The sequence below is a fragment of the Neltuma alba genome, unplaced genomic scaffold (assembly GCF_004799145.2).
Source record: "Neltuma alba isolate B1F8T4 unplaced genomic scaffold, ASM479914v2 tig00002811_pilon, whole genome shotgun sequence".
In the NCBI taxonomy this organism is placed as follows: domain Eukaryota; kingdom Viridiplantae; phylum Streptophyta; class Magnoliopsida; order Fabales; family Fabaceae; genus Neltuma; species Neltuma alba.
In genome coordinates, this window is record NW_021633026.1 from 612,416 (window position 1) to 676,916 (window position 64,501).

General features: G+C 34.0%; 6 protein-coding genes across 8 annotated transcripts; 4 read left to right on the top strand and 2 right to left on the bottom strand.

Annotated features, from left to right (window-relative positions):
• The first annotated feature begins 1,490 nt into the window (after positions 1-1,490).
• On the top strand, positions 1,491-4,204 carry LOC114738969 (pentatricopeptide repeat-containing protein At1g11290, chloroplastic-like). Its single transcript, XM_028927037.1, is given in 2 exon segments — positions 1,491-3,316; positions 3,319-4,204. Coding segments are annotated over 2 exon segments (2,466 nt in total). The 5' UTR covers positions 1,491-1,620; the 3' UTR covers positions 4,089-4,204.
• Positions 4,205-7,535: 3,331 nt separating this feature from the next.
• Positions 7,536-18,960, top strand: LOC114738845 (transcription elongation factor SPT6-like). Its single transcript, XM_028926911.1, is given in 22 exon segments — positions 7,536-7,694; positions 7,794-7,880; positions 8,318-8,426; positions 8,506-8,608; positions 9,320-9,451; positions 9,543-9,641; positions 9,643-9,712; positions 9,715-9,740; positions 9,834-9,933; positions 9,936-9,952; positions 10,167-10,203; positions 10,206-10,247; positions 10,250-10,577; positions 10,635-10,734; positions 10,820-11,099; positions 11,102-11,151; positions 11,154-11,597; positions 12,741-12,882; positions 12,993-14,152; positions 14,303-14,509; positions 15,237-15,639; positions 16,999-18,960. Coding segments are annotated over 22 exon segments (5,691 nt in total). The 5' UTR covers positions 7,536-7,654; the 3' UTR covers positions 18,714-18,960.
• A 1,694-nt stretch (positions 18,961-20,654) lies between these two features.
• On the bottom strand, positions 20,655-25,314 carry LOC114738567 (uncharacterized). The gene is made up of 9 exons (XM_028926631.1): positions 25,180-25,314; positions 24,920-25,031; positions 23,873-23,911; positions 23,187-23,238; positions 22,588-22,683; positions 22,174-22,227; positions 22,020-22,085; positions 21,404-21,482; positions 20,655-20,951 (listed from the first exon to the last, which is right to left on the bottom strand). The coding sequence occupies exons 1-9, from the start codon at positions 25,243-25,245 to the stop codon at positions 20,874-20,876; spliced, it is 642 nt and encodes a 213-aa protein (XP_028782464.1). The 5' UTR covers positions 25,246-25,314; the 3' UTR covers positions 20,655-20,873.
• Positions 25,315-27,954: 2,640 nt separating this feature from the next.
• On the top strand, positions 27,955-32,898 carry LOC114738853 (probable serine/threonine-protein kinase PBL7). The gene is made up of 10 exons (XM_028926921.1): positions 27,955-28,087; positions 28,385-28,527; positions 29,016-29,110; positions 29,431-29,627; positions 30,051-30,521; positions 31,048-31,196; positions 31,380-31,595; positions 32,096-32,273; positions 32,385-32,398; positions 32,623-32,898. Exons 1-10 carry the CDS (start codon positions 27,955-27,957, stop codon positions 32,896-32,898), a joined length of 1,872 nt encoding a protein of 623 aa, XP_028782754.1.
• Positions 32,899-33,815: 917 nt separating this feature from the next.
• LOC114738861 (proline-rich receptor-like protein kinase PERK8) lies at positions 33,816-37,566 on the top strand. The gene is made up of 6 exons (XM_028926928.1): positions 33,816-33,837; positions 34,416-34,838; positions 35,375-35,523; positions 35,901-36,128; positions 36,374-36,523; positions 37,435-37,566. The coding sequence occupies exons 1-6, from the start codon at positions 33,816-33,818 to the stop codon at positions 37,564-37,566; spliced, it is 1,104 nt and encodes a 367-aa protein (XP_028782761.1).
• Positions 37,567-39,437: 1,871 nt separating this feature from the next.
• Positions 39,438-44,543, bottom strand: LOC114738394 (transcription factor MYB33-like). Of its 3 annotated transcripts, XM_028926450.1 has the most exons (6): positions 44,431-44,543; positions 44,263-44,327; positions 43,967-44,102; positions 42,794-43,185; positions 40,457-41,447; positions 39,438-40,064 (listed from the first exon to the last, which is right to left on the bottom strand). In XM_028926450.1, exons 4-6 carry the CDS (start codon positions 43,148-43,150, stop codon positions 39,754-39,756), a joined length of 1,659 nt encoding a protein of 552 aa, XP_028782283.1. In that variant the 5' UTR covers positions 43,151-43,185; positions 43,967-44,102; positions 44,263-44,327; positions 44,431-44,543; the 3' UTR covers positions 39,438-39,753. The 3 variants fall into 3 exon arrangements, with proteins under 3 accessions (XP_028782283.1, XP_028782273.1, XP_028782290.1); XM_028926440.1 differs by lacking the exon at positions 44,263-44,327; XM_028926457.1 differs by having other exon boundaries at positions 42,794-43,175; positions 44,263-44,543.
• Positions 44,544-64,501: the final 19,958 nt, after the last annotated feature.

A 64,501-nucleotide genomic window follows, 5' to 3' on the forward strand; every position in this document is an offset into this window, starting at 1 on the left:
GACATTGACATCCATGATATCTCCAAAGAAATTTGATAAATGAAAATGATGATGTCTCAAATCTTAAACGATGGTCTAAAATATAATTTAAATGATCATTTTAATCTCTTATATTTTAAATAAAAATTAGGGTTAATATAATTTTTGGTTCCTTACGTTTGTCTTTGTTTTGGTTTTGGTCCATCAAATTTTAAACCATAGGTTCTAGTCCTTGTAAAAGTAAAATGATCTAAGTTTTTATCATGGTACAAAAAATCGGACCAGACAGGCCGATTCAGACCGAAAATTGGTGAACCGGTTATTGATCCGATCTAGTTCAGTTTCTGAACTAGATCCCAAGTAACTTGGGAAAAACAGATACGAACAGGTAAAAAACTGATGAAACCGAGCAAACCGCTGGGTCAGGTGAGTTGACTGGTTTTTTTTTTTTTTGGGAGGTATGCATGAACAAAGGAGAAGAAGAAAAAGAAGAATGGGAAATAAAAGAAACAAAAGGGAGAAATAGAAGAAAGAGAAATAAAAACTGTGAAAACCCGTTTTAAAGCATCGTATATTGCATGTTGCAGCGAGATACATGGACGAGAGGGGATGATCGAAAGGGATGCAGAGAAAAGAGTGAACGGTGGCAAGGGAGAGGACCAGCGAGAGAACCAGGGACAAGTGAAAGGAAGGATGCTTATCGGCTACAACTAGTTAGATTCAAAATGGCTACAATATTTACTTCTCTCATTATCACCGTTCAATTTCAATCTCTCACCAGCTCCCGCAGTTACCGATGCCCCGATTTGGAAGAGAGTGCTAGAACAATTATTCAAGCTGACTTTTTTTTTGGATAACTACACCTGGTCCTGTAGAAGGTCAGAAAGTGCATTGACCTGAGAGTTTGTATACTCTTTTTTGTGAAAAAAAATTATCAGTGGGATGTAAGGAATTATAAAACGCAAATCTTTACTAATTATTATCCAAAAACAATCAATATAAGTATCTTTTTTCGTATATTATTTTTTGAAATATTTTTCAAACCCTTTATACATCATTTAAAATTATTATATATTATATTTATCTTTATATATTTATTATTATTATCATCTAAAATAATCAATGTATATTTGTTGGCAAAAAAATGGCTAATGTATATTTAAAATGTATTATTTTAATTATGACTAGTTTGATCCCGGGTTAATCTCGAATTGAACTACTAACCCTTAAACCACTTGCTCAACTGGTTCAATTACCGGTCTGATTTTTTGAACCTTGATTTTTATTAGATTATAGGAATTAATATTATAAATAAACAGAAAGTTGCGAGACCAAAATTTATAATTTAAAAATTAACCCTAAAAATTATAAGTGAAATTTTATAAATTACAATTCAATATCCATATACTTGTTGTAACCTTTTTGTTATATTCGTACTTCAAATTTATAATCCAGTGCCCAATTTTCTTCCGACCGAGCGATTGACGGGAAAGGACCGCCATAACTCCTCCCGTTTGTCATCTTTACAAAAAATCTCTATCTCTGGGAAGTGGGAAGGGGGACTGGGAGCTGCATAGGAATTCGAAGAAGGCACTTGTGAACTGGAGAATGAATCTTGAGTGAGAGACATAACAGCAAAGAATGAGCTCGCAGCTATTGACTCTTCTTCCTCCACCACCACCCATCTCCAAAAAAATTTCATCTCCTTCATCTCAATCCTCGGTACCGTCTTCCACATCCCATAATAATAATCTTTACGAAAGAATTTACATCCCTTCTCATGTCTACAGACACCCTTCTTCTATCCTCTTAGAACTCTGCACTTCCATTAAAGAACTCCACCAAATGTTGCCTCTCGTTATCAAGAATGGCTTCTACCATGAACACCTCTTCCAGACCAAGCTTGTTAGTTTGTTTTGTAACTATGGTAGCATCGGTGAGGCTGCTCGTGTTTTTGAGCCAATTGAACACAAAATCGATGTGCTTTACCACACTATGCTCAAAGGGTATGCCAAAAACTCAACTCTAGGCGATGCTTTGTCTTTTTATCATAGAATGAAATTGGATGATGTTAGACCTGTTGTTTATGATTTTACCTATTTGTTGCAATTGTGTGGTGAAAAATTGGACCTCAAGAGGGGTAAAGAGATTCATGGGCAGTTAATAACTAGTGGGTATGAATCGAATTTGTTTGCCATGACTGCGGTTGTGAATTTGTATGCAAAATGTAGACAGATTAATGAAGCATACAAGATGTTTGAGAGAATGCCGCAGAAGGACTTGGTTTCTTGGAATACAGTAATTTCTGGGTTTGCACAGAATGGCCTGGCCAAGACAGCTATAAAGTTGGTCTCAGAAATGCAAGAGAGCGGTCTGAAGCCTGATTCTATCACATTGGTTAGTGTTTTGCCGGCTGTTGCAGATATCAAGTCTTTGAGAATTGGAAAGTCTATTCATGGCTATGCCTTGAGATCTGGGTTTGGATCTTTCGTCAACGTCTCAACCGCCCTTGTAGATATGTATTTCAAATGCGGGTCAGTGAGAGAGGCAAGGTTGGTTTTTGAGGGGATGAATAGTAAGACTGTTGTTTCATGGAATTCCATGATTGATGGCTATGGACAAAATGGCAAATCTGAAGAAGCGTTTGCAACTTTTCTGAAGATGTTGGATGAGGGGGTGGAACCTACAAATGTTACCATAATGGGAGCATTACATGCCTGTGCTGATTTAAATGATCTTGAACGTGGGAAATTTGTTCATAAATTATTAAATGAATTAAAATTCAATTCTAATGTGTCAGTTATGAATTCTTTAATATCTATGTATTCCAAGTGTAAGAGAGTTGATATTGCAGCCACGTTGTTTGATGGCATGCAGGAGAAAACACAAGTGACTTGGAATGCCATGTTATTAGGTTATGCACAAAATGGTTTTGTAAATGAAGCTCTAAATCTGTTCTGTAAGATGCAATCTGATGATATAAAACCAGATTCTTTTACATTTGTGAGTGTGATTACTGCTCTTGCAGATTTATCAGTTACCCGCCAAGCAAAGTGGATCCATGGCCTTGTTACAAGAACTTGTTTAGACGGGAATGTCTTTGTTGCCACTGCTCTTGTAGACACGTATGCAAAATGTGGAGCCATACAAACAGCGAGAAAACTTTTTGATGCAATGGAAGAGCGACATGTGATAACATGGAATGCGATGATTGATGGGTATGGAACACATGGCCTTGGAAGGGAAGCTTTGGACCTATTCACTGAAATGTTGAAGGGCTCTGTTAGACCAAATGACACTACATTTCTGTCTGTTATCTCAGCTTGCAGCCATTCAGGTTTGTGGAAGAGGGCCTTGACTACTTTGAAATCATGAAGGGAGAATATGGCCTAGAGCCTTCAATGGATCACTACGGTGCCATGGTTGATCTCCTTGGTCGAGCTGGACGGCTCGATGATGCTTGGGACTTCATTCACAAAATGCCTACCGAGCCAGAGATTAATGTTCTAGGTGCTATGCTTGGTGCTTGCAGGATCCATAAAAATGTAGAACTAGGGGAGAAGGTTGGTGACAAAATTTTCGAGCTAAACCCAGATGACGGTGGCTACCATGTGTTGCTTGCGAACATGTATGCCTCTGCTTCCATGTGGGACAAAGTGGCCAAGGTAAGGACAGCCATGGAGAAGCAAGGGATTCAGAAAACTCCAGGCTGCAGTTTGGTGGAACTGAGAAATGAAGTTCACACATTCTACTCTGGAAGCACCAATCACCCACAATCCAAAAGAATCTATGCTTATCTTGAGAACCTAGGAGATGAGATAAAAGCTGCTGGTTATGTGCCAGACACAAACTCTATTCATGATGTAGAAGAAGATGTGAAGGAGCAATTGCTGAATAGTCATAGCGAAAGGCTTGCCATTGCATTTGGACTTCTAAACACAAGGCCTGGCACAACAATACACATAAGGAAGAATCTGAGAGTCTGTGGTGATTGCCATAATGCAAGCAAGTACATTTCACTTGTGACAGGGAGGGAAATCGTTGTGCGTGATATGCGCAGGTTCCATCATTTTAAGGACGGGAATTGTTCTTGTGGAGATTATTGGTGAAGCAATGATTGATTGCCTTGTTGTTGTGATCAGTTCATGAGAGATTTTAGGGTAGACTTGGATGTACAACAAGGTATTTTTGTAGATACTAATTGTAAGAAACCATAACTTGAACTAGTAAAATATTAATAGTGAATAATGAATCTCAAGGTGACCTTCAAGGCATTCAACCTCCCTACAAACTCTTAATCTTGAAACCTCCATGCTTGTAATTGGTGTATGAGCACATTTCTTTTTCTTTGTTTATTTTTTTCTTTGAAAAAAAAGAAGAAGAAAGAGAGTTTAAGTAAGTTGGCTTCGATGGCTTATTAAGATAAGGGCATATCTCGAGGTATAAAAAGTACTTATACGAGGATTTATGGATTGCTCACTAATGAAATTTTCATATTTATAATGAGATTCAAACCTACATCCTTGTGAAATATGAGGCAGATTCTCGTCAACTAGACTAAAGTTGTATATAAAGCACATTTGGATTGCAGGCATAGGGCTTGATTAATAAGTGGGGATCAAACTCTAAACTTAATTAATGGGTGTATTTGGCTCAATGAAAAAAAGACGAGAGAAGGGATTTTAATGAAAAGAATGGAAGGTGGAGGGATGGGAGAGATTTTAATATTATTTTGTTTGGATTGATTAAAAAAGGAGGGAAGAGATGGATTTTAATGTTACCTTATTTAGTTTAGGAAGGGAGGGAAGGAAAAATATTTTTATAAGAATAACTTTATCCTTGTTCTGTTTAAGTTGTTTTTTTATTCCAACTTTCATAATTTTTAATAAAATATAATTATTCCAAATTTCCATTGATAAGTTTTAATTGAAAAAATCTTTTTTAAAAAAATTTGACAGTTAAAACAAGCGCAAATAAATATATAACTATATAAAAATTGGGTGAGATGAGATAAGGAAGAAAGACAAAGAGGTAGGATGAAAATATTAAAAATAGTTATAAACAATTTAATCAAAACAAGATAAAAATACATTTTACCTTCAAATCCTCCTAATTTTGAAGTGGAGGATTATAAGAGGAGGGGAGTGGAGGTTCCTACAAATTTTGGATTGCCAAATGAGGGAAGGGGAGCAAAATCTGTCTCCTTCCCTTCCCCCCAAACCCCTCATACCTTCTTCATAAGAAGCATATTTCATCCCAATTATTTATATTTATTTAATTTGGACCCTCTAAATATTATTTTTTTTAATTAATTTTTCAGATGTCTTCACCTCAACTAATGTTATATTTGGCTATAAAAATTACTCAAAGTTAATTTTTTGTTTTCAAATTAGCTTTTATGTTAGCTTGCCTTTTCAAATAGACTTTCAAGTTTCAATAGATATCATAACACATTCAAAGAATAGTTTGTTTTGTTAAAAGCACTTTTGGAAAGTTAATTTGGCTCAACACAACTTGTATCCATGTGCACACTAGTTTTCTATCGCGTGATCTACAAAATGAATAGCACCTGAAAAATGAGTCATTGGTTGATTTGATAATAAACCCGATACAAGCAAATATTTTAGTCAAAACATTATTCATAAGCTAAATATACAAAATGGACTTTTAGAGGATATATATGTACAGAAACCATGATTTAATTTAAGAAAAATGTATGAAAATTAACTTAAATTATTTCAGTGGATCAAGTCTGGCTCGGCACTAAAGATTACTAAATCATGCTGACGCTATTTTGCCCAGGACAACTTCAATGATCCGTCGTTTGCTAAAAAGTGAAAAACTCAAATAATTTGTTTTACAATATCAAGGTAGCTATCAACCAGAGTTAGGTTTTAAGAGATGCTCATATTTGATGTCTTCGATAGATTTTTTTCTGCCAGCAATATTTTCAATAAGATTGCCTCTGATACCAGTGCTTAAAAAAATAATATCAAGAAATGGTTTCAGATTTTCAAAAATAAGAAAAGGGTAATTTGGTTAGCAAATATTTTCTCTCTTCTCCCTTACGAAGACAATTGGGAAAATGACCGAAAGACGATTACTAAATTTTAAAATTCTCAAATGATCACTTAAATTAGCAAAATTTCAGTTTAGTCATAGGTTATCAAATTATGATTTGTAAATTTGTTAAAATAACTATATTTCCCTTTATCTGTTTTAAAAAATATATCAAACACCCTTATTGGTCGGCGAGTTGTCAAAGTTTCAATAACTGCAGGAGTTCAGGTGGGTTACTGTCACAGGAGCTCTGACAGCCAGCTGATAACTATTTTATTGGGGATTTTTATAATTTCAGTAATACAGCTAACAAGTTTTTTTAATGCTATTAACAAGTTTAGTATAACAGTAAACAATAGATTTTTTTTATAAAATTCAAAAAGTAATATTTTTACAATTTCAAGAACACGATTAACAAGTTATGTAAAGTTATTAATAAGCTCGATATAGCAGTTACCATGTTTTCTCAAAAATTCAAAAAGCAACATTTTTATGACTTCAATAACCAGGTTAACAAGTCATGTAATGATATTAACAACTATTATAATGTTATTAACAACTCTAACAAAAATTCATATAATGATTTAAACAACTCTCATAACCATAGTGATTGCTTAATAAATGAAAATTTTTTTTTGATGTACAACCTTCATAAGGAGCTAATATTAAAAATATCAACTTTCATAGGAAAATATTGTTAATAACACTATGAGAGTTGTTAATATCTTTATATGATATCTTAACTGTGTTATTGAAGTTGTAAAAATGTCACTTTTTGAATTTTCTAGAAAACTTACTGTTAACTGCTATATTGCACTTATTAATAAAGTTATCAAACTTATTAACTGCATTACTAAAATTGTAAAAATAACATTTTTTGAATTTTTTTTAAAAAAACCTGTTATTAACTATTATGTCGAATTTGTTAATAGTGTTAAATAACTTGTTAAACGTACTGCTGAAATTGTAAAATTAAAAAAAAATTGTCAACCATCAGATAGTCATCGTCAACTGCCAGAGCTCTGATGATGCCGACCCATATGAATTTCGGAGGCCACCGCCAGCACTAGACCTCCAATGATTGGCTGGCCAGTGAGGATGCTTGGTATTTTTTTTTTAAAAATAAAAGTTTTTACTTATTTAAATAATCATTTTCGTTAAGGGAAAAAAGTAGCAACTCCATTTATCCCTCCTCCTTCCTTCTGCATGTACTCAAATGACCCTTTCAACCCTGCCTTTCTCATCAAATGACTCTTCTATCCCTCACCTCGGCCTTTGCCTATCTAAACCCCCGAGGTCACGCCACGTGACCCAAAGATCCCCCGTGGTCCTCCCCCACGCGTGACGTGGCACAATCGAGCGGCGGAGCAGATGAAACAGTGCCCAATGGCATTTCCGTAAATTCACCACATCCCCAAGGGCATATCAAATCCGTTCGGATTGTTTTCCACTCTCCCTCCCTCTCTCTCTCTCTCTCTCACAATAATCTGCTCGCTTCTGATTTTCATTTTGGCGTGGTCGCTTTCGTTTGATCACAGACCACCATTTACACACTCACGCATTTTCAGTGTTCAGTACTCTTCAGGGCTAGTGGTTCCTCCTCGCTGAAACTGCCATGGGAAGAAGGAGAAAAGCGCTTTCCGTTGAAGAACAGGGTAAATTTTATAACATTAAACTGCCTGTGTTCATGTGTATTTTGAATCGTTGTGCATTTTTCAGGGTTTTAATCGTTCATTTGGGTTTACATTTTACAGAGAGGTCTATACAGAAAGGGAAAATGAAAGAAAAAGCTATCACAGTGGAAGATGACGACGGAGGTGACGAAGAAGAATCAGAAGATGGTAATGGATTAAAAATCGGCTCTTTCTCCAAATTTTTAATCCTAAACTCTAACTCGAGCTTCATTCCTCTTTCTCTTATTCTCTTTCCATCGTCCTCGGCTTTATTTGGCACTCCATAGTGTAAGCAGTGAGTCTTTTGATGTAATGTCAGTGGAAGTTCCCGTTTCTTTTTTACAGTGTTAAGAAAGTCGTCGTCATTATCTTTATTAATTTTAAAACGCCATTTTCAGTTCAAGTTTAATATTAAGAATTAGGAAATTCAGTAAAGCATTTTCCCCGAAATTCGAGAACTTAACATGCAATGATAATGACTTCTCTATTTCCTCGTTTGCGTCGGCTTAATGTGTATATCGGTGTAGTGATAAGCCCCGGAGATCGTACTGCACTTATTTTTTTATCATCTAATGACTTGCTTTTTCCCTCACCTGGTGACGCAGAGGATGGTTTGAATAACTTTGAGGATGATGGATTTATCGTTGGTCTCGATGAAGAAGAGGAGGAAGACAATCCGCAAGAAACGCAAGAGACGAAAACAAAGAAGAAGCGGTTCATTCCCGTTTTTTACCCTGCAATGCAATTCTATACAAGTTTCTCAACACTGACTGCTCTTTGCTAACTATTTCAGAAAATCATCGAAATGCATTGTTCTTGATGATGATGATCTTGAGAGATATGATCTTGAGCTACTTCGTGAAAACCAAATCTTGGGCATCAATCGGGATAAATTGGTAAGCATTTGCATTGCTTCTTTTTTATTTCTTGCTCTCTGTGTTGCAACAATTGCTTCTCTATGATTCATTGATTCATTGATTCGTCCTAGGACAACGGAATGTTTAGAGGTAAAAAAGGCTGGCATTGATAGTGAGAAGGACACTTCGGAATTCTTAAGTATATTTACCTTGCCTTCCCCCGTTTCAGCAGATGTCCAATGATGATCTATGATGCATTTCACCATTGTTTAACTTTCTTACTTGTGTTCATGGCGCTATTCTTTTGTTGACTAATCACAAAATGTTGGCTTTCCAGGATCACGATGATAAGTTGAAGATAGCAGATGGCTGATAATAAATGATGCTGCATAGTGATAGGTGATGAAGATGATCAGGTGCATCAATGCATGAGGATATTCTGCATTATTAGTGTGTGCTAGAGTCTTGTTCAGATGTAATGAATGTATAGTTGCATTTAGATTGTTTATAATTCATAAACTTGTATTCAATGTTATATTGAATATTATGATACCAGTCTTTTAATTTTTAGATTAATTTATCATCTCATGATGAGGTAGAATGGACTGATGTTTAGTATATAGAGATGAGAAAGTCATGTCAGTCAATGAGAGTGATAATATTGTGTTTACTAATAATTATAATATTAGTAGTTATTCTTCATGCATGACAAAGGAAGTTTGTAGTAGGAGTTTCGATTCCTAGTTACAGCTAAATGAGGTTCCGTCCAAGTCCATTGAGTCTGATGAGTGTTACAAGTTTGAGACACTGGCTCTGGCGGAAGTGAATTTAGCTGGAAAGCGTAACCCTTTAGATAATACGGACGTACCAGAGAGGATGCAGGTCCTGCTTTCAAATTTATTCGAGTTTCAATTTGTCAATTGTCACCACAATGTTGTGATTTTATTTAATCAGCCAATAGCTTTTCAAACAGATATTTGAGGACATGGTGGGATCGATTCCAGCTGACACAAGGAGTATCGAAGAAGAAAGTTCTTGGATTCTTAGTCAACTTGATTCGAATCCATTTCATTGAGAAACAGGAAGATGGTGAATCATGGGGGCTTCATACTAGAATAAAGAGGGAAGATATCATGAGGTTCTTGGATTGAATCATGCAAAGAAATATGACGTAAGTGGTAGTTTGGGTTTTTATTACATTTTTGGTTATATATGTAAACAGAGATCCTTAATTTTTATTTTCGTTCTTCACTTTATGTTTTAGATACCATTTATTGCGATGTACCGGAAGGAACAGTGCCTCAGTCTCCTGGAAGATCCAGAAGGGGCTGAAGCAGGAAGCATAGAGAATGATATTGAGAGAAAGTGTGCAAATGGCACAAGGTGATCATTATTAACCTAATGTGTTCATTATTGGATGTATGGCCTAAACATAGAGTTCACTTCAATGTCTCATTTATGGAAATTAGGTATTGTACATGAAGAATGGTAGATTGTGGAAATAACGCAGTAATTCATTGGAGAAATTAATGCCTATGAAATTGATGGGGAACTTCTTTTTTTGTTTGTTTTGTTTTTGTTTTTTTGGCTCGTGTAGGTACTCTGGATAATCAGGGAATTGGATAAAAAATGGTGCTTCTTCAGAAGCGGAAGAACATTCTCATGACATCCTATAACAACCGTTTCATGAAGGATGCCAAACGACTTTCTCTGATGAAAAATCCAGTTTCAACCAGCAGCTTTCAGGAACTATCACCACTATGCTCAAGTTGGTGGAATCAGATAGAGAGATTGATGATATTGAACTGAAGTTCAGTTTACATTTTTCTCCAGTTGAGGGATTCTTGGACGTCAGTTATAAAAGGCCTGTGAAGGAGTCTTATTATTCTAAATGCAGTATGGCAGGTCTATGGTCACTTGCAAGCAAATTTGGGAACACTGAGAAATTTCGGTTGCTAAGTACCCCTGAGAAAGTGGTAACCTTCTGCTTTTTATCTCGGGTATCTCTGTTTGTATGTGTGCGCGCTGTGGCAACTCACTGATTATTCCACAACAGGGAATGGAGAATCACGGATCCTGAGGAATCCCCAGAGGAATTAGCCTCGGCATACAAGTGTGCAACATTTGAAACTTCAGAATCTGTGCTAGAAGGCGCTAGGCACATGGTATGCTATCGGTTTTGTCATCTGCTTCTGCATTGCTCTGAAGTTAATATAGCTTACTTTGTTAATGGATAATTTCTTTCTCTAGGCTGCAATGGAGATTAGCAGTGAGATGTCTTTGAGGAAATATATTCGCAGCATAGTTATGGATCATGCTCTTCTTTCAACCAGCCCTACAGTGAAAGGAAATATGACAATAGATACACATCATGAAGTAGCAGGTGTCAAGTGGCTACAGGACAAACCACTCACTAAGTTTAAGGATGCCCAGTGGCTTATCATACAAAATGCTGAAAAAGAGAAGCTTCTTGAAGTTAAAATAAGGTTGCCTGAGCATGTCCTATCTGAATTAACAAATGCTTGCAATGATGTTATCTCAACCGCAGTGAACGAACGTCTGCTCAACTTTGGAACGAACAGCGCGAAAGTCAATTGTGCAGGACGCTATTTTAAATTTTCTTCTGCCATCTATGGAGAAGGAAGCACGAGAATTGTTGACTGCTAAGGCCAAAAACTGGTTAATAATGGATTATGGGAAGGAGTTATGGAACAGAGTCTCCGTGGTACCATATCTATGCAGGGGCAATGTCACTGCTCGAGAGAAGGGGGCTGCATCCAAAGTCATGGCTTGTTGTTGGGGAACTGGAAAGCCAGGTACCACATTTGTGATGTTGGACTCTAAAGGAGAATTGGTTGATGCGATCCATGCTAGTTCACTTACTCTGCGATCACAGAATATAAATGATCAGCAGCGGAGGAAAAATGATCAGCAACGACTTCTTAAGTTCCTAATGAATCATAAACCACAAGTAATTGTTATTGGAGCTAATGCATCATGTATACGCTTGAGAGATGACGTCAATGAGGTAAACTAATTAGTTAACTCCATTTTTGCTACAAAAAAAAAAAAATTAGTTGACTCCATTTGGTTTACTTGATGTCCTAGATTTTTTCATTTAATGTATATTCTAAAATATACTTTTATCTTAAAATCGGGTAGTTTTTCATTTGAAATGGTAAAAATTTTCTTGCTATGCTTCTACCCATGAGATCCCTTGGATTCTATAGGCCCCTTGGATTCTGTTTGGAAATTGTTTTTTCCTCGTGATCATTACAATGTTACATTCTTATAAACTTGGTAATTGAATGCTTCCCTAAGAAGCATAAACTTTGTGTATAATTTATGATGTGGCCAACCTATAAGCGTCAATCATGCATTGATAAATTATTTACATTAGAGACTTGATTTAGTGATTTTCATCTTGGACCTTCTCTTTCTAGTACTTTGAACATCAACTTTATAACTTGCCTCACTTTATTGGAGTGTCCGTTCCTTTGCCTGAGTAGAGGGCTCATTGTTTTCTGCTTCCAAAATACTAGCAATTCAAAGATCTGTAATTCCGCAACTTATGTTCAGGAAGCACTTTTAATTAATTTTGGCCTACTTGCCCTATAAAGTCATATTTGTTATAGGTACATACGAATCTGGTGCCTATGTTGTTACAATAAACCTATTGTTAGCAGTAACTAAAGTTTAAAGAAGCTGAATAGAGAAGAAAAAGATTCAATCCTTATTCCAATGGGGCATGCATACTGATATAGACATGAGATATGATGCTGATATGGACACATAATGCAGCAACGTTTGATGTATCTCCACTAATTTAAAATATAGCTAGTTCATATTGTGCCTAGAAAGCACTTGATGGTTGTTGAACCTGGTTCTATGTTCTTGAAATGTGTATGCTTCATGGGTTTCAATCTGTTGTTGATTCTTAACTGCCTCCAAAAGCTTTAATTTCTGTTTACAAAATTGTATGCGTTTCGCAAGTGCATTTTGTATCTTTTCTACTTATTTTCTGTAGAAAAATTTTACAAATATGTTAGCACCCTTTTCTCTTTCAATGACAACAGATGAAGTGTTCTTTGTGATTGCTATTCCTTATGTATGCATGTTCACGGTCAGTACACATCGTGATTCATGGAAATATTTTTTTTTTCCCAATCAGATTGTTTCAATGATGCGAGGGGAAAATCATGATGACGTCAGTTTGGAGATTAAAGGACTAACAACAGTTTTAGGGGATGAAAGCTTGCCTCGCCTTTATGAAGATTCAGAAATTTCTGAGGACCAGCTTCCCAGACAACATGGCAATTGATCTTTTCTTCTGCCTTCGTTTCTTTACTCTTTCCTCTTTAATATTTTTTTTAAATGAAATGTTCCTTTGATCATGGGTTTTGCTGTTCTTGAAATGATATAGGCATTGTGAAGAGGGCAGTGGCTCTTGGACGTTACTTTCTAAATCCATTGGCTATGGTTGCAACACTCTGTGGGGTCAAAAAGGAGATTTTATCATGGAAGTTGAACCCTTTGGAACAATTTCTGACAACTGATGAGAAGTTAATGATAATTGAATGGGTCATGGCTGATATCACCAACCAAGTAGGCGTGGATGTAAATTTGGTTATCAGCCACAATTGGCTTTCTGCTCCATTGCAATTTGTTTCTGGTCTTGGACCCAGATCAGCTGACGTTCTGTGTAGAGAATTATGTGGAGGTACAACTCCAGGAAATAGAAAGTATTTGAGTAAATGTGGTCTGAACTCGATGAGGATTTTCTGGAATGCAGTTGGCTTTTTAAAGGTGTCATGTGATGAACCAATCTTGGGTGATACTGTTGATAACATTCTGGATCGTACAAGAGTTCATCCAGAGTCTTATCATCTTGCTGAGGAATTCGCTAGAGCTGTATATAGACACTATAATCCAGAATCTGATGCTACACAACTGAATGCAATTGAAATTTTGCAGGATGAACCAAAACTGCTGCAAGATTTTGATGTGAATGATTATGCAGCTAGAATGGCAGTAGAAACAGGAGAGCATGTAAGAGAGACTCTCTATGATATAAAGGAAGAACTGCTTGATGGATTTAAAGATCCTCGGATACCTTATAAGGAACCTTCACTGGATGATGAGTTCTTAATGATGACTAGGGAAAGTGGGGATGTACCTTTTGAGGGAAAAAGAGTTCAGGCAACAGTTCGAAATGTGCAGTCAAAGCTAGCATTTTGCATACTTGACTCTGGATTGGCTGCAGTATTGCTTAAGGAAGATTTTTCTGATGAGACTGATGATATATATTTAACAGACAAATTGTGCGATGGTGATGTGCTTAATTGCAAGATCAAATTTGTTGACAAGACCAGATGCCGGGTGAATTTGACATGTAAAGCAAGTGAGTTGAAGAGTGATGGAGAACAAAGTTTCCATGACATGGATCCTTATTATTGTGAAGGAAAAAATTTACCGAGTCAGTTGGGTGAAGGCAAAAAGGAGGAGCTTGAAAATAAACATTTCAAGCCCAGGATGATTTGTCATCCCCAGTTTCAAAATATAACTGCTGATCAAGCAAAAGAGGTGCATTTTTTTGGTGTTTAATAGTTTACAGTTGAGTTTAGTTAGTTCTCTATGACTCTATGTTTTGCTTAATAGCTAAGGTCAGTTGTTTTCTATGTTAGAATGTTCTCAGGTTTTGATTGGCATCTTATTTATTTTTCTGTTTTGTAGTTCCTTGCAGACAAAGCCATTGGCCACTATATTTTTCACCCAAGCGGTAGTTGTCTATGGAAATTAACCTTGACTCTTAAAATTTTTGATGGACTTTGTGTACACAAAGACATTGTTGAGGGTGGAAAAACTTTAGATATGAAAAGCATGCTTGCACTTGGGAAGACATTAAAGATAGGAGAAGAAATATTTGAGGACATGGACAAGGTCAGCTTCCTTAATTCAGATGCTATGAAAGGCTTTATTTGTTCTGGGATTCCTTATATTATATATGCTGTTCTTTGTATCTTATGATAAATGAAGTTGCTGATCTCTTTCAAACTTGGTTCTCATGGATCACGCTTATTTCTGTTCTTTTTAGACGTGTTCTGGGAACCCAAAAAACAAGCTGCCAAGTGATGAATCACCCTTATAGAATTAAAATGAGACTAGCACATTAGACATACCATAAACAAACTTCAGTGACATGTTACTGAAGCATTCAATCTTATTAAAGATTCTAACACAACTTTACACATGCACGTGCTCCTACATCTCACTTTTCACTCTATTACAGTTCATCCTCTCTCTCACCAGACTATCATTGCAATATTGCATTGTTAAACTATTAGTTATCAGTTATTTATAGCTGTTTTGATATATATTATCTTGGTATGTACTTTGATATTAATTCATTGTTATTGATAACAAAACAGTGAAACAGGAGTCAAAACCAAATTGCAATCAGTAGTCCAATTTCAGAGTTTCTTATGGGTTATTTTAGTTTCCTAATTCTAGATTCAGTGGAGATCCGTTTGGTTTCCTAATTTTCTCAGTTTGGTGACAATGCCCTGGAAGGAAATCTATTTCTTTAGCGTGGTTCTTCACTAACACTTTTGAGTTTTTGCTTGACTTCTTTTACATCAGTTCATTATTTTCCCTTCCATGTTAATAGGTCATGGAACGCTTTGTCAATCCATTGGTGGTTAATCTGAAAGTGATATTGAATCACCAAAAATTTAAGGGCTCAAAAGCCGAGGTTGATAAGTTGTTAAAACTGGAGAAGGAAGAATATCCAAAAAGGATAGTGTATGGTTTTGCAATTTCATTTGAGCATCCTGGCACTTTCATCTTGTGTTACATTAGAAGTACAAATCTGCATCATGAGTTTATTGGTATTCATCCGAAAGGATTTAAATTTAGGAAGCAATTATTTGAGAACATTGAGCAGCTGTTGGGATACTTCCAGAATCATATCAATGATTTACCACCAAGAAAACCGATGGTAGATGGTTCATTGGCAAAGTCCTTGGATGGAGAACGCAGATTCAATGTATTTCAGAATAAGCACTCCATAGGTATATCCTGGATTGTCTTAATTTCTTTATTTAAGTTTTTTGATCTTACAGCTGTAGTTTTTGGGAACTAAATTTTTATTGACGAGTTGCTGTTCACTTTGCCAATATTAATTTTGCTCTTGACAAATGGATTCCACTCAGCAGTCAATGTTTCGCACCTAAATGAAATTCAGATGAAGCCATATCATACCATCCTGATTTGCTCACTGAAAATCCGGTGGAAAACAACTCAATTTGGTGGCTTTTGATTTTTTTCTTTTCCTGGCTTAACACCTCACCTTTTCTTGCCACCCTTAAACTTGTATTTCTTACGGTTCCCCATATGTAGCACATAAATGAGATGCTAATGAGACCAAATTGAGATCCGTTTTCCTCAGTCAAATGAGATGCTAATCAGAGCAGCTTGGTTTCGTGCCATTTAATGTTGATTTCAGCTTTGATTCATCATAATGAACATCACTTTATTTTCCGTTAATAGTAATTCTTAACACATTTGCTCCCATAGTTCTTTAGCTTGACACATGATTCGCATTTCTTGACTTGTTTATTTTAATGTCCAATAATCATATTTACTCTTGAAAATACGTAATCAGTTGGTCCCTTTTTAATTTCTTTGCAATCTACACAAGTTAGTCAATTTACAAAACTGTAATGTTTTTCTTTCAGTGGAGTCCCTGCAAATTTACAATTTAGTTCTTACGCCTCTTTGACTTTAATCCTTAGCTTTTCCTTTCATTTTAAAAGCTTTGGGTCATTTCTAGGTCACCATACGAGTCCTTATGCATATCAATCGTGTCGCATACAATTTTTTACATATGCGTCCACATAAAAAAAAAAAAAATTGGGAATGTAATAGTAGATGCGCACCACTCTATGTACAATCTCATTAGTTTTAATGCAACTCATAAGTCACCTGAGGTTTAGCAGTTCCTGTCACTCAAGAAGTATGAGGCAATTGTTTCAAAGAAATATTTTTGCTCTTCGATAATGTTAGATGGGCATGTAAGTAGTTTTCGTCTCTGTAAGTTGTCCGTTCATAATGTCATTGTGGCTTCTTTGCTATCTTGAGTGAATGTTTAGTCATATCATTTTACATATTTGTATTTTTCACGTTCAGAATTAAGATTGAATTCATTTATTAATATGTGATGCAAAAATGTTTCTTGTATGTAACATTGCTTGCCTACTGATAATATTATAGATTGAACTACAATTGCAGTTTCCTTGGATGGAACAAAATCCTTTGAAAAACTGAACTGAAATGAGAATTTATAGTAGAATTCCTACTCAATGGCTTCTTCAACCTTTCCTTGTATCTATGAATCTACATTTTAATCTCATTTAATTTATGCCTCTCAGATGACAATGGGGGAGAAGGTCGGGGTCAGGGCCGGAGCCGGGGCCGGGGCCGTGGCCGTGGACGTGGCTTTGGCTGCGGACGCGGACGTGAAAACTCATGGGGTGATGGAAAACATGAATCTGAAGAAAACAATAGTTCATGGGGCAGTGCTCAAAATGACCACACTACCGGTGGCAATGGTTGGTCTCAATCTAATTCTTCTGGATGGGCCCATAATATTGACAAGAGTTGGGGTGAACAAGGTCCTACAGGTAAAGGCAATGTTTCTGAGCCCACTAATGATGCAGAAGGCAACTGGGGAAGGGGACAAGGACAAGGACAGGGAAGGGGAACTTGGAGTGGCGGTGGTGGATGGGGCAGTGCTGGAACTGAAACTGACAACACCAATAATGACAGTGCTTGGGCTAACAAAGGCAAGGGTTGGAATGAAAGTGTTGCTGGTGAAGGCAGTGACAGACGACCCACTTGGCAGCAGAGTAATTACGAGAGTGAGATGAATCCTACTGGTAACAATCCCAGTGATAGTGTTTGGGGACAAGGTCGAGGAGGGGACAGAGGAAGGGGAAGGGGAAGAAGAGGCAGAGGGGACCAAGGTGGCTGTGGACGCGGACGTGGACGTGAAGGTAATAATGACAACTATAGTGGTGGCAGATGGAGTAATACTGGAAATGATAACAGTGGTGGTGGCGGTGCCTGGAATAATGATAATTCTTCAGGAAGGGGAAGGGGAAGAGGAAGGAGAGGTAGAGGGGGCCAAGGACGAGGACATGAAGGTGGTAATAATGACAGTTATAATGGTGGCGGATGGAGTTCAGATTGGGGAAGTAATAAAGGAAAGAGTTGGAGTGAGAGTATTCTTGGTGATGGCAGTGGTGGGGGAACTACTGAGTTTAATCATCGGAATAGCCAAGAACACAATGACAACAGCTCTGGTGGTGGTGGTGGTTGGGGTGGTTGGGGAGGTAGTAACAGAGGAAAGAGCTGGGGTAATGATGGTGTTGGAGAAGGAAATAACAATGAAAGTGGGCTGAATGCTACTGGTAACAATGAAGCTGTATCCTTTGGTGGTGGCTGGGGTAGTAACAAGGGAAGGAGTTGGGGTAATGATGGAGAAGGCAACAATGGTGGTGGTTGGGGTGGTAACAAAGGAAAGAGTTGGGGTAGTGATGGAGAAGGCAACAACAGTGGCGGCAGTTGGGGTGGTAACAAAGGAAAGAGTTGGGGTAGTGATGGAGAAGGCAACAACAGTGGTGGCGGTTGGGGTGGTAGCGAAGGAAAGAGTTGGGGTAGTGATGGAGAAGGCAACAACAGTGGTGGCGGCTGGGGTGGTAACAAAGGAAAGAGTTGGGGTAGTGATGGAGAAGGCAACAACAGTGGTGGCGGCAGCGGCTGGGGTGGTAACAAAGGAAAGAGTCGGGGTAGTGATGCAGAAGGCAATAACAATAGTGGTGGTTTGGGAGGAGGCCAGGGACAGGGAAGAGGGAGAGAATGGAGCAAAGGTGATGGCTGGGGAGGTGGAGGTAATGATGAAAACAAAAGCTTTGGTGGACAATGGGCCAACACTGGAACCGATCACCCTGGCAGTCGTGACGGCAGTGGTTGGGCTAATTCTGGTGGTGGTGGTTGGGCTGGTGGTAGTTCTTCTGGTCGTGGAGGTTCTGATGGTGGCAATTGGGGCAGCAAGGAAGGAAACCCGGATGGAGGCTGGGTTTGATGGTTAGGGAGGAGGCATGGCTTGAATGGTGAACATGGAGCTAGGCTACGATATTTGGGTCATGCAAATACCACTGCAAATAGACATCCAATTCCACAAGGTATTTGACTATTTCTTTTATGACTATCTAACTGGAAACAACTTAATTTGCTGTAGAAATGATATTATCGTACATTTTGATGTTAATGATTCATCACTCTGATTTTCATATCGTCCAATTATATTTATATCCGCCCTTTTCTTTTCAAGATGTTGTCAACTTCAGGTTCGTTCATTATTTATTTTATTTTATTTCCTTTTGGGGGAAACGTATTGTCCCCGTGAATGCATACTCTTTAAAGTTGCCACTTCCGTCCCCAAGCTTAGATTTTGAGGGATCCATGACATATAATTGTGAAGCATATGGCTTGCTTTCTGATTAAGAAATAATCATGGAGATTAAAATAAGTTGCGCATTCGTATTTACGTAATTACGTCTTTCGATTCTGTTGTTCCGCCCATACCGTACATCTTTGAGATAGGCTTTTGCCTAATGGGCCTTACCAATCCTGATGACCCAATGAATCGGTGTTTCGCACATATAGGCCCAATGAATGTGTGGGAGCATCATGTTTGCAACGCACGAAACACATTTGATGCCTTGACACTTGGAAGCATAATGGTCATACTCATATTTTATTGGTCATCATAGCATTCAATGTCTGCAAATATTTGATTCTTCTTATGAATGCAATTTTTTTCAAAAAAGAGTCAACTATAACTGTGGGCATAAAATTATAAAATTTAATGTTATAAATAATTTATACAGCAAATTCTGGATCTCGCCGCATATTGTCTTGAGATTTAAATGAAAACATGCATAAACTGAATAGCTGTGCATCATAAAAATGCATTAATGTTTTTGGACAAGTCCTGATATGCTACTTCTGATTTTTATTTTGATCCTAAATATAAGACTCTTATTTACTTTGTCTCTCATTTTTTTTTTTAAAAGATAATCCTTTAATAATTAGTTTTAGATATCAAACTTGATTAGTAAAGATATTTTAGGAAAAATAATACTTATTCATTGTAAATAACTAACTTAATTAAGTTTCTTAATCTCTCCAATTAGTCAACTGGATTTTATAATTAGATGCGGAAGTAGTATCATTTTACTTTTTAACGAATAGAATATTTTGTAATTTGGGATTAGTATAGTAAAAGGACAAATAAAACGGAAGACAGGGGGATATAAAAATTGGTTCTTTTTAAAATTAATTAATAATTATGAAGTAGGAAAAACTAGCTGTTAACCCTACTCTATTTTTAACTGCGTTGTTGACAACCAAATGTATTATAAATCTATAATTGAGTTGACTCTGATAAAGAGTTAGTAAAGAGTTAACTCATAATATGCAAAATCATGAGTTTGAATTCTATTTCCGATGTGAGGATTTTGTTGATAAGTGATTTGTAAGTACTTCTATAAACATTCTGAGTAGATATGTCTTGATTGTGATGAACTTCCGAAGCCTAATTCAGCTAAAAATTTGCTTATTAAAAAAAAACTACATTTTAAATCAAACACTGAATAAAGTTAACTAAGATTGTGTAACTTGTAACTTTTTTTTTACCTTAAATGTTAATTATTTGGTTTTAATCTTAATGCACCCAAATATCTATTTCCCTTTCTCGCAAGAGACTTCTCACATTTTCCCCCTTTTAAAGCTGCATGGAATCTTATCATCCTAGTTTTTTGGTTTTTGGACAAACTTAAAGTTAATAGGAGCCGATTTCTCACAATTTACGAGACAACATCCAAATTCAACATTAAAGTACTCTCCAGCCTTTATCCCTCGTCATGATATCCTCATGTAGCTTTCATAATATCATATGTTTTGCTAAAAATATTTTTTTTTTTCACTTCATATTTTTAATTAACTGAGAGACTTCTTAAGAAGTATTGCAAGGGATTAATTATAATTTTTTCCATACATTAGGGACCAAAAAAGCTCCTTGACAAAAATTAAGGAGCATAACAGTTTCAGAAATTTTAAGAAAGATGCCAAGGAAGAAGGACTGAGAGATGACTGTAACATACTTAAATACAAATGCGTAGGTGATATAAGTTAAGTGGCTCTAATCAGATATATGCTCTGGTGAGCCGCAGAGACAGCATCATGCCCAAAGCAATGTGATCACCAAAAAGACGACAATGGCCAGCCCAAAACAAAATGTCACGATTGCCATGAACGCCTGCAGATTGTAAAAGAATTTGGATAGTTTAGATTGGACTGAGGAATTTTATCGATTAAACTCTGTATGATTTGCCCTATTATTTTAATACCCAAACAAATAATTTCTTTTCAATTTCACCGTTGCAGAAGTGTGAAAATGATACTATAATATTGATGGATGGTGGGATGAGATCAAGAAGCTAACTATCGAAATGGAAGGACCAACCCATTAATATATTCCATAAGCAATGTAACTAATTGATGGATGCTCGGTGTGACGCCCCAAAAGTTGGTTATCAAGGTAGAATAACCATGTCAGTTAAATAACCATAAAGCATCGCCCAATCCCATACTACTCAATTGAATACTTCCCACATCCCATACTATCTTCGTCTGAAGATCAAATATACTATAGGATTGAAACAAAATCATAAAACAAAGGACAGGGGGAAAAATAGTTCAGGAGATTACCTTTCCCTGAGACTCAAAGTGGAACTTGTCAGTAAACCATGATAACCCTCTGTCTACAAAAGGCGCCAATGCTAAAGCTCTGTATCAGAAAACACTCAATTGTATGAAATGGCGATGATTATACTCATCTCTTAAGTTTATGCGTAGCACAATTTACAAAAGGGCATTTTGCAATTATTCTCAGAAACACAGTCAACAGCCATCATCAAGATGTGCATCGAATTGGGAAGGACTAGACTTGGGTAAAGTTTCTTAAATGTTGATTATCAAATTCCCTAATAAAATCCTATCATGGCACTTCAGTGTACAATATTCATTCCATAAGAAATATCATCCACATGCCAAAATTTCATAACCTAACCTAACAGCAAACACTTAAAATGTGCACGCATGTTTTTTTTCCAATTAGAAGAACTTCCATGCTGCTACTCAAACAATCTAGATGATTGCTTCCATTCCAGTAAAAAACTTGAAAGGAAATTGCCATCAACAATAGGAGTTGTAACCTATGAAAAACAGTGACCAAAGTTTTTTAAAAAGCTCTAGACTGACTTAAAACCACAAGAGAGATAATTACGAAATTAGTTGTGTTGAAGATTTCAAGAAGGCAGCTTACCCTCCAGCTCTTACAAGTTTCGTCACTTGGCTACCAGCCCAGACCATGGCCATCACTTTGAGAAATCTAGACATGGGTAAAAAGTTATAGTCCATAATACTGACACACTTAAGAGGAGAAATCATATGAAATACGGTAATATAAATGTTCTTACCGCTCCACAGCTGCAAGATAACCCATCCTTTTAGGTGCTGGAACCACGTAAAGCCTAACAAACAACAAATTCCAAGTTAATATTGGATATAGCATTTTATCCACTGGCATTCAAGGGGTACAAGAATAACCCAATGCATGTTGCCTTAAAAACAAGACATAAATAAGAAGTCAGAAGAACTGAGATTCTTAATACCAACTGATTCGATGCATCAAGGTACGATATACACCTTAGCCTAGGACACTGGGATATCACCACAGAACATGGGCCTGGGCCATAGCCCCATATAAGGCTATTACAATATTAACCCAACTATATATCACATGTACATTTACTGTGTCTTATCAATATAATACAGATTCTTTTACCAAAAAAAAAAAAAGAAAAAAGAAATTCTTACATATGTCCACATACCACACAAAAAGAAATGTCGCGAGGTAGTATGCTGTGTTCAGTAGTCCATAGGAAAGGATGCCAGAAACTCCGTATCTCTTCAGCTTTGTCAGGATCCTGATAGATCAAACAAATGAGAGCTGGCCAAAACTATTTAAGCAAAGAAAACACTTGTCAGAACAAGAAAGCTGCCTCCATCAGTAAGTTACACAGTTTCTTAATGTAAATGATAAGAAACAAGCATGGGAGAGGGAGGGGGGAGATCATAATTTACATACTTGATTTAGTAATGACAGATAAAGGTTTTGATTAGGGTATCATTAGAGCTTTCTTCCTGCATCCTCTATGACATAGAGGAAAAAATATACCTTCATTCCTCCCTTCCTTTGGCCTTCCCTGCAAATTTTTCCATCCCCAACACAAATGATGCATCTGCTTTTCTACTTATTATGCTTATTCCTTAATATTTTATTCATTATTCATCAACTTATTGCACTAAGTTGCTTGTCAAGAAATAATCACACCTTATCAACTTATTATGTAAGATACATAGAGCAGATAAGAAATTGTCTAGCCTCATTAAATTTCTAAAAGAGCAAAACAGGGGGGGTAATACATACTCATTGGCTGTCAGAGACTTCGCTTTCATATTATCTTCTCTTTCTGATGAACCTAAAAATACCCTGTGGTGGTTATGACTTAACACACTTGAAACTTCAAATCGAAACGAGGACCAGACACTACTGTAAATACACAGTCAAACATTTGAAGATAGCTCTATTCAACTCAGTATGTAGGTGAACAGCCTGCACTACAGATGAAAAACAAACTAGAAAGCAAATGAACGAACATATGCATGCGTTTCTACTACTCATTATTTAAGTTGACACCAAGGCGCTTTTTCATATGATAACACATCGCCTGCCCAATGTTCAAACTTCAAAACATTGCTAAATTTCACATTTTTCACAAAATAATAAAAACCAACAATTGGATTATGGATTTCCGTAGCTAGTGATCGATGGTGGCATGTGCAGTGTATGCATTAAGACATATGGCAACTTGTACAATTTAACTAGATGCTCAAGTCTGAATGACAGGATTGGAAATCAAACCCACAACTGTTTGACCAGTAAATAATGTCCTTAATTCAAAATATTACCCAAAAAAAAAAAAAAGAATCAATATATATATATATATATATATATATAAAATCTATGAAGTAGTCGCGCTATTTATTCATATTTAGTTCACATGAAAAGAGCCAAACGATTGCATGCTTCAACGAACATAAGTATTCATATACCTTCATGGTTGCCTGCATCTGATTGCTCATTTGCCTGACCTTACACCAACAAGAAATATGACAATAATCCAATTAATCATCAAAACAGGTAAAATCATAGACATAATTCATTCCACTGGTAAAACATTTAATGAGGAAGAAAGCTTTAAAAAAAAATAATAATAAAGAAACGTTATATTTGCTAATCTTTATCAGAGGATAGTGCAACCAATCTATCTATTACTTTAAGCGCATTTCTGAGAAAAATACAGATCTTTTTTCCCCCCGTATATTGTCATTATAGTTAACAAAATAATCATTTCAAAGAGACTCTTTAACTTTCATTTCAGGGCATCATACCATTGAAGAATCAAGATATGAAACTCTCTAATCAGTCCAGCACGCATAAACTTATATTTTTTTGACAAACTAAACGCAGATAAGAACTAATTTTTTTAACAAAAATATAAGTAGTTGGTATTACAGATGTAGTCATGAACATCAATCCTAAGACTTGTTGTTTCAGAACATCATTTTCAAATCCCCTGCTGCCCCTTCATCATTGTAGGTACATTTCCCTGTTTTTCTATTATCACTCTCCATTACCAAATAATACTACATTTGACTATTATCCCAAATTCAAACAAACATCTTCCAAGGTTTTTTTTAGTACAAATTGCGATTTGAATCAGCAATCGCAGTGATAGTGGTAAGCAACTGTTACATCGCATACTTTTTCTTTTGGGTATACACACTGGTGTAGTTATTCCAAAGAATTTCTACCCAAGAAGTTCGCTTGGGGTTAGCTCACTAAACGAGTTCCGATTTAGTCGATATTCAGAAAAATAAGACAGTATAAACAAATTCTACAGTAAAATTAACTTAAGGAGGCATTTTAAGGCAAGAATTGCCATAAGGAACAAGCAGCAGATTTTCCGATACTGAATTCTAATTCTAATAAACAAATGAATCAAAATCACACGCACACATACAAAATCAATTATGAAAACACATCAAGAAAAGGATAAGTAAAAAAAAAAAAAACAGTCGAATATCATGATACATTACTCAAACTGTCGCCGCTGTTAGCCAAGCAAGGCCTTCTATGGAGGCTGTGATGCAAACGGGTATTACTCCGCTTAGCAAAGTAACCGCGCACAAGTACGCCATCATGGATGCCCTTGGACCCAAATTCGCGCATATATACACAAAAATGATCAGAACAAGAGGATGAAATCCACAGAAAATGAAACGATAAACAAAATCTCATTGATAAGAAGCTTTTAAAAAAAGGGGGGGGGGATTGTTAGGCTTTAAAGAACTAATACCAGAGAATGGGGACGTGAAGGGGGTATCCATATAGAGTGGTGAACAAGTTTGACAGTAAGAGACATTGGAAGAGAGATTCGCGTGAGGAATCCCAAGCAGAAGAGTGCGTTGTTCAGCTTCAGCGACGAAACGAGGATGACAACTCACAAACTCTGCAAGCGAAAATCAATTTTTGATCCTTGTAGTTTACGTTGATTTTTTTGGCAACAAACTCACTAAACTCAATCGTTTAACTTTTCGAAATTTAGCCCCCTCACATTTATTGAATTTTAAGTGAATCCCTGCGCTAGCAATGTTAGTAATACTACCTCTATTTTTTAATATAAAACTTAGTTATTGATTCAATTTGATTCTCGATACAAAACTAAAATTCACTATCTTTTATATTTATATATTTTGCCTCTAAATAATCCTAATGGTGATTATACATGTTAAGGAGTTTTCATTAAATGATAGTTCTAATGTACATAATTAATATAGGTAATTTTAAGAAATATAATAGGAAAAATTGCAAAAAAAAGACCTTGGAATTGCAAAAACGCAGATAGAGACTCCTGACAACTTCACTATAGCTTTTGACAATAATATGTCATGAAGTTGTCAAAACCCAAAATGAAGTTGTCAAGGGTCCCTATCTGTGTTTTTGCAATTCTAAAGTCTTTTTTTGCAATTTTCCCAATATAATACACATTATAACAAATAACTAATTTGATTAATTTTCTTAATATCTATAAACTAGTTTTTTAGCTCTTACGTTAAATACCAAAAGTAGTATTAAAAATATGATGGCATGGCAAGCCATTTCATGTTCCATAACTTGGCAGATGCTACAAAAGTAAAATCAAAGCATAAATCAAGTTTTGAGGATGCATATTTGATTCCATGGTACTATCAGCCATGCATCATGACACAGACAAGGACTTACCATGCATGAGGATTCAAACCATTCAAAAAACAAAAAAAAAAAGAAGAAGCAAGAGATCCGAATGATTAGTCCTTTAGTTCTATATATAAATAAGAGAAAAAGGTTTTTTTTATCCTATTTATAAATCATATTATTAAGTTTTTAAAATGAATGTATTGTTTTGCCTCTCATATAGATAGTGTATATATTAAATATAAACAAAGTTGAAATGGTGTTATATTTGAAAATATAATTAATGCATTTAAATTTTTTTATATTTTATACTAAAAATGTCTCACAAATAAAAAGAGAGAAGTATATGATAAATACTCCATACTAGACTGAGCAGGGGAAAAAAATGATAGCATAAGAGCATAAATGTGGTTTCAAGTGGTCAAGCCAAGCGTCCATAAGACCATTGGGCTGTCCCATCTTAGATACCAATTGTTTGATTACAACTTCAAGTTCATCGAGTTAAAGATTAGTAAAATCATTATTAAAAAATTAAAATTAAAATAGTCGACATAACAATATTTAAAGCACTTGCATGAAACAGCATCTGGTTAGAATAATTTATTTGCTTTAAATCAATTATATTAAGATCAGAAAAAGCCACTTTGTTTTATTCTTCTTGTCTCCATTTCCATTTAGCATATTCAGCAACTACACTTAATCTTAATTATGTCCTGCAAAGCTTGAATCATACACACACAGACACACACACACATATAGATGCATAAATATGTGTATGGATGTATTTATTTATTATGATAATGAGCTACTGGTTTGGCCAAAACAATTGATAAAATATTTATATTTGTTTCTTTCAATCTAAACAAGTCATAGCATCTCATGCAACCAATGATTTTTTTTCAAGCAGATCTAAAAATCAAACATTAATAATTAATAGGCCTGGCTTATTTGACTAGATAGGCCTAACAACAGGTTAGGTTTAAAATAAACTAGACCATAAGCCCTTGATAAGGGTTATTCTACTATCACCTCTAAAAGGAGTATGACCTCTTAAATATGAAGTGATAGCTTTGAGTATGTGAATCATAAGATATTTTTGAGAGAACTACTCATATTTGAGGTTGACAATGCTCTAACATAACTTCAGTAATACTAGAAATTACATATTGTCACATGAAAAAATATTGTGCATGAGAAGCTTTTTCTGTTTTTTTTTTTTGGGCAACATATGATGACCTCCAGCTGTACTGACAATTATAGTATTCTTTTAAAGTCCATTACCAAAAAAAACCGCCCCAGAGACAGTATAAAAAATTAATAAAACTTTGCTTACCAACAATGTCAAACTTCGTTTAAAAGCTTAGGGCTCATCGATGCCTCTCAGATGCCAACAATACCATATTAAAATGGAATCTACAATACATGAAAGCAATAGGTGAATATAAAAAAATAATGTAATATTCTGGAAATTGGTTATAAAATCTCCATCTTCTTCTTCACACAGTCATATTCTCACATTGAATATCCGAATATACTGCCATCTATCTCTTGAGAAGCTCCTATTGGTTCATCACTACCCTTTTACTTTTCTTCACTGTTTTGTTTTGAGACTTTTTGGAATATGTGTGTGTCTCTCTTTTAAGCTTTCTTTAACTTTTTTTTTTAATTACTTTTGCTGCTAATCAGTTCTTTCCTTCATATATAGATCATTTATCAGAAACACAAAGAAACTTGAGGGGAAAACATATATGGAAGTGAAAGAAAATGCCATTATGATTGAAGTGTAATATGAACTAATAATCATTCATTTGTATTTAAAATAAGACCCTGGGGAGAGGGAGTCAATAATATCAAAGAAAAATTTGAGAGGAATACTTCAACCCAGATTTTAAAAGAAATGTCCTTAGAGTCTCAGAGGGTAGTGGTGATCCAGGATGCTTCAAGAGATGTGAGTACAAGTGCAATAAAGAAGGTTCTAAAAAAGCTAGCTCTAAAACCTGGAGATGAACTCACAATTCTTGCTATATTTGGTATGTCTCATAGAACGAGAATATTTTTTCTGAAAATGGAAAGGAGTCAAAAGGGCTCAATAGTGAAATAGGGACTTTACTGTTCTGTTGCTTAGCACCACACATCATGATGCTGCACAGAAGATCCTGATAGAATCTTAAAATGTAAATGCGAGTTAAATATTAAGTTACTTTCTTAGGAAGAATAAATTATAATTTAATAGTATTAGAGTCATCTGCATCATAAGCTATTATTACCGTCTGATATTTCTGGATTCCTAAGTCCCAAGTCCTTGTTATTTTCCTTTTGCCCATCAGGGAACAAAATCGTCAAGATGGATTCAAGATCATTTATTGCAACAGATGGGGAAAATCTTCAAGAGGAACTTGGCAAGATAAAGGAAGAATATCATAACAGACCACAAGTCATGAAACTTTCTGAGTATTGTCAAGCAAAAAATGTGAGTTCAGTCCAATATAATTTCATAACTTGTATCAAGTAACTAACTGAAGAGTCACACTAGAGTATTGGACACTTCAAATAGGTCTACAGATTGCAAAGGGATTTCATGAACTTCAACATAATGATTTTTATACCTGTAAGTATGATGACATGTATCACCCCTTAAGTGTTTGCTTCAGTTTCTCCAACAGAAAAGTAAATCCCAGACATTTTTTTACAATTATCCATAAGTTATGCTTTTATTGTAAGAATCTGATACTAATAATTACTCCATGTTGAAGATAGGATAGGTCTCAATTGTGGGGAAGCTCTCCTAGCATAGTCCCCCCCCCCCCATCCACAATGCTTGAATTTGAAACCTTGTTTAGAAGATATGAGTTCTTAACTACTCAACATAAGTATCCTTTTTTTCTGGATACTAACTCTTGTTTATTGTCTTTCACTGTAATGGCTGGTGAAATCACTCTTGGCTATGGTGCATCTCAGCTTGTTTTCCAGATAGAAGTTCTTGCATACCCTTCTCAAGATGTTACTTGTAATGCTGTCAATATGTTTAGGGCTACGTGCTTGATACTTGACAGGTCAGCCTCTATATCTTTTCCTTAGCCTGCAAAAGCAAAACCAATTAACTTTATGTTTTGATAGATTTGCATAAGTAGGCTACGCTTTTGAGTTCAAGGTGATCTTTGACATATGAATGACTGGTCTGGATTTTTCATCTTTCTTACCTTGTTCTCTTAATTTTTCCCTGAACTACCATTTGCTCATTCATAATGTTGGAATAGACATATCAGGCTCGAGCAAATTACATCTAACTTTATAATGTTATGAATTGCATAACTTAATACTTCCTGCTGATATAAACTGTCTTCTTGTCTGGGAAAATTTTATCTTAATGCAGACATATGAACAAAGATAAGAGGCACTTCATGGACAACCTCGCTTGTGGTATTTATAGGATAAGGAATCGCTATAGCATTCAAATGCTCAGAAAGCCAAAACTAACAGAGAACAGCAAATCATTTGCTGAAAGATCAGATCACGTGAGAAATATGGAAGTGACACCAGGAAGCTCAGAGGCAGAATTTTCTCATAAGAGTAAGTCTATTCTTTTGCCATAATATTATTGACTATAAAATATCCAAGTATATGTGCCACTGTTAGAGATTATGATACAAATATTTATAGTGATGCACTTAAAGACTTCAGTTTTCAGTCATGATACAATTTCCCCTCCAATCTTTTATGATTACTTAAGTCAACGTAAATTTTACATTCTTTAAGCCGCATGGTTGAGGCAAAGTAATATCTATAAATTATGAAACTCCATATCACGGCCATCATGACCATTTTAGGTCCTATTGTCCCATTTAGTCAGTGAGTGAAAGGTTTGGAATAACTTTTTATGAAATCATAGAACTTCATCCAAATATTCATACTTTGTGGTGTATAATGAAGTATCAATTAAGATTTTTGACCAATAAACAGTACATTAAAGATAATCTATGGTGAATCAAACAGGAACTAGATCATCATCAAGCGAGAATCTCATGGAAACAGGAGTTTCAATTCTTCAATTTGAGAGTAAAGAGAAAGGACAAACAGAAGAACCTCAATTTGAGATGAAAGAAGAGCTCACAGAACCACTATGTTCAGTGTGCAAGAACAAAAGACCAAAACCTGGATGTATGAGAGACTTCAGTTACTCTGAGCTTTACACAGCCACAAAGGGATTTTCCCAGAAGAATTTTCTATCAGAAGGTGGATTTGGATCAGTGTACAAAGGGCAGTTAGATGGAACGGAAATTGCTGTTAAACAACACAAATGTGCTAGCCCTCAAGGGGAAAAAGAATTTAAGTCAGAGGTCAATCTACTACGCAAAACAAGACACGAGAATGTAGTCATGCTGTTGGGGTCATGCTCTGAGGGAAACAATAGGCTTCTTGTTTATGAATATGCATGCAATGGTTCACTGGATCAACACCTATCTCGTAAGATTAATAGGCTTAATTTTAGAGTAACCTGTCATTATGATACTTAAAAGATGCCTATCCCACCAGTCTAGTCTTCAAAAGATAATTACCAACAAATCAATATAAACATTTTGAAAAGTACACCAGTTATATGCTTAAAAGAGTTACTTTATTTTCATTACTGTCCATGAGGATCAACTCACATCAGCATGGAACATTACTGTTTTATGTGGATGGTTAATTGGAAGAAAATTAAATTTAAAATGCCATTTTTTTTTGGTCGCTAACCTTCAAAATATGTTTCTAACAATTCATTTCAGAGCTTTGTGGCCAACTTTGTTGACATGAGGTTATCAGAACTCATGGCAAGTTTTGATGTAATTTTTGAAGAGTTTTGGACAGACTTGATGGTGATTATCTTCTGAAAAATACAGTAGAATAAGCATCTTTCAAAGACCAGAATGACAGTTTACCATTAAATTGAGAGCTTTCACATGCTCTTGATATGGCTCATTAAAGACTAACTTCAGCCAAATTGATGCAGAACACTCTCGAGCTCCACTTAGATGGGAAGATAGGATTAAAGTAGCTACTGGATCTGCCAAGGGCTTACTATACTTGCATGAGAATAACATCATACATAGAGATATGAGAACAAACAATATCCTCTTAACACATGATCATCAACCACTGGTAAGAAAGCATGCATCTATTATCACTAAGATAATGGTTGCAAAGACTTCACTTCTTGTGATGAAGATAATGAGATAGAAAAACTTAAATGATAGTGGTTAAAAAGCACTCTAAGCTAATTGAGTTTGTTCTTCACCAAAAATCACTTAACTCGTTTTCTTTGCTTCTTAATGGACATACTAGCTGGGAGACTTTGGTTTGGCAAGAAGTCAACATCAAGACTCAATCCAGTCAACAGAGGTTGTTGGGACTTTAGGATATTTGGCTCCAGAATATGCAGAATATGGCAAAGTGTCAACTAAGACAGATGTTTATTCTTTTGGGGTAATCCTATTGCAGCTAATAACTGGAATGAAGACCACAGACCAAAGACTTGAAGGCAGAAGTCTTGTGGGATGGGTAAACAACATTAATGCCATTAAGTTTTACTAATTCATATATATTCAATTTTTTGGTACAAATTAAGCTCATAAAAACATCCACACTTTATATGTGCTTGTTTTCTTTGGATTTATTAATCACTTTTTGTTTACTGTAATTTTTACTTGTTAGCACTATGACTAGTTCTTCTTAGTCAAATCTTACAATATAACTGCTGATGCGCATTTAGAGATAACATAATCAAAAAACCAGGAGAGAAGTTTGACCCATATGAACCAAAAGTAATAGTTTAATGGCTCATACTAATTGATAGAGCATAATGGCGTCGTACGATTTATGTAGCCACCCCTACCTAAGGGGATAAGGTTTTTGTTGTTGTTGTTGTATACCAGTCTCTTCCACTCCAAAGAGTGAAAGGAGAATAGAAAGACCAAGATTTTCCATGTTAATACTATGATGTTGTCTCATGTAAATAATGCCTTGGGTTCAGTCTAATGAACTCATCATTGTTGTTGCAGGCAAGACCACTATTAAGAGAGAGGAATTATCCAGATCTAATTGACGAAAGGATCATGAGTTCTCATGATTACCATCAACTATTTTGGATGGTTCGAATTGCAGAGAAATGTCTAAGCAGGGACCCTCACAAGAGATTAAACATGGGTGAGGTAAGTCTTCATTATTCACTAAACCACTGTATAAAAAGAAATGAAATGTATATAATTATCAAATGCAACATTTCAAAATTTTACTCCCATTTACATCATAATGGGGAAAAAAAAGGTATTTTTTCTATGTTAATGCCAGATGATCAAGACATTGTACATGATTTAGAAATCTAAGCATCACAACCATAGAAGTAGATTTAAGGAAGAATTTTCTTGGTCCAAAATATATTCATTGATTGATTTTTTTTCTTCTCATTTTTACCCATAATTAAAACAGGATTCAAATAATATCAGAATAATCCCAGAAATAAAACACTAGTCAGAATTACCAAATTTTGATATACTGAATTATATTGGTTGGATTAATGTGATTACAGGTGGTTGATGTTTTAACTCAAATAGCAGAGGGCAAGATATGTGGGAACATAAAGAGAGATTACTTCCCTGTGAGGTCAGATTCATTATACAGCACATCAGACGAAGGTGAAGAAGAATCATCAGAAGATGAAATAATGAATAATGAAGAAGAGAGTTGCAGTGCCGATTCCAGTAGCAGCGTGAGCCAGATGGGTTTAGGATTCTCTAACCCTCCATCCCCTCCTCCAATGGAAGAGCATGACCAATTAACTATGGACACCCCAAGTGCAGAATGAAAGGATTTCATAATTTCCAGGGATACCATGACAGATATGGAGGCGTAGATAATTGTAATTGGAAAGAAATTTGGAATTTGGATAGTTGACTTCTCCATGAGCACCAAATAGGTGAAATATTTGGAAGAAAGAATCAACTCCACTGCATTACTGGTTTCCCAAAATCCTTTTTTTTTTTCCAAATAAAAAATGTGAATTACGGTCTACCATGAATTTTTTTTTTTTTTTATAACTACTGAGTATTGTCTGCTGCCACTGATAGTGACTTCGTTTGCCATAAAATGTATCCATTCAGTTGTAATAAAATTTCTTCTTTTTTTTATATTATGAAATGTAATAAATACACTCACATATATGCAAATTACAAAATCAACGCCCACATACGTGTCTACTTTGTAATTTTTAATATATTATATAACGTAGATCTTCTGCATACCTAAAAATAAAACATAGTATTTGTAACTTATGAATAACTTGTAAATAATACAACTTTCTACAAAATATATAGATATAAATCACACATTGACATTAATGGACCGTATGATTTCATTATATTTTATGCCAGGAAAATTGTCCCTTTTTATCACATTGTCCACGCCTTTCAAAATAATACCTGTCACCATTGTGAAGCTGTCGATGTCTTCAACTCTCCATTCCTCTACTAAGCCTCTAATATATTAATAAAAACACTCCAAAAATCCCCTTACCTAGGAAGTTGTTTCTATGCTGTGTTTTGTTTGGTTGAGGAACCTTGCTCTAGACTAAGAAAATTAATATTATTTTATAACTTGTTTAACTAAGCTCTACCTAGTGATTTTTAATTGCTTCTATTTAAATTTAGAAGAATAAGGCAGACATAACATTAGTCTGCAAACAGAGAGTACTGTGAATTCTGTGTTCTTCAAGATCAAGCAGAAATGTATCAGGCAAGCATACGAGGTAACAGAATACCTATATGAGAAGTTCTGTTTATTCATCTTTACTAATTAGCAATTAATCCAAATATTATCAAATCATTGCAATTTAGTAATTTGTAAATAACTTCGGATAATTAGGGATTGGAATAGAGATTTCTTGAACTGTTTTATTAGCCCATGTTATGGTTGTTCCGTAGAATAAACAGAGTTAAGCCAAAATCACATAACCAAACTAGAAAATCAATGTCATGTCACATGTGTATTTCTTTCTACGCAAGCACTAGTGCATCAAATCTTATAAAATTTCTTGCGAATTTTTTATCCCATATTGTCATGAAGAACGTGTGAATCTACTTTGATTTAATGGTTATCGTCTCACTATGCTATTCATTAAGTGATATGACATCAATTTACCATGTGTAACAGATGACATAACGTGATGACAGTCATTAAATCAAACTAGATTGACGAAATTTTCTTAATTGAATTAAGAGAAAATACCACATATTATATAGAACAATCCAAATCCATCAAAATGGATGAATTCTTTAAAAATCCTCGTATGGTTTATGTTTCTTTGACCTTGTTGACATCGAAAAGAACAACAAATCGACGGCAACAAACATAAAAACGAAGGATGTGAGGAGACAAGAGAGCAGTTCAAGAACCATACTTGTGGAAGGTGCAAGAACAGAAGGCCTAGAAAAGAACGTAAGAGGGAATTCACATATGCAGAACTTTACGCAGCAACAGATGGGTTTTCTATGAAGAACTTCCTATCAGGAGGAGGTTGTGGTAAAGTGTACAAGGGGCAGCTTCATGGGATAAAGATTGCTGTGAAGAAACACAAAAACATTGAAAGTAACAAGCAAGGGGACAAGGAGTTCAGGTCCGAGGTTGATGCACTCAGCAGAGTGAGACATGAGAATGTTGTTGTCATGTTGGGATCATGCTCTGAAGGAAATCATAGGCTTCTTGTCTATGAATTTGTCTGCAATGGTTCACTCAACCAGCATTTACACCGTAAGACTACAAAAAAAATGTTAACTTTTTGGGTATTGCAAGTAACAATAACTGGTTAATTAGGGACTAATAATATTCACAACTTTTGAATAGTGTGACTTTCTATGTGTATTCATATTGTCTGAAATTATAAATTGTTAATTAAATCAACAATATTAATATCAGTATGTCTTTAAAAATTGGAGGAAGCTACATTATTCACAAGTCAAGAATCGTACGCCTTGTTTTGAGCTCTGTGAAAATATAGAGAGTCAATTCTAAGTACAACATGTGAAAATATAGTCTTGCGCGGATCATGTATTTTAAAGTTTGGCATTACTGTGTTGCCTAAATAATGCGCTTTCTACCTGTATTAAGGTTGTTTGAAATGATGGGTTGTCAAGAAAAAATTGAAAAAAAGTCACACTCTTCACAATTTATGAATAGCTCAGCTCATCTTTGAACTCTAAATGTAATTACAACTTGAAGTTGTTGTTGTGTTGTTCCTTGTTGTTCATCACATATCCCTCACGGAATTTGGGGTTGGAATAATGCAGAACACTGCCGGAGACCTCTGAGTTGGGAGAACAGAATCAAGGTAGCCATTGGAGCAGCAAGAGGATTACTATATTTGCATGACAACAACATCATTCACAGAGACATGACCCCTAACAACATTCTTCTTACTCATGACTTTGAAACATTGGTAATTAATCATATCACTCTCACCTTCACACACACGTGCATACTCCTCTGATACTAAATGTAAGAGTAAGTAAAGGTATGTGATTTTACTTTAAATGTAGGATATCAATTTGTCCCTTACATTTATAATTTTTTCCCCTAAACTCTCTCTATTCGTTATATATGTTAAGAGGGTTTTTCATTAAGAAGTAATTTTCAATGCAAATGATTTTAAGGAGTATTTTAGAAAAACTAACACACATTTTTTACAAATAATTAATTTAACTAATTTTCTTAATCTTTACAAATTAGTTATGTAACTCTTATATCAAGGATCGGAGGGAGTACATGTAAAACTGACAATCTGAAAAATTGATTACCAAAAAAAAAATCAAACAGTTGGGAGATTTTGGGCTGGCAATTACAAGGAAAGAAGAGAAAGAGACGTCATCTGAAGAAGAATGTGTAGGAGGAGATGAGGATTATGCGGCACCAGAATATGTTGAAGACGGGAAATTATCCACAAAAACAGATGTTTACTCTTTTGGGGTGGTTCTCTTACAGCTTATTACTGGCATGAGAACTACTGATAAAAGAAGACTTGGAGAAAGAAGCCTTGTGGAATGGGTCAGTGTTAATTCTTTTTAAAATTCAATATCTTTGTTTTATCCAACAGCAAAACAGGATAGAAGAGAGTACTCAACAAAATTATTGAACGAGACATTCAGGTTAACAATTTGTCCAAAGATTTAGTTGTTAATCTACAGAGTATGATAAGATCATGCTATCCATATAGTTTCATGTTGTTTAACCCCACCCATAATATCTTTGTTTCATTGTTGTGAGTGATTAATTATGAATATGTGAAGCAGGCAAGGCCACTGTTGAGAGAGAGGAAATGTGGTAGTGTGATAGATAAGAGAATGAGGGAAGATCATGACTGCCATCAGTTGTATTGGATGAGTCGTCTTGCCCAGTCTTGTCTCTCTAAAAATCCTCACAAGCGTCTAACTATGGCCCAGGTGAGTCTCCATTTTTTCCTTTTGTCCTTTCCTTTTATTTTTGGGGCAATCATGCATTCATTTACACCCTAATTTTATTTTTCTGATGCATTTAGCAGTCCGATTTTATTTTTTTAAATTTACATCCAGCATGTTAAATGTACCTAAAAAAAATAAGATTAAAGTGTTGGATGTACCCCTGTCCTAATTTTATCTTCAATATACTGTTGTATATGCTGTTAATTTTTTTTTTTACAAAATATGTATATTAAATAGAGGTAAACTTGATAAGTTATTGTATCTTAGAACAAAATTAATACTACCTCCGGTCCTAATTATAAGAGCCAGTTGACTAATTTGAGGAGATTAAGAAAGTAAGTTGAGTTAGTTATTTGTCCTAAATAAATATTGTCTTTCCTAAAATATCCTTGCTAATCAAGTACATTAACTAGAACTATCATTGTTAGAAGGACTACTTTGAGAAAAAAATAAATAAATATGAGAGACAAAGTGGATTGGGATCTTATATTTAGGACTAAAATAAAAGGCAAACAGAGTCTTATATTAAGGATCAGAGATAGTATGATTTAAAATTTTTCTAAGTTCCAGTCAAACATATTACAATTACCTTATAAATCAAATAGTTTATTTGGGAAGAAAGTTAAAAAAAAAAAAAAGTAAAGGTTAAAATTGTCTAAAGCTCACTCTTTTTTTTTTTGTCAGATAGATAGCTTCCTAGTGGCCCCAAAGTTTTTTTAAAAAAAAAAAAATTAGCATTAACTTTAAAAAAGGATATAATGAAGTCAACTGTATTAAAAGATTTTTTTTTTCAAAAGTAAATAAATAACAAAAATATAGTTCGAGAATAAGTGTATTATTCATGATTTTTAATTACTGTAATTTATTATATATTTTTTTTGGGGGAAAAATAGGTGGTGGAAGCCTTGAGTCACATAGCAGAAGGATGCAAATGCAATGACAAGCAGAAGTGTGGTTCCTCTTACCACACAGGTCCATCATCCCTTCTCATCTCTGCTTCTTCTGTGACTCAAACTCAAGGTTGAATCAATCCCCTTCCTTTCCAAAGCCTCCTTCAAGTCGATAATAACATAATTACATTATTAGTATTCTTTAATTTTCAGACAACTAATGATAACTTCGTCTAATAAAATGTGAATGATTGTCTTCATCTTACTTTTATTTTTAAATATTAGAATTGTCATGTAAAATTGACTTTTAATTTTATGAGTTAGGGTTAATGTAAACCCGGATCCAATTTCCCGCTAAGCGGGTGATGAGCACCATCACCGAAACGCAGCGTCCTAATAGTTAAGGAAGAAATCATGGCCATTGAATACATGATAATCCTGGTGATATGCACAAAAGTTTTCAATATGATTATTCTTCAAATATTAATTCTAATATAATACTACCTCCAGTCTCATAAGAGCTAGTTAAAGATTTAATTTGATTATAAATATAAGATCTCAATTAACATTATCTCTCTTTTTTTTTTATAAGGCCATATGGTGATTGAACATGCTAAAAGGGTTTTCATTCTAATACACATGATTAACAAAAATATTTTAATAAATAAAATAATCATTTAATATAAATAATTATCTTAACTAATTTTCTTTAATATTCAAAAATTAATTATCTAACTCTCATATTAATAGAAAGTAGTAATTATTAAAAAAAGATACTAAATTAAGTCCTTGATATAAGAGCTCAATAACTAATTTGGGAAGATTAAAAATATTAGTTAAGTTAGTTAATTGTAAAAAGTGTGTGCTGACTTTTCTAAATTCTCCTATTTAATTATGTGCATCGAAACTATTTTTTAGTAAGAACCCATTATAATCAATATAAGAATATTTTAAATAAAATATTATAAATTTGATAAACAAAATAGATTAAAATCTCATATTTATAAATAAATTTAATCTCTAACAAGTTCTTATATTAAAGATTGGAATTAGTAGTAATTTTTTTTAATGGCAAAAACTTAGAGCTTCCCTTTCCTCAGAAAAAAAAAAAAAAGGGCGTCAAGCATGTTTGATATCATCCAACTTGGGTTAACTTCGAGACAAAAATTTTTCAAAGAAGGTAAACCCCAGACTAACTCATCAATGAAAATATGTATATAAGAAATTATCGTTTTCTTTAATTCTCTTTGGTTATATTAGAAGAGTCTAACCTCCATTTGAAGAATCATTTCTTACACATAGATAAAATTTAACAATATTTACAATAAAAATTTGAATTTTTCAATTTTCAATTTAAGAGTAATAAAGTTTCAAAATACATCAAAGTTCTTTCCACCATAGACTATAACACTAATAAAATGTTGCATTTTACCTGGGCCAAAAAAAAAAAAAAAAAGCAGCCCAGGTTATTTTCCCATTAATTTTTTTTTATACAATTAAATGCTAAGTATATCAATGCTAGATTCAAATCTTAAACCCCACAGGTGATGTTGTCGTTAGAACAACTTTTCGCTAACTATTTTCCCATTAGTTAAAACCAATTTTAACAACTTAAACAGCCTCTTCATTCCAACAATTTCTATAAAATCAACTGTGACATGGCGACCCAAAATTGAGCGGGGCAATTTTATTCTCAATAGTTTAGAAGTTATATAGCTGTTTCTTAATTGAATTTTAATTCAAGTAAAATGTCAGCTCTCCTTTAAATTAATTATATAACGAAATTGAATTAAACACAATTCTGAATATAATGTTTAAAAAAAAACATTTTCCCTTTTGCAAGTTGAGATCCCCCAATAAATTAATAATGAAACTCTCAAATCTCATGAAGAACTTTATTTTCTTAGTTTTGCCAAAAGATGAAATCACATCAAAGTTACAGTTAACAACTTCAACCAGAAAACATAGGCAAATAAACGCGAGAGTTGTTTCCCTAATCACCACGCAGAAGCAATACACCAACATTTCATGTTCAATGTTATTTTACAAATTACTCAGTCAAATGCTTCCAAAACAATTTTTGAGTTCAACCAAGAGTTTCGTTTCATGCCAGTATACAATTACACGCAATACAATGAGAATTCATGAAGCCACAAGCAAATGTATTATCAATGCACAGGTCCCTTAACCTAAGAATCCAATGCAATAAATCACATTCATTCTACCATCTTTCTGAATCAGGAGACACCAAGACCGGACTGACTGACTATGTTTAAAACTCAATGATATGTAATCAACTGCGGGTTTCGATCCGGACAAATCTTACGGAAGATCAGACATTTGGCAAACACCAGGCATGTTATTCCAAGTGCAAGAATCCAAACCCCATACTTGACTAGGTGATGAGATTTCCGCAGATATGTAGTTGTAGTCGGTGGCTACATCATCACCACTGATGAGGGTTGCTATGGAATCGTTCGTGTCGGCATGGTTATTGATTAATGCAGGGGCTTGCTCATACCAATCTGAAGCAAGCAAAGCGTCTGGTTGGGGAATATTCAACATCGACATGTCTTGATCTTCACTATTGGGGGTCAAAGCCTGGTAAGCAGATTCTGATTTCAGAGCCTTTTCTGCAGAAAATTGAGGTTCAGCCCGGTAAATTTTGCAAAAATCAGAAAACCAGTTCAATCCACACACACGGTAAAGGAAAAAAGTGGGAAATACAGCACACATCTGTATAAAAACCAGTAACTGAATTTGCTGCGAGGCCAGATACAACATAGAAAAGAAAATTTATCGTTGGCATTAATCTAGCATTAGAAAAGAAAATGTTTTCAAGATCCTGGCCAGCGCAAGGACACTGCATTATAGTTTATCAGTTATTTGGAGACTGAGACTTTATGAATATACGAGGCAACCAACCAAATAAACTAAATGACAACATCAAGTTCCTGGTCATATCAAGCATGAGTGCATCAAATAGCATGGTTTGTGAGTGTGCAAACTATTCTAAGGTACTAACCATTTAAGGTCTGTGGTTGCAGTTCATCAAATGAATTTCCGTTGGCACTAACAGCAAGACATTCATTCAATATTGAAGTTGCACCAAATGGAGAAACACAGTCTGCATAATCTTCACATTCTGTCTCATACACATACAAAGTGGAACTGTCGGCTCTCTCACCAGGGGTAGCAGTGGATGAATTTGAACTCTTGTCAGAGCAATGGTTCTTTGAACGGCTCAGATTCTTGGACTGATGAAGTAAAGCTTCCAGGAGGCCACTGTTATACGGTGAAGAAGAATCTGACTCCAGTAAACTAGTTGGCAGGGGAGTACCTGTGAAAACATCAGCTGGCTCTAGCAAAGAAGGCGGAGGAGATGCGCCCCAGCTGCCTAAATCAGTTTCTGGATATTGGAGTGAAGGGAGCTCCAGCTTCAAAGCCTCAAAAGTTGGCTTTGAAGTAGAGGAATTGCCATTTGAAAGCGAATGGCTGTAACACAGTGAGTTCTGTGAAGAGGGGCCAGGATCAAGGGGAGAATGGTATCCAATTGATTGCACAATCTTATCATAAGTATAATCTTGAATATGGTGTAAAGGATAAAACCCATTTCTGGCCACATCAGATGAACTAAGGAATGGCATTGTTGAATCATGAAAGCGCTTAAGGTAAGGTAATGTTGATGGCATAAAATTACAATGCTGGGAAGAACCAAGACCTTTCAGCAGGATATTATCAGCAGAAATGTCAGGAATCTCTGGCAAATAAGGAAAGCCTCCCTGATTTGCATTCAGACTGCCAAATAGAGTATCATGTTTCTGATAACTGTTTTCCTGCAGAAAATCATTATGTCCGCTATCTCCAATTTTTCCAGCAGTGCTTCGGCCTTGTTGACTCTCTTTTGATTCTTGCAAACACACTTCAGGAGGATATAGAGGCAAGCCAGCCCGCTGACGCCGCTTTATACGAGTATTCCAGTAGTTCTTTATCTCATTATCAGTACGACCAGGCAGCTAAAAGCAAAAGAAATTAATTTAAAAGGTTAAGAAAATGAATACACACTAAAACTGAAAACTTGTTTGCAGCAGAAACTGATTGTTGTACCATACCTAAAACAATTTAACTGAAAATATTAGGTATTTCAAAACCAAGAAGAAAATATCATATATGAAGATGACATAATAGCCCCATAAATTTGGGGAAGGGGAAGAAATATCATAGGTTGCTAATCAACATAATTAACCCATAAGATGACATTGTTATCTATAAATAACTGAAGTACGCACATAAATGAAAACACGCATGCATATGCTGTGAGAGAGATTTGGTATCAGTTGAAAAGAAATATAACCGACCAAGGATGAAACAGTATCTCAAATTAAAAAAGAGTTTCAGCTAATAGCTTTCCAAAATTACTTGTGCCAATTTTTTTTTAAAATCTTGATATTCAATTTTGTTATTAAATTTAAAACTCCACCAATTTAATATCTGCTTGTTTATTGTAAGTACAATATTTAGAAAGAATTATTGCTATACCATTTGCCAGAACACTAAAACAATTGCAAAATAAAAAGTGAGCACTAGCATATTTTTGTCCGTGTCAAGTATCCCAACTCCCAGAACTCCAACGGCAAAGTGTCATGGGCAGCCTTACTACTATCTTAAAAAGGGAGGGGAAAAAATGTTAAGTGCCACATCGATCTGTCAGGCATGAACCTATAATCATTTCATAATGTACTTCATAAAGTTATCAATTAAAGCAACACATATCAAAGTTTGAGCCTAAAAATATAAATTTCAACTCATTGTATATGCTGCAAAAGAATTTAACGGTTGCCCAGAGATGCATGTCTTCTAAAGCTTCATGCCATGGGGATGATTATAACCCCACGAAGCCAAATAATGACATCCAAAAAATCAACAAAGTATTCAAAGTTCTTGTCTCCATAGAAGTTGTCACAGAAAATTATTGCAGCATAAAATAAACCATCATACAGAATGTGTGAAGTTATTCATTAAGGCATTACAAGATGACAAATAAATTGTGTCAAACCCCATTGGTAAGTCTGGACCTCTACATCAGATATCATACTATAATCATCCATGTGCAGATTTTTGAACCTATCTGTTTTCTAGAATATTCCTATGCTACTTACGTAATCTAGATAACTTCCTCTTTGTCGTTTGGGACAAATAAAAAGAAAGTAATCTATAGAAGTTTCATGCAAAAAGATACAAAAAAGATGTAAGAATAATGACATCATTTATGGAGAACAGAAAACATATTTTCCAAAATTAGAGGGCGAAAAAATGGATGATAACTACACAGTTTGTCAAGACTAATCTATAATATGCTTACATGTGCAGCCATCCGTGCCCATTTGTTTCCCATCTTGGCATGGAGTTCAGCAATCAACCGCTCTTCTTCTGGAGTAAAAGCTCCTTTCTTTAAATTTGGCCTTAGGTGATTTGCCCACCGCAGTCGGCAGCTTTTGCCGCATCGGGACAGACCTGAGTGCTTCTGAACAGCATTCCAGTTCCCTTCCCCATGCTTCTTAACATAGTCCACCAAGATAGCATCTTCAGCAGATGTCCATGGACCTTTCTTCAGAATAACAGCACTGGCACTTCCTCCATTACACTCATCATTCAACTGTGGCCCATTCTGATCACAGGGGAGTTCCCCGTCTTCAATCTCATTGATCATTCGACTCATCCCTTGTACTAGTGTTATGTAATATCTGCCAAAAACTTCAAAACCACACAAACTTAAAAAAGGCAAAAGCAAACCGGAAATAAACCCATACAAGTCCTAATTTTGCCTTCCAAGATACTAAATTTCCTTTTGCTCTTAATTTTTTGGTCGGAGAAGGGGAGCAGACCACATCAAGATGCAGGCAGAATGATATTCAATATTCAGATGATAAAAAAGAAAAAAGAATTACTACAGCCCTCATACGGAAAAGAAAACAAGTGGAAGCATCATAAAAGCCAACCTCCTTTATCCTTTTAAAACTCCTTTTAATAAGTGAAGATGACAGAAGGCAAGTAAAACAGTAAGCATAAGAATTAAATAGCAGAGTTTCTACTTCAGCAAACAATAAAAGTAATTAATGATGACCTCCTGTGATCACGAAAGCACGGATTGTCCAGACCCCTTAAAGAGAAACCAAGTATAACATCATAGAATCAAATTAATTATAATTACCCAATTCGGAAGCAAACAAATAGAGGAAGAACATCCGTATTATAGGAGATGGAAAATAATAGCATCCCAAGACCGATGAAAGTCAAGCATACCCATAAGACAGAATTTATTTTTCCACCGACCCGACAGATGGTGTTTATTACAAAACAGTACACATACGTTTTCAATAACCTGAGTAAATCGCAGTTTCTATATTTAACAAAATAATAGTTTCACTAAGTTTACAAACCGAAATCCCGAGACTCAATAGATCCAAAATCGACAAATTGAATAACAGCCCAAGCATAAAAAGGAAATCGAGGAACAACATAATATGATACCTACCAAGATATCAATATTGAAGCAGCAATTTTCCTTTAACGACGACTTCTTAAGCAAGCAGAGAAACTCAATTAGAGCTGAATTCTCAACCAAAGCTACTCAATGAGCTATGAAATGAGTCGAATACCTAAAATCGATCCTGGACAAGAAATGAAAGAACATTAATAAGACCGCACAAACTACTCGAATTTTATGCAGCAACCACACCAATAAAACGAAAAAGGAGTTACAATGGTAACGAAACTAGTTAAGAAATTGGAAATTAAACAGCGAGAACCCCCGTAAGCGGGAGTACTAACCCTAATCTACGAGATTGCAAGCAGAATTAAAGCTTTTGAGAGATTGTCCAATAGCAGAGCAGAAGCTAACGCGCACGGAAGAACAAGCTGTAAGTGAAACTAAAAACCAGAGACGAAACGGGGAAAATGTCGGAATTATGTGATGTGGATTGAAATTGAGATCCTAACCGTAGCTTCTGGAAGAAGATCCGAGCGAACAGAGACAGAACACGAAGATCCGAAGGCAACACTCACAAGGTGAGTGACAAATGGAGAAAAGCAGAGAGGAGAGAGAAAAAGGGGAAAGAGAGAGAAAAGACGAAGAATTTGCAGAGAGTGGGAGTGGATGTGTGAATGTGAGAATTGAGAAAGAGAAATGGCGAATGAAGAGACGAAGTAGGGGAGAGAAAGCTGGGAAGGTCACCACCACCTTCAGTCTCTGGATTTTATTCATCAAGATCATCAATAATAATAATAATAATAATAATATCATGAAATACACACAAAAAATAAATGTATTTTAATATTATGAATATGATTTATTTATGTATTTTTTTATGAGAATTTTACAATTCAAATATGATGTGAATAAAATACTCTGTCAAAAAAGATCCAGTCATATTTGATATTTTGAATTACATTGTTAGATAAATGTACTTTTATAATGAAGACTAGCTTAGTATGATGTATTCATGTATATTTGTATGAGATTTTTTCTAATTCAAATATGATATGCTTAAAATACTTTTTCAAACAAGATTCAATCATATTCAATATGAATTTAATCCTACTGGAACTGATTATAATTAATTTAGTGTATTTTGCATAAAGATTAATATAAATATAGTATTTTGATCATTTTTTATTTTATATTTATATTTATATTAAAGAAGATGTTATTTTGTTCATTAATTGGTCTAATTGGCTAGTTTGAGAATACAGAAATTTATATGTATTATGATTTTTTTTGCCAGCATATGTATTATGATACTATTATTTAGTACATAAATGAGAAATTGTACATCCGCCCCCAAAAAACTTGAAATTATGCTTTGTTTGTTTGGATGGGAAAGAAAATACAACTCAATACCAAGCATGAGATGTACAAAGCTTCTTGAATTATTGATAGTGTTAAGATAATCCCACATGGCAAGCCATTAAAACATTTATTAGTTTCTCTCTCACATGATTTAACTCTTTTAAATTTAGCTAAAATATATATTTGGTCCTTTATTTTTGTACGAGATTTTATTTTTGTCTCTAAACTTTAAAAAGTATATTTTTAGCTTTTTAATCCTTGTTAACAAAAGATGGTGATATTAAAATTTTATGTGTTGATAAAACATTTTTAAATACTAATATATTAAGTTTAATTGTCAAAACAATTATGATCATTACAAAAAGTCATGATTTAAAACTAATAATTTTGGGGTTAAATAACTAAAAACATGCTTTTTAAAGTTAAGGGACCAAAATAAAAATTTGTATAAATATAAAGAACCAAATATATATTTTAACCTTAATAATTCAGCTCACAATCTTTCAAGACTTGTCATTCCGTAGTTCATATACTTCAAGAGATACAAGAATTTATGAGTAACAATAGAATAGTTAATTTAGACCCCTTTTCTGGATGTGAATAAGGAAACAGCCTGCTCAAAAAAGTGTTAGCGATAAAATTAGTTTTTCTTTGAATCTAATTGAATTTGACATTTTTAAGGGGCTTCATTGAGTCAATGATATTTTTAATAATGAGATCACATCTTTATTCATCATCATATGCCTTTGCTTGCCAAATAGCTAATGACAGGCTCTCCGATAAAATTAGACCTAGTTCAAAGATTTTTTTTTTAAAAAAATAGTATTATAGTCGTTTAATCATCTTGACTGACTTAACCAATTTAGGCTAAGAAAACAAGCCGAAAAACTAATTGACCGATTTGGCCCAAATTTCATCATCAGGTTAAATTGAATTTCAATCCAACCAGCATCAAAATCATCTAACTTAGGAGTTGTTTGGATAGAAACTAAATCATAAGTTTAAAAGTACTTTTACGGTATGCGAAGTAAATATGTAGAGAAGTTTACCTCGTTTTGCGGAAAAATACTTTTAGAAAGTACTTTTATGCAATCCCAAACACCCCCTTAGTCTAACTCAACCTAACTCCATTATTGTGATGGATTGTTCCCAAGCTAAACTAGGGTTTAGGTTGAAAAGCTAAACCTAAATCATCCGCTTGACCAAACAATGGTGATAATATTATCAATTTATCATATAAGATTAAATGCATAAAATCAATAAAAATGTGCGTACATGTATATGGCTAAGTTAGATTCCATGCATTATACGAAATCTGCATGAACGGGTCAACAAGGCTTGCGAAATTTAGAAATTCGTATTTTTTTAATTTAATAATTACGCATTAATCTCTTTCCATATCTTGAATTTATATTGATATTATATATATTATAAATTTATAAAAGAAATCTGCATTATTCATAAATGAGAAAGTTTTGGTGATACTAAAGTCAATTGAAGAAAATTAAATATCAATTATAGAGAAATTCATTTTTATTTGTGCTAAAGTTATCTGCATTAATTTTTTTCCTAATAAATTTGTATCTTTTTTGCATAGATATGTATCTGTTTAAACCTATTCTAGTTTTTTTCCTTTTCAAGTTTAATATTTGTTTCGCTTCACACGTCATCAATTAAAATAAGCAAATTGTATTTTTATGTCAAGATCCGACATGTAATTAATTATACCTCATACAAAACACATGTAAAAATCAAGCTTAAAATTTCTATTTTTTCATGACCCTAAAAATATTTTATATTTAAGATTATGATCAGAATAATTTTTTTATGGAAAGACTAAAAAGTCAGCCAATATTTTAAGCGTAATCACAAAGAAGAAACAAATATTTAAACAAGTAAATTTTTTTTTTAAAGGAAGTTTTATCATCAAGGGATTATCTGGTTGCCCAAGTAATTAAGACTGACCATAAATTTCTTTAAAGAATTAAATTATAGATTGTCATATTTAATATGTCATGCTTTTAATTATAAATAAACGTTCCGGCCAAAATTTTTTTTAAAAAAAATTTGTCCAATGAAGTGTTGAAAAACGTGCTTAAAATCTATAATCTAAATTTAAAAACAAAAAAATCAATTATTTTAGGTGTCATTAAAATATTTTTCTTAAAATATCCCACATGAAAGATCAAAGTTACCTATCTTAATTAATAAAAATGAACTTTCTAGCATTTAACTGAAGGTAGAACTTTAAAAAAATACTCCTCCGATCTTAAATATAAGATCTATTTTGTAGTGTATTTCCTAAATATAAGACTCATTTGTAATGTAATATGCACTACAAAATGGGTCTTATATTTAGGGTCAGAGGGAGTAATAAGTTTTTACACATCAACTAAATTTCAGTTTTTTTTTGGTATGTGTGATTAGAAAAATTAGTTATAATTAATAATTGAAGAAGTAATTATGATACGTCACAGATTTACATAAGTTTTTTTTTTTTTCATTTGATAACTTTGTTTCTGCACTCACTGGTGTGATAACTGCTAACTTATAGTAAATCTGAGAATGATCAAGAATTTAATATCTATTGTCTTCTAAATGGATATTTTAAAAAATTAACATAAATTTATTATAAATAACTAATTTAAAATTTATTTGAATTAATTTTTATAATTTTAAAAGCCAATTTGAAATTCTAAAAACCAATTTGAGCTTAGAAGACAGAAATTATATTTGGATTGACAATGGAATCAAATGAATTTTTCCCAAAAGTCCGGTTAGACCTAAAGACTTATTTTTGAGCTTTCAGGTTACCATCAAGGTTTGAATTCTCATAAGGAAGTGTGCTCACATTTACTATTTGACAATATTTTGAATAGGATTATTTTCAATAGAAAGATACCTGCTTCTGACAAATAAAAAAATCACTTCTGTAAATATTACTTCTAACAAACTAAGTTTTTCAATATCTGTAAATTAATTATTTAACTTTTATATTTAACATCATATAGAGTACAACTTATTTGTTGGACTCGTTCTGAAAATCCACGTGGCACGTGCAATTTTTTTTCCTCCTCTTGGGTGTTGTAGGGCTTATGCCCTACCTCGAGAAGGTTGTGTGCATCATCAACCTTATTGTTTGATGGAAAGCTCCCAAAGCCAACATTGTGATGTTCTCTGTATGTCTCTCTTCTTTTGACAATAACACGCCATCGCTATCCCTTTCTTTCCCAACGTGAGCTTATGGGCCTCACGTCATTCCCACCCCGCAGTTTTCTTGCCTTCCTCTATAATTAAGTCAAATTCTAACTTTGCACGAAATATGAAAAATAATTAAAATATATTTACATACTATTTGCATTTTTTCTATTTAATGTATGAGTTGGTTTAGGGGTTTGTTTTGATCCAAAATGTAAGAATTTTAATTCACTTCATCTCTCGAATTTATAAATTTTTTCTCAGACTTAATACTCTATTTATTCCTTACCAAAAATAAATTATGTCAAATTCCTTATATCTATTAAATAAAGTTCTCCAATCACACATGATCATATGTCTTTTTTTTTCATATGGATTTATAATCAAATATTAATATTTTAAAAATAGGACTTATGATTATGTATTATTAGAGAACTTGACATAATAAATATAAGAAACTTAATGTGAGTATTATCCTTCATGGCATATATTGAATTTTTTTTGATAAAAATGATAGTTTATAATGTAAATAATTAAATAGGATATTATTGTTGGCGGCAGCAAAGGAGGAACAGCAAATCCAGTTCGAGTCGCGTCACAAGGACACTGTCCTTGAGAGATATTCCGCAGCCCCTCGGTGTAACAGGCAGCGGCACTCCCCAGGATCAAACGAACCCTTCCTGCGAAGCAAGGTAGCAGAACAGCGAAAGCGATTGTAACAGGAAACACAGCGGGAGAGAAGAGGAAGAGGATGGAACCGTATCCTATCACGCTGCCTGGACAGTCCCTTATATAGGCGCGAATGGCCACATCACCGGAGGACGCATCCCTCTGTTTCGCCGAGCGGGTACGACCGAAACAACGTAAGGTTCCGTAGGAGACGGAACAACGCGAACGTTGGTGCACACAACGTTCGCCTACACCCCGCGAGACGCGTCCGGTCGGCCACAAAACGAAACAGTAAGCCTCTTGACTTTTAACAGGTCCAAAATAAGGCTTTTCTGGTAAGCATAATTTTATTAAAAAATATTCAACAGAGTTTAAAATAATTTTCGTAAAATGAGGCTTTACCGCGTTTAATTCACGCGCAGGGGGGGGAATCGCCGGTTTACAACTGCGTTTCCCTCCTGGTGGCCTGTTGTTGTGTGCGCGAGGCCCACTTCCCTCTTGGCCCATTTACCCCCCCAAGGATGCTTGATCTCATTTATACACTTAGACTTCTTCTCATCTTTCCCATGTGGGACTTTATTTGACACACATATTGCATTATTTCACAACAATCCCCCACATGTGTCAAATAAAGAGCCAGAGTTACACACATGGGTATAATCATTGTATCTAGTGGTTCTTGCGACTATGAACTAGACCTAGACTGATAACACTTAGTACACAGAGATGCCAGTGAAGCCTGCTTCTATGAACTGTCATCTCTTCGGCGTGTACTAGAGGCATTAAAAGTCAGATTATACCCCCACATTTCCGCTGTTAACGACGGTTTTGCGCGTTATAACGGCCGTGCGCGTGCCTAGTGCATAACGAATGCTCTAGAGATTTTGCCATGATCTCATAGGAGCGGCCCCACTTCACATTCGTAGAGGTGATTTCATTTAAGTGTACCTGCACTGAATACACCATCCCGTAAGATTTGAAATCATTAAGAGCTTTGCTCAACCCTCCAATATGCAATCTAGCACTTTCTCACACATCATAGGAAGGGACTAGTAATTTTGGTTTAGTGCTAGCAGTACTAACGAGCGACTTGTTCTTACCCATTGAACCTTCTTCATGGGATCACCAATCACAAAGGTTGGGTTGCCATCGCTGTCGTAATCATACTGGCTTTAGTCCCATTCCCCTCGATGTTTCGATAATTTGTTTCCTCCCTAGGGGTTTTGTTAATGGATCTGCTAGGTTCATTTCTGACCTCACAAAATCGATTGAGATCACCTCGTCCTTTAGCAGCTGCCTTAAAATATTGTGTCTCAATCGAATGTGTCTGCTTTTGCCATTAAATGTTTTATTTTTGGCCGTGGCTATTGATGCCTGGTTATCACAGTGTAATGATATTGATGGCGTTGGCTTGTCTCCCAATGGGATATTTGCTAAGAAGTTTTTCAACCACTCAGCCTCTGTACCAGCCAATTCCATAGCAACTAACTCAGAATCCCTTGAGGATCGAGTTATGATGCTTTGTTTGGCTGACTTCCAAGTGACAGCTCCACCACCAAATGTAAAAACATAACCGCTAGTGGACTTTGTCTCGTCTGAATCTGAGATCCAATTAGCATCACTGTATCCTTCTAATACAGCGGGAAATCCACTATATAGTATACCATAATTCATGGTACCCTTCAGATATCGTAATAATCTCTTCAGAGCTTCCCAATGTTCACTGCCTGGACAGTGAGTATATCTGCTCAATCTGCACACAGCATATGCTATGTCTGGCCTGGTATAATTCATCAAGTGCAACAGACTCCCAATAATCTGTGCATACATAGATTGAGCAATCGGATCTCCTTTATGCTTCTTTAGATGCACACTAGCATCATAAGGGGTACTCAAAGGAGTTTCATCATAATGTTCAAACTTTCTCAGTATTTTCTCAACATAATGTTCCTGAGAAAGTAAGATGCCATTTTCATTTCTTGTGATTTTAACACCTAGGATTATTTTTGCTTCACCCAGATCTTTCATATCAAAATTTGAATTAAGAAACATTTTTGTTTCAAGCACCACATTCATACTGGTTCCAAAAATAAGCATATCATCCACATATAAACAAATAATCACACAATCATTATTCATAACTTTGGTATAAACACATCTTTCTACTTCGACAGTAGAGAAACCACCACTCATTAAAACTTGATCTAACTTCTCATGCCATTGTTTGGGTGCTTGTTTTAAGCCATATAGAGATTTTACTAACTTACATACTTTGTTTTCTTGCCCAGGAACAGCACACCCTTCAGGTTGTACCATATAAATTTCCTCTTCTAAATCACCATTTAGAAATGCTGTTTTGACATCCATTTGATGTATGAATAGCTTATGAATTGATGCTAAAGCAATAAGGATTCTAACAGATGATATCCTTGTAACAGGAGAGAATGTATCAAAATAATCAATATTTTCCTTTTGGGTAAAACCCTTAGCTACAAGCCGTGCTTTGTATTTATCTATGGTTCCATCAGGAAAATATTTTTTCCTAAAGACCCATTTGCAACCTATAGGTTTTGCTCCTGAAGGCAAGTCTACCAAAACCCAAGTTTTATTTTTATTTAAGGAGTCTATTTCATCTTTAATTGCTACTTTCCAAAGCTCTGCATCCGGAGAGGAGATTGCTTCATAAAAGTTTTTAGGTTCATTTTGTACCAAAAATGTGTAAAAATCATCTCCAAAGGATGTTTCCTTTCTCTGTCTTTTACTTCTCCGTAATTCTTCAGTCAAAACTTGATTTGTTTTTCCTTGGAAAGAGGCAGAAGGATTTTCAACACCTTTGGGAATATGCTCAACTTTTAATGGAAAAATGTTTTCAAAAAATTCAGCATCCTTTGTTTCAGTAATTGTGTTTTGATTCAAAACTAAAAAACGATAAGCAGCACTTTGTTGAGCATAACCAATAAACATACAGTCAACAGTTTTAGAACCAATTTTCCTTTTCTTAAAATCAGGCAATAAAACTTTTGCAAGGCACCCCCACACTTTCAAATATTTAAGATTAGGTACAAAACCTTTCCACAACTCATAAGGTGTTTTGTTAGTTTTCCTATGAGGTATTCTATTTTGTAAAAAGCAAGCAGATAACAAGGCTTCACCCCATAAGTTATCAGGTGCACCAGAACTCACAAGCAGAGCATTCATCATCTCTTTTAAAGTTCTATTTTTCCTTTCTGCAACTCCATTAGATTCAGGTGAGTAAGGAGGTGTTACTTCATGTATTATTCCCTCTTTTTCACAAAAATCATTTAGTAATAAATATTCTCCTCCTCTATCAGATCTAACTCTTTTAATTTTCCTACTTAGTTGATTTTCTACCTCTGCCTTATATAAGATAAATTTTTCAAAGGCTTCATCTTTATTTCTTAACAGGTACACTCTAGTGTATCTAGAATAATCATCAATGAAAGTGATATAGTATCTTTTACCACCTCTAGTCTCTGTTTGTTTCAAATCACCTAAATCAGTATGTATTAATGACAATAACTCAGTCTCTCTTTGTGTAGGAAAATGTGATTTTTTCGTCATTTTGGTTTCTGCACAAATTTCGCATTTACCAATATTATTACTTTTAGTTTCAGAAATTAATTTAAGGTGTTGCAACCTTTTGATGTATTTCCTATTAATATGCCCTAATCTAGCATGCCATAGATCATAAGAATCAACCAAGTAAACAGAAGAAGATGCATTATCATTCATATCGACACTCAGTACAAAGAGACCTTGATTACAGTAACCCTTCCCCACAAGAACATTGTTCTTTGTCATCACAATTTTGTCAGACTCAAATGACACTTTCACCCCAGCCTTTCCCAAGAGAGCCACAGAAATTAAATTTGCTCTCATATCGGGCACATACAGAACATCATTTAGCACTAGAGACTTCCCAGATGTGAGTTTCAGCACCACTTTTCCCTTTCCCTGAACCTTTGCAGTTCGGGAGTCAGCGAGATAAATTTGATCTTCCCCTTCTTCGAAGGAGGTATACATTTCCCTGTTTGCACATATGTGCTTGGTAGCCCCAGAGTCTACCACCCATTTTCTCACATCAGAGATGAGGAGGGCCTGAGAAAGCATTGCAGCAATTACTTCATCATTGTCGCTGTCATCTCCTTCAACCAAATTCACATTTGGCTTGGGAGGATTTTCATCCTTTTGAAAACTTCCCTTAGCCCTCTTCCTGCACTGTGCTGCATAATGTCCAGGTTTGCCACAAACAAAACAATTGCCCTTCTTCTTGAATTTGGAGTTAGTGCCTTTGGGTTTGTAATCAGGTTTCTTATTTTTCTGTTTCTTTGAGTTAGGGTCGTACCTCTTGTTGCGTGGTTTTGTTTCCACTAGGTTTGCTTTGGCAGCCGTCTCTTTCTCTTTCGCTGCTTGTATTGTCCTTCTGTTGGTATCTTCAATGATGATGTGAGTGATCAAGCCGGTAAGCGACAATTGTTTCTGTTTATGCTTGAGTTGTTGTTTGTAGTTGTTCCATGAGGTTGGTAGCTTTTCAATCAGGACCCCAGCGATGAACTCGTCAGGAAGATTGATCTTTTCAGCCCGAAGTTCCTCCAGTAATTTGTGGTATTCATTGATTTGAAGCTTGATGTCTTTGTCATCGATCATCTCCCACCTATAGAAGTTTCCGACCACAAATTTCTGCTTCCCAGCGTCCTCAGCAGTATATTTGAGAACCAATGATTCCCATATTTGCTTGGCCTCTTTGTAGACGCTGTAGATGTCAAACAGATCATTAGAGAGTGTACTGATCAAGGTGTGCCTGCATACTTTGTTGGCCTGGTGCCACATATCCTTCTGTCCTTGATCAGCATCTGCAGCAGGTTCTGATTGAGTTAGCGCATTGACAACTCCATGCATGTCCAGAATTGTGTAGACACGTTCTTGCCACCGCCTAAAGTTGCTTCCATCAAACATTTCTATCTTGGATGTGTCAGGGAATGGCCTAGGAAGCGGTATGGCTGCCGGGACGTTCAGGGGAACGCTGACAGGAACAGCACTGGAGCCAGCAGCGTCATTGTTTGCAGCCATTGTTCAGGATATCTCTCAAGATTGTTGGCGGCAGCAAAGGAGGAACAGCAAATCCGGTTCGAGTCGCGTCACAAGGACACTGTCCTTGAGAGATATTCTGCAGCCCCTCGGTGTAACAGGCAGCGGCACTCCCCAGGATCAAACGAACCCTTCCTGCGAAGCAAGGTAGCAGAACAGCGAAAGCGATTGTAACAGGAAACACAGCGGGAGAGAAGAGGAAGAGGATGGAACCGTATCCTATCACGCTGCCTGGACAGTCCCTTATATAGGCGCGAATGGCCACATCACCGGAGGACGCATCCCTCTGTTTCGCCGAGCGGGTACGACCGAAACAACGTAAGGTTCCGTAGGAGACGGAACAACGCGAACGTTGGTGCACACAACGTTCGCCTACACCCCGCGAGACGCGTCCGGTCGGCCACAAAACGAAACAGTAAGCCTCTTGACTTTTAACAGGTCCAAAATAAGGCTTTTCTGGTAAGCATAATTTTATTAAAAAATATTCAACAAGTTTAAAATAATTTTCGTAAAATGAGGCTTTACCGCGTTTAATTCACGCGCAGGGGGGAAATCGCCGGTTTACAACTGCGTTTCCCTCCTGGTGGCCTGTTGTTGTGTGCGCGAGGCCCACTTCCCTCTTGGCCCATTTACCCCCCCAAGGATGCTTGATCTCATTTATACACTTAGACTTCTTCTCATCTTTCCCATGTGGGACTTTATTTGACACACATATTGCATTATTTCACAACAATTATAGAAAATTTATAGCATGTTTTTTTTCAAATAACTAATTTAAATCATTTTTAATATATACAAATTAGTTACCTATAGTTATTTAATATTGAAAGGAGTAATATGTAAATTATGTGATTTAAAACTATATATAAATCATATTATTTATATATATATCATAAATAATATAACTTATTTTATATTTCGTGTAAAGTGAGTTGTATTTTTTGTCAACTATGAATAGTATATTGTAAAATTACTTTAGAGAGAGGGCGAGAGAGATATGTCGTAAGCGTTTGTCTCGTGTGTGCCTACTTTTTTCTTTTTATAGAAAATCCTTCTTTGTTTGAACAAAATAGCTTAGGCAACTTTTCCTAGACATGTGGTCCTTGCAGTAATCCCAAAAATAAATAAAGTCCAAGATTTCTCATTTTTGTGGCCATGGTTTTTAGTAATTTAATAGAAAAAGAAAGTTTCAATAGCCAAAAATAACGGATTTCTATCTTTTGTGGCTACAATTTTCAGAAGCAAAATGGCAAAAACAAAAGAAAGTTTCATTGGAAGAATGAATTCGCAACCCACCCAATGTTTAGAAAATGCTCATAATTTACATTATTTTTTTAAAATTTCTTTTCTAAAAATTTGTGCCATGATTGAAATTAAAATTAGAAATATATTCTTTGATTGAAGTAATTTTTAGTAAATATTGGTTAAAGCTAAATTGTAGCAAACCCCCGAATTTTATTTTCTCAGTGAAAAATCTTCCTAATTTTTGAGAGATTAAAAATTAATACATACATAATTTCTCATTGATTAAATTGTTTTTTCACTTGTTTGAAGATTATTATCTTATCATTCATATGCAGGTTGATATTTAAACTTACCAATGCAAACAAATAAATAACTTCTCACTCGCTAAAATGTTCTTATCATTTATCAAGCAAACATTATTATTCACTTAATCATTTTGTATATTTTAAAGCTGGATGATTATTTTATTTAACATCTTACACAACATTATTAAGAAGCTATTAGTGGCTCAATGACTATATTCTCACTAATGAGTTTCGATCGGCACTAATGAGACTTTTCTTATACATAAGAATTATTAAGTCATTTAAAAAAAAAGAGAGAGAATTACAGTTAAGTCCTAAAAAAAAAATTATAAAACAGATCCCAGAGATTGTCATTTTTCACTATATGACTTGTTATTACAGGCTACTCATATTGTTATTGGGACTTTTTAGCAATTATTTATATTCTGTGAGACTTGATTGTAATTCTTCTTTTTAAAAAAAACAGACAATTTTAAAATAATTTCTAGAAACTTCACTAAAATTAAGATATTTCAAGGAATCATTTTATAACGACTTGAAATACAAATTTGTCTTGAAAGAATTCATTCAAGAGCATTGGACACCCAAAATCATAACAATTTTATCCCTTGCTATTAAAAATATTGATGATTAACATCAATATTTTAATGATTAATGTTAGTTTTTTTTTTAACAGCATAGGATAAAATTACCACGAATTTAAACTTCTTGAATAATATTTAATCTAAGAAAAACTTTTAGGTACTCGTCGTTTCCAACTGAAAATTTTTTGAGTAAATTTATATTTTAACCCTTTTATAATTTTTATATTTTGGATGTCCTTGTGTATATTTCTTCCTAATCTATTAGTTATTTTCCTACGGATATTGACATCATGGTGCTGATCACGTTGTGCAATCCCATAACATTCCATTCCCCCCATCCACCAGAAAACGTCTCCCACTTTTCTTTTCTTTTTTTAATTTTCTAAATCATATTTTATATTATTCCTAAGGATAGTTTGCTTCAAGTAGTTAGGAAATTCATGCATCACTTGCTTCTTCAATATTTACATATTTGGGAATTTAAAATATTTTTTAAAAATATTTACATATTTTTGTTTTGAATTTATTTTTTTTAATGTAGAGGGTGTACTCTCATTTTTTTATATAGTTATCCACATCAAGCATTATTGAATTAGATCTAAAGCATTGTTAAATTTAAATGAGCCTACGTGTTTTTTGTCACTCACATGAGTTTTAATTTAAGAATTCATACTTAAACGATCATAATCCTATCTATCAAGATCCACGCCTATTAGCTCAAATAATAATATAAAAAATTATGAAATTCTATTCGATAAATTGCTTCTCAAATTTCATGAGAACCATAATTTTAGGAAAAATAACAAAAAATTATTTGTTAAATTTTAAAAAGATAAATAGGCCATTCTGACTATTATTATAATAATTTTGACATGTTAAAATTTATTAAAATTATCTATTTATCATTTTGAAATTCAACAAGTTTTTTAAATATTTTTCCTACTTTTTATAACCCGTAGATATGGTTATATATATTTATAGTGAAGATTTAAATTTTTATTTATGACATTGTGAGGGGCAAACTCCTCTAGTTAGAAGCAATCTCATTTCTCCACTACTCACCTTTTTTTTTTTTTTTACCTGAATTCTCCACTACTAGCCTGTTGCTTGGAAATCAAATAAGATTTTGGAAATAGACTTTCTCTACCACTTAATGAAAACGGAGAGTTGTTGGATAATTTAATAAATTTTAAAAATATAAGTTAACATACTCCTCCAGTCCTTATTATAAGACCCAATTTGACTTTTTATTTGGTCCTAATTATAAGACCCAATCCATTTTGTCTCTTATATTTATGCATTTTTTTCCAACATAATCCTTATAATAATGATAGTTTTAGCCAATATACTTAATTAGCAAGAATATTTTAAGAATGACAACACTTATTTATTATAAATAACCAACTTAATTTACTTCCTTAATCTCCTCAAATAAGTCAATTGGGTCTTATAATTAGGATCGGAGGAGTATTTCCTTCTATCTTAATTATTTGAGAACTATCGTGCAATACATACATTGAAAACTATGTTAAATTATTTGTGAATGACCACTAATTGTGAAATTTTTTAATTTTTTTATATTATATATTAATCAGAGTACAGTCTTTATTTTGCTTTTGATTTTCAAAATACAAAAAAGTCGGCGCCAATGTTTTCGTAGTTTTTGTTTTCGTAAAAAAAGCAATTGTATTGAAGGGCGTGCCCTCTTGCATGCAGATACAGGGAGCCCTAGTGGACAGGAAACTGAAGGTGGAAATTGGGAGGTAGCAATGACAGTTAAATGTATACACTCTTACTACTATTTTTAATATAAGACTTATTTAACTAATTTGATTATATTAAAAAAATTAGATAATTTAGTTAATTATAAAAAATATGACATGTTTTTTTCCTAAAATACCATACATTTTTCTTACTTCTTCTGCTTGATTATAGTTGAGAGAGTATCCATAGGAGTAATTTAGAAAATAATTAATAAATATGATAAATTGATAATATGATAAATAAGTCTTATATTTAGAATTAAATTAACTCAATAATTAGGTCCTATATTAAGAACCTGATGAGTATTAAATAATTAAAGAAAATAAATAATTTTAGATTCTTGAATCAATGATTTTTATCTCATCAAAATTTTCAAAAAAAATTTTAACATTGACCTTTTAAACATAATACATATCTCATGCCAAAAATATATATACAGATACATTTAATTCCGAATCATTCGATATAAATTTTGTTTTCTCCTAGAAAAAAGGGAGAGTTAGTATGAAATTTTATGAAAAATATTTAATTACTAAAAAACACCAATGACAAATCAAAAACCAAAAAATTATTTGTTATTTTTCGTATTGAAACTTGTTATTACATGCTTTTCACTTGTCATCGAGCTTTGTATTTTACTGCACAAAAGTATTTTTGTATTAAAGGTAACCATGTTTAAGACGTTGTGAGCCACCAAATATAGGTAGCTCCTTTCACTAAACCTAAGTACCCAACCTTGATTAGCGTATGTTGCGAGGGATTGATTCCTTTCACTAGACTCAACTTAGGTCACTTGTCATTCGACTTTTGAGTAATTAAATTCCTCTCTTTGAAGAACAAATATGTCATCGGCACCCTAATTTTATTTCTTAGGTGCATTTAGCACCTTAATTTTTTTTTTATGATACATCTAGCACCATAATCTTATTTTCTTACCGCATCTAACATCCTAATGTTGCTTTTTTAGTTATATTCAGCATCCTACTAAAATAATAATTAGATAATGAATGCACAAAAAAATAAGATTGGAATGTTGGATGTACCATTAAAAAATATCAGGGTGTTAAATGGAGAATAAAATCAGAGTGTTAGATACACTTATACGTTTCTTTGAATCTTCAAGTAATTTCCAATAAAAACAAAAGAAAGAGAAAAGAAGGCTGGATGCACAAAGTCCATTACGTTGCACCGGTGTGTATGCCGCGTCTCAAGCTACTGAAGTATGGCAGTAGTCTACGTCCATCCCTACTTACAAACAAAATGATGCAATCAATGTTCCCCATATTTGTACTTACCTATCTATCTATCACTTTCAAGCTTCATGTTTTGAATTTCAATTCCAATAGCCACAATATATGACTTTGCTTCTAAAAATAATGTTCCTGCAAATAATTTTTTCTCCCTTCAAGTTGATGTATAAAATAATATTTTTTAAAATTAGAGGCAGGTTTCATACATTGCATGTAATTTAAATAAAATTTAAAAAAAAACATTGTTTATGGTTTGTGTCTTTGACTACGAGTATTCTTGTTGATAGTCTCAAAATATGAAAGGTAAAGAATAAATCCATCACAATTAAATTTATTTAAATATACAAAGGAAAAATTGAATTATTGACCATTTATTTAAGGAATAAGAGCCTATATTACTCGCCCACAACCTTGATTAATTATTTACAATTCGTGTCTTGTTATTCTATTTTTTCAGTTCTTAATATAAGACCTAATTGTTGAGTTGGCTTTGGTCGTAAATATAAGACTCATTTATCATATTTGTCATTTTTCTCTAAATTACCCTTATGGATACTCCTTCAACTATAATCAAGTAGAAGAAGGAGGGGGTATTAAGAAAAATGATCATGGTATTTTAGGAAAAACGTGTCACATTTCTTATTATTAACTAACTTACCTAACTTTTTTAATTTAATCAAATTAGTTAAATGAGTCTTATATTAAGAACCGAATGAGTAATTTTTATGTTACATTTTCATAAGTTGGTATTCATAATACAAACAACATTTTATATCTTGCTTCTTTTAAGATTAGAAAATACAAAGAGAATTACAATGAAGTCACAAGGAAGAAAAATAATTAGTAAAAAAATTCTAATAACAACCTAAGCAGCCTGTAATAACAAATTTAAAAGTAAAAAAAAAAGATAACTTATAGAATTTGTTTTGCAATTTTTTTTTGAACTCATTGTAATTCTCTCAAAAATATATATTAAAATCAACTCAAGCTAGTATGAATTTTAACTCCTAAAGAGTCTCGCCACTTAAGTAAGTGGTTAAATAAACCTCATGAGAAGAGATCTGTCTTTTGAATCTCAATTTTTCTATACGAGACAGATTAATTCTAACAACAGTAATATCTTAGTTCTAAAAAATATATATATTAAAATGTATTATTACAAGACAAAAAATGGACCATATGAATCTCATTTATTGTAGGAATACCTAAATGATACGTAGATCCAAGTGCATTGCATCAGGATCAATTATAGTTTTAAGTACAAACCAAATACAAAGTTTCATATTATTATATTACAAAGGCTACGATATGAATTAAACACATCTAAAATTCTTTTTTTTTGTTTTCTTTTGAAGTATCTTCACATTTCCGCGTATAAAAATTCATTTGATATATACAAAATAATCCTCACACCCCTTCATTTAAGAAGTAAATAGAAATACTGAACTGGGACTGTCAAATCATAACTATGAAAACATGATAAACATTAAAAAGGGAAAAAAAAAAGTGAAAGTGGTTAAATACTCAGAAAGTACCTACAAAGAAATGCTCGGTATTTGAAAGTTCTTTTTAGCTCTTATATCCCTTAAAAGTTTTTGCTATAGCGAATATATTTTGGCCGTTATTCATGGTTAAATTTGATCGTTCAATTATGTTACGGTCAAATTTAATAGTAAATGACGATTGAGGATAGAAATGCTGCGAAATAAAAATTTTTCAGTATATTAGAGCCAAAAAAACTTATAAGTACTGGATATTTTTTCGTAGATACTTTCAAAATGTTGAAAACTTCAATCCAAAAAAATTCTTCGATTCCAACCAGAGACATGAAGATGAGGAAAGTAGATTCTCCTTCTCTTTGGGCCACTGTATTGTAATATATTTGGGCCTTGAACTGAATTGGGTCACCTTCACATGAAACATTTGGTCCCTTCAATTCTCTTGGCGAAGCCCAGGCCCAAATTTGAAAATATATCCAAAAATATTATAGCCCAACCGTCTATACGGTAACAACATTTAACAAATATTACTTTTAATTTTAAACAGAAGAGTTAGATAATTAAATTATATATATAATTTTTTTGGCTAGAAAAGGGGGCAAAGGCCCAAACTACTCGCACTCAATTATATATATTAATTTATATGAGACTTTTTTTACTTTTTAACCTTTCTAGACGAAGGTCCTACCCTATTTTTTTAATATGGTAATGACAAACACGTTTTAAATTGAATATGAATCTACTAATCAAAATTCAAAGAGTGTAATTTTAGTATTTAGAAAAAGTTATTGAAATAATCTTATTTTACAAGTTTAGAGTGCTCTTGAGCACATCTTTTGCTTTTGACTAATATCTTAGTGTTGGAGTTTGTTAGAAGCCAACTTACACACAGATAAGCTGAGTTAAAGGTCTGAAAAGTAAGTGGTGGTCGTGGTGGTGATGAGCTTCATGAGACTGACCAAATTGGCTTTTCTTCATTTCGAACCAGATCTACTATACTTACCAATGATTAATCAAATTTAGGTGGTCTAAAATTATTACATTGAGGTTCATATAAATAAATTTAAGTTGTTAAAATTTAATTTGGACAATTTGAAATTACAACGAAAATAAAGTGAGAAAAGCTTATATTGGAGAGAAATCTTTTTTTTTTTTTTTCCGTCAGAGGAGAGAAATCAACCAAATTAGAAGTTGACTAATCTTATAGTAGAAAAGAAGTAGAATCAATAAAGCATAGCATTTACTTAGCTTTTGAACATGGTGGGTGTCTTCTGCACTAAGCAATGTATTTCTTTATGTGGAAATTGGGATTGGATGGCATGAAAGGCTCATTAGTTTGATTATATATAGGGAAGAAAAGTTACAATTAAAGAAATTAGATTAGAAAAATGATATTTTGAATTCCAGAAATGCAAATTAGGATTAAAAGATTTAAAAGATACTTTATAAAATTAAAAAATAAAATTAAAATCTTATGTAAAATTAGATAACTATATATTTATTGAATCCTTACCTTTCAAAAGGACTGAGACACCGACTAATTTATTTAATAAACTCTTAGGTTATGTTTGGTATGGAGTATTAAAAATGATGGATAAGGATTGATATTAGGATTGAAAACATATATTAAAAGGATGTTTAGTATAAGTGATTTTTTATCACATAGAATTAGGCAATCCCATATAGATAGGATTGGAGAATAGCACCTCTCCTCATGGTATTCCTCAATCCCACATATATGAGTTTATCTAATCCCAAGTATTATATAATTACTCATATTAAACACCTTTTTAATATAGTTTTACACCTTCAATCTCAATCCTTATTCATCATTTTTAATACTTCGTACTAAACGGGACTTTAATTTTTATCCACAATATGCTACCTCCAGTATTGAATATAAAAACTAAATAACAAGTTTGAGAATGTTAAGAAAATTAGTTAATTTATTTATTTGTCATAAATATATAATACTTTCTCTAAACTATCCTTTTTAATTGTGTGCATTAGATGATTAAAATTATCTTTTAGTGGGAACCCTTTACAATCAACAGAGATATTTTGGGAAAAGATATGGTTTTATAGTTAAAACAAAATCCAACATTTAACAAACTTTTATATTAAGAAACACATGTATTATTATCTAGTGAAATCTGTGTCAAAAGGTTAAGAATTAGGATAGTCAGGATTCGCTTATTTTTTCTTTGTTTTTTTTTTTGGGCCAACAGTTGGGATCCAGGTGCTGGAGTTTATGATGGCAATATAATCATTAATTAATCAAATGCCACGTGGTCTCATCTCATGCATGAGAATCCATAGAGAATGAGTAGTAATTAATTAATAACTCAAGGCTATACTTGTCAATTCAACTCATCAATTGCATTCTGCACGTTTAGGGTTGTCGACTGAGCTAAAAGCAAAAGAGAAGATAATAATATCATCTTACAAAGAGAGAGAAAAGAAGATGCTGAGATTAAGAACTAATGAGAACAAGTGAAACTGACCATTGGAAAACAAAGAGAAAGAGAACAAAAAGAAAGAAAGGACAAAAATAAAATAAAATAAAGAAATTTCACATGGCAGTTGAACAGAGATTAAATTGCTTCCATTTGAAGCATTTCTTCATCATCATCATCGTCTTCTTCTGCTTCTTTAATGAACTGAAAGTCTTCTCCTTCAAGGAACTGGGATTCTTGCTTTTCCTTTTCTTTAGGTCCATTTTAGTACGTTGAAAATTTGAAGATAAAAATAGAAATGGAATTGAAATCCATATGTTCCTTTTTGTGCGTTTGGTAGAGGGGTATGGAATTTTCAGACTTTGGGTTTGTTTGGGTAAAAATAAAACTATAATTTTAAAAGTGTTTTTACGGTATACGAAATAAACATGTGGAGAAGTTTCTCTCAATTTACGGAAAAGTGCTTCTGGAGTTACCTAAACACCCCATTATATGAAATTTGCACCCACATAACGATTATGACCTTGTTAATAATTTTTTAAAGACATACTCCTCTGGCTTATTTATGAGTCATGTCTAATATGTTTTATATAGATAAAGAAAAATCTTAAATTTTATTAACTCTTATTTAAAATTTAACAACTTTCTGACTTTATCTTTATTTAATATACGTTATACTTCCTGTAAATAAAATCAACATAATAATAAATAAGAGTGAAATTATATATGTATAAAAAAAATTTCTCTCAATATCCTATAAATAAAATTAAAAAAAAATCTTTTTTTAATTCTATAAATAAGACTAAAGGAGTATGTGAGTTTCGCACTAAGGCTGCCTTGCTATCACTTGATTTGATGAAAAAGGTCTCTCTACATTTGAAAATAAGATTATGTGCATCTGTCTTTCTTTATACCCTGTCTGGGGGGAGCATTATATAATCAATAATGGGCCATCTTCATAATAAATTTTTAAGACCATCTTACCCCTATGATTTTAGAACCGCAAGTATGATCCCCGCCTTATAATTATTACTTCTTCACCCCTGTCCGCGCTAATGACATAGGTGGACGGGGGTGATAGCGGCCTCCGCTGGCAACAATGACGGTGGCCTCCAGCCAAAAAAAAAAAAAACAAGAAAAGA

What these genes read in the sequence shown, in the direction of transcription:
- LOC114738567 (XM_028926631.1), bottom strand. Translation starts at nt 25,245, where the DNA reads ATGTCTCTTACTGTCAAACTTGTTCACCACTCTATATGGATACCCCCT. An exon ending in CTTCACGTCCCCATTCTCTG is followed by an intron (nt 25,032 to 25,179) that starts GTATTAGTTCTT and finishes TTTGGGTCCAAG; the next exon opens with GGCATCCATGATGGCGTACT. An exon ending in ACTTTGAGTCTCAGGGAAAG is followed by an intron (nt 20,952 to 21,403) that starts GTAATCTCCTGA and finishes TACAATCTGCAG; the next exon opens with GCGTTCATGGCAATCGTGAC.
- LOC114738853 (XM_028926921.1), top strand. Translation starts at nt 27,955, where the DNA reads ATGTCCTTAGAGTCTCAGAGGGTAGTGGTGATCCAGGATGCTTCAAGA. An exon ending in CACAATTCTTGCTATATTTG is followed by an intron (nt 28,088 to 28,384) that starts GTATGTCTCATA and finishes TTTGCCCATCAG; the next exon opens with GGAACAAAATCGTCAAGATG. An exon ending in ACTGGATCAACACCTATCTC is followed by an intron (nt 30,522 to 31,047) that starts GTAAGATTAATA and finishes AAATTGATGCAG; the next exon opens with AACACTCTCGAGCTCCACTT.
- LOC114738861 (XM_028926928.1), top strand. Translation starts at nt 33,816, where the DNA reads ATGTATCAGGCAAGCATACGAG. An exon ending in ACTCAACCAGCATTTACACC is followed by an intron (nt 34,839 to 35,374) that starts GTAAGACTACAA and finishes GGAATAATGCAG; the next exon opens with AACACTGCCGGAGACCTCTG. An exon ending in AGCGTCTAACTATGGCCCAG is followed by an intron (nt 36,524 to 37,434) that starts GTGAGTCTCCAT and finishes GGGGAAAAATAG; the next exon opens with GTGGTGGAAGCCTTGAGTCA.
- LOC114738394 (XM_028926440.1), bottom strand. Translation starts at nt 43,150, where the DNA reads ATGAGTCGAATGATCAATGAGATTGAAGACGGGGAACTCCCCTGTGAT. An exon ending in GGGCACGGATGGCTGCACAT is followed by an intron (nt 41,448 to 42,793) that starts GTAAGCATATTA and finishes TTTTGCTTTTAG; the next exon opens with CTGCCTGGTCGTACTGATAA. An exon ending in GCAACCACAGACCTTAAATG is followed by an intron (nt 40,065 to 40,456) that starts GTTAGTACCTTA and finishes AATTTTCTGCAG; the next exon opens with AAAAGGCTCTGAAATCAGAA.